The sequence below is a fragment of the Gallinula chloropus genome (genome assembly GCF_964237585.1).
Source record: "Gallinula chloropus genome assembly, chromosome: 1".
Classification (NCBI taxonomy): domain Eukaryota; kingdom Metazoa; phylum Chordata; class Aves; order Gruiformes; family Rallidae; genus Gallinula; species Gallinula chloropus.
The window spans coordinates 1522685-1591690 of NC_140085.1; the positions used below are offsets into that span (position 1 = coordinate 1522685).

The 69006-nt window shown below is 54.7% G+C and overlaps 2 protein-coding genes across 2 annotated transcripts in view; one reads left to right on the forward strand and one right to left on the reverse strand.

Annotated features, from left to right (window-relative positions):
• Positions 1–2675: 2675 nt before the first annotated feature.
• FBH1 (F-box DNA helicase 1) lies at positions 2676–43289 on the reverse strand. Its single transcript, XM_084280263.1, has 21 exons — positions 43092–43289; positions 38935–39105; positions 35523–36073; positions 33843–33973; positions 33230–33365; positions 32788–32978; positions 31130–31240; positions 28319–28413; positions 24735–24903; positions 21971–22199; positions 19421–19508; positions 18676–18762; positions 16117–16253; positions 15751–15850; positions 14884–15005; positions 12203–12278; positions 10154–10351; positions 8787–8912; positions 7003–7109; positions 5621–5767; positions 2676–4166 (listed from the first exon to the last, which is right to left on the reverse strand). Exons 1-21 carry the CDS (start codon positions 43102–43104, stop codon positions 4053–4055), a joined length of 3099 nt encoding a protein of 1032 aa, XP_084136389.1. The 5' UTR covers positions 43105–43289; the 3' UTR covers positions 2676–4052.
• Positions 43290–50089: 6800 nt separating this feature from the next.
• The window catches only part of ANKRD16 (ankyrin repeat domain 16), a 21011-nt gene continuing 2094 nt past the window's right edge, over positions 50090–69006 (forward strand). Inside the window, exons 1-6 of the mRNA XM_084267571.1 lie at positions 50090–50527; positions 54521–54741; positions 59159–59201; positions 60961–61069; positions 62972–63133; positions 65390–65468. Of these exons, the coding sequence (XP_084123697.1) occupies positions 50190–50527; positions 54521–54741; positions 59159–59201; positions 60961–61069; positions 62972–63133; positions 65390–65468 (952 nt within the window). The 5' untranslated portion in view covers positions 50090–50189. The remainder of the gene's footprint in view (positions 50528–54520; positions 54742–59158; positions 59202–60960; positions 61070–62971; positions 63134–65389; positions 65469–69006) is intronic.

A 69006-nucleotide genomic window follows, 5' to 3' on the forward strand; every position in this document is an offset into this window, starting at 1 on the left:
CCCCCTGAGACCAGCCTGACCTCCAGCCCCTCTCCAGCAGCACCACCCACGCTGCCGGGACCCGATGGGCCATCGCAGGTGGCACCAACGCCACTGGAGATGCACCCACCACTGCAGACATCCATACTGGGAGAAGGGACAGTCCTGGGGACATCTCTGGGGACAACCTCTGTGCCCACCGCTCCTGCAGAACACGCAGCAGGTCAGGCCACTGTGCTGGGGGAGGTAACCCACCTATGAGGCTGTTTGATAGACTCATAGAGTCATGGGATGGTCAGGGCTGGAAGGGACCTCAAAGATCATCCCAACCCCCTGCCATGGGCAGGGACACCTCTCACCAGCCCAGGCTGCTCAAGGCCCCATCCAACCCGGCCTTGAACACCTCCAGGGAGGGGACAGACACCACTTCCCTCCCTGGGCATCCTCTGTCAGGGCCTCACCATCCTCAGAGGGAAGAATTTCTTCCTAATATCCAATCTAAATCTCCCCCTTCGAATTTAAACCCATCATCCCTTGTCCTGTCACTCCAGCCCAGCCTAAAAAGTCCCTCCCCAGCTTCCTTGTAGCCCTTTCAGGGACTGGAAGGTGCTGTAAGTTCCCCCCAGAGCCTTCTCTTCTCCAGGCTGGACCAGCCCAGCTCTCCCAGCCTGGCTTCACAGCAGAGCTGCTCCAGCCCTTGGGTCATGTTTGTGGCTCCTCTGGATGTGCCCAAACAGCTCCATGTCCTTCTTGTGCTGAGGGCTCCAGAGCTGGACCCAGCACTGCAGGTGGGGTCTCCCCAGAGCAGAGCAGAGGGGCAGAATCCCCTCTCCATCTGCTGCCCACACTCCTGGGATGCAGCCCAGGATGGGGTTGCCCTTCTGGGCTGTGAGAGCTCACTGTCAGCTCATGTGCAGCTCTGCATCCCCCAGCACCCCCCAGTCCTCCTCTGCAGAGCTGCTCTCCAGCACATCCCCTCCCAGCATGTGCTGATGACGAGGATTGCCCCGACCTGGGTGCAGTACCCTGCACTTGGCCTTCTTGAACCTCCTGAGGTTCCCCTGGGAAAGCTCTTTTCCTTTTCCAGTGCATTTTCCCCTCTCTCCAACCCCCTTTTTAGTGAGGGTCCCCATCCTTCCTTGACTTTGCAGCTAAAAGTCTCACTTTCTCTCTTCTTTTCCAGTTTCCCTCAAGACCCTGGCATCTTCCATCGGTAAGCTGCCCAAAACTCTTCATTAGCCAAGTAGGGGTTTGTTTCCTTCAATGTTTTTAGCCTGAAAACCCTCCCTGGGGCTTTGGGAGGGGGGTGTTAAGGGCTGTGCCTGTGAGAGGGGGAAAGGGTGCAGCACCCAAATTTCCTCCCAGGGCTGGGAGGGCACCTGATGAAGTGTTTTCAGCTCTTCCTGGAGCTGTTGTGCTTGAGCTGCGCCCTGTGTTGGGAGATGCCCATCAGCTGCTGTGTCTCTACTTGCAGGGGTCCCAGTGCTGGTGGTCACCCTCATCTTGGCCTGTTACTGCTGGAGGATGAAAATGTAAGTGTGCTGAGCCCCACCAGGTCTTTCCACCCGTGTGATGAGTTGTGCTCAGCCTCTGACACCCCTTTCTCCACCCCCCACCCCTGCTCCCACCCCAGCAGGCGCACGCAGCAGGTCTATGAAGTGGCTGGGATGTCTGTCCCCATGATGGCTCCTGCCACCCACAGCAACGAGGTGTTGCCACCCAGCGTCTTCGCCACAGGCTGAGCACCCACCGCCAGGTAACTCGGTGCACCCGCCAGCCTGAAGGATGCTCTGGGCTCCGATGGACAGACGGACACTTCCCCACATGGTGGTGGTGGTGGCACGTGGCAGAGAGTGTCCCTGTCCCCAGCCGCTCTCCATGTGGAACATCCTCACCCTGAGGACACGTGGCTGCTCCTTCCAGCCTCAACAAGTGACTCCCATGGAGGAGACTGCTCCAGCACCCAAAGGTAGGTGGGAATCCCCACTGAACAGGGTGGGTGGACCCCCTTCAGCACCCCAGGGTGGTGTGGAGGTGGTGGGTGTCCTGCCTCAGGAGCCAAAGTTTGGAGGGGGGTGGTTTGCAGGTGCTGGGGGTCGGCAGGGAGCAGGCAGGAGGCTGCTTGCCCCGGCAGAGAGGGTGTTTGGGGTGCAAGGGATGGGGTATGGGTGACAGGGGTGCCCATCCCCAAGCAGTGCCCAAGTTGTTGGACACCAGTCCCATCCCTAAGAGCTGCTTCACCCCTAAAGTACCCCCAAAAATCAGAATGCAGCTCTGCTTGGGGCAGAGAGGCACCCACCTGAGCACCCCTCTGCCCCATCCTCACCCCCTTCCTGCTCTCTTTCAGCCACCCGCCGGTGAGCCCGCAGCCGCAGCAAAGGGTGCCAGCACCATCCCACCACAACTAGGGGAGGAGAGGTGGGGAGGAGGGGGGGGTTCAGCCCTCATATGCAGCTCAGGGATCCTTCAGGAGCACTTTTGGCACCGGCTCCAGGTACCCACCGGCTCCAGGTACCCACCAGCTCTGGGTACCCACCAGCTCCAGCCGCTCGCCGGGGACCACACGCAGGAGCGATGTCACTGCAGACACTGCCACCCACTGAAGGCAACGTGACCTCAGAAATACTGACCTTGGCTTCTTTTCCCTCCACCCCCCAATTAGCTGTTACCTACTTATTGCCCCACACACACACACACCCCACTCTCTCCCCCCACCCCATCCTGCTACAGAACAGGCAGCGTGACGCTGTCGCAGGTCTATGTATAAATGTTTATATCTTGTATATAAAACAACAGCACGTGTGGAGGTTGGGTTTTATCTTTATCTCCCTGGGCTTTTGGGTGGCCACGCTGGTGGGGAAGGATGGGGAGGCCAGACAGGAGCAGCCCTTTGGATGTGCTGCCTCTCCCCCAGTTGCTGGATGGAAGGGATGGCGATGCCGGGTCCGACGTCGGCGGTGAGTGATGCTGTTCCACCCAAGCACCCTGAGTCCTGGGTCAGCTCCTGTGCTTTGGTGTTCAGAACAAGGAAAAGCCTGTCTGGAACCGGTGCTTTGAAAGTGAAAGGAGACCCAGCAGAGCTGCTACTGTTCAATGAATAACCATGGAAGTCAACAGGATGCACGAGCTTCCTCCAGCAGATGTGGTTAAACAGCTCCGGGCGCGTGGCCAAGAGCTGAGATCTTCTGAAACTGGTTTCAGTTTTGATCTCTCCCTGACTCCAGTACAACGAGCTGCTCTCTCTCTCACCAAGCAGAGAAAACACCAGCTGATTTACAGGACCACCACACTGCTTGTGCCATGGCTACTGGTAAATAAACATAACCCAGGCTGACTTCTTACCAGGAGGGAAGAGGCAACCCAATGCATGAAGGACTTTCCTGAGTCTTTATGTTATGGAATATAGTTCAGCATGGAAAAAAAAACAACTCTCCAGCTTGTCTGTGAATTCCACTGAAACCAGAGCAAAGCTGCTCCTCAGGGGCCACCTCTCTTCTTCCCTTATTGTTTCCTGCAGGGAGGAGGGAGACAGAGGCTGGGGAAACCCCTCTTGTTGCAATTTAAGGAAGGTTAATTAGCTGGCAGACATGACCAGCTTCCTCCCAGTGCTTTGAAGTCAAGTTTTCCTAATTAAAACAGTTTCCAAGAAAAAAGCCTGCTCTCTAGGAATAAAGGTTTTTGGATACTTTTCAGTGTTGTGTCTTCTTCTGGTGGCTCTGAGGTGATCTCATGGTGTTAATGGAATAGGCATGGAAAGCCCAGCAGCGTGGTCACTGGAGGTGTTTTCCTGGTGACAGAGCTAATGGAGGGTGATGCCCAGGGAGGGAAGTCACCCTGTTCCATGCAGTTTAGATATAACTTGGGTCATTGCTGTGTGGTGATTCACCAGTGCTTGGAAGTGCTGGAGAAAAGGTGGAGAGCCTGGAGGGCTCCTCTCAAGGCTGGTTTGAAATCCTGCTCTGATACCCAGCTGATTTTGGAGCTGGGAATGTGACAATGGCCTTTTGTCCCATACCCAGGATGGCTCTGGGGTGGGGTGAGGAGCTCTGGGGAGCTGGAGGGTTCTGTTAGAATCAGAAGGGCTGTTCCTGAAGCTGTGGGGAAAGGACGAGTGGTGCCAGCGAGCCGAAGTGCTGGTGGGTGCAAGCTGGGCAAAGGTAACCACCAGCATCCTTGGTGCCATTGCTCTGTGGGAGAAAGAGAAGAGGTGTGAGGGAAGAGGAAGGCTGGGGGAAGGCTTCTGACCTCAGATGCAACCTCCTGACACCCAGGGAAGAGAGCAACGATGCATCTGGCACCTCTCCTGCCCTCTCCCTGGGCACCTCCTTGAAGGACGAGGCGCTGCCCATCTCAGTGCCCGTGTATCCTGACACCTCAGAGCCACCCACCCTCTCTGGTTGAGGACATGGAGCTCCAATGGATTTACCAGGTGCTTCCCAGTGCTGGGGAAACGTGGCCTTCACCACACCATAAGGATCAACCCCCACAAGGTGAGACTGAAGCTGAAACCAGACCCAAAAAATCAGTGTCCCTTTCTGCAGGGGTGAGGGGAGCTCTGCCCACCCCAGGTGGGTGTTCGTGGCCTTGGCAAAGGCTCCAGGAATCAGGGATGGGATCTGACACATCCTCCAACCCAACCTCACCTGACACAACAGTTAATCTCAGAAGAGAGGTCAAAGTTTGAGTGGATCTGTGGGAATTTCACTGCCACCCTGAGCCACGTGGTCAGGAAATCAGTGCCAGTGTTGCAAGTGGAAGCAACGTGCTGGGGAGCTACAGGAGTTGAGATCCAGCTCTGGGAGGGATGGTCCTTCCTCATTCCCACTAAAGCTCAGCAGTAGGGTTGTCCCAGACCTCAACCACCCCTCCAAGCAAATGGAATCATAGAATCATAAAATCCCAGCCTGGTGTGGGTTGGAAGGGACCCCAAGGATCACAGAGCTCCAACCCCCTGCCACAGGCAGGGACACCAACCTCCAGGCCTGGAGCTACACAAGGCTGACCAGGGCCCCAGCCAACCTGGCCTTGAACACCCCCAGGGATGGGGCACCCACCCCCTCTCTGGGCAGCCCCTTCCAGCCCCTCACCACTCTCTCTGCAAAGAACTTCCCCCTGATAACTCATCTCCCCCTTCCCTCCTCCAGCTTCACTCCAGCCCCCTTGTCCTGCCAGTCTCTGCCCTTTAACAAGCCCATTCCCCTCCTGTTCCTCTGCTCCCTTCAGGGACTGGAAGGTGCAATGAGGTCCCCCCACAGCCTTCTCTTCTCCAGGCTGAACCAGCCCAGCTCCCTCAGCCTCTCTCCATAGGAGAGCTGCTCCAGCCCCCTGATCATCTCTGTGGCTCCTCTGACCCCTCTCCAACAGCCCCACATCTTTCTTGTCCTGGGGCCCCAGCTCTGGACACAGGACTCCAGCTGGGGCCTGACAGGGCAGAGCAGAGAGGGACAATCCCCTCCCTGTCCCTGCTGCCACCCCTCTGCTGATGGAGCCCAGGATCCCATCGTTCTTCCCAGCTGCCAGAGCCACTGCTGGCTCAGGGGAAGCTTCTCCCCTGTGAGCTTTCAGAAATGGGACCTCAAGGGCTGACAACTCAGAAACAAGACCTCAGAGACCCAAGGAAAGGGGGGGGAGGGACACCTACATGAGTCAAAGGGAGTTTCTTCACCACCAGCCTGGAGCTGGGCCGTAGCATCTCCTTACACTGTGGCATAGAACAAGGGCTGGCAGCTGTGCCCTTGGCAGTGGTGGTGTTGTTGTTGCTTATCAGCTCCACCCGAAGGAAACACTCCTAAGGAAGAAACAACCAACACACAGGAGGACACCCCAGGGCTCAGCGGGCGCGGAGACACCTCCACAGCTGGTTTCCTTGGCTACTTCCACCTCCCCCCCCATGAAACTGACTTGAAAAACGATTTATTTAAAACAAATATTAAAAAAAAAACCCAAATAACCTCCCCCAAAACCCCCTCCCTGACAACAAATATCCAGCTGAAACCGGCAGCAGCTCGTGGAGAAGGAAGTGAAGTAAGAGCTGGCAGCTGCTGGAGAGAGAGAAAAGGGAACCTGCACGCTCACACTGAGATAAGACAGCCAGGATCTGGGGGGAGACAACACCCAAACACAGGGGCCATGGAAAATGAAAACCCCCCTGCTGTGACCTCGTGCTCCTGGCATCAGGGAGCAGAGTGAGCTGAGGGAGAAAACGTGACCTGGGTTATTCTGGTGTGAGGCATCGTGAGGCATCGCGGCGCAGGGCAAGGTCCATGCTCAGTGGGGATGTTTGGATCAGGGGGAACCTTAATGCTTGGTTTTCTTTCATGGGTCTCTGCTCTCAGGGGTGAGAAGCTCACCCTGCTTGAGATGTTGCTCTGGGCTTTGCTCCCCCCAGATCCTAAATTCTAAGGAGATGGTGGCGTGCTGGGGAGGTTGGTGGGGTTTTGATGTTTGGCTGATTGATTCTGTATCCCTGTTTAATTCACAGAGCTGTAGGGGCTGGAAGGAACCTCCAGAGATCATCAGGTCCAACCCCCTGCCAAAGCAGGGTCCCTAGGACAGGTCACACAGGTCGGTGTGCAGATGGGGCTGGAATCTCTCCAGGGAAGGAGACTCCACACCCCCTGGGCAGCCTGTCCCAGGGCTCCCTCACCCTCACTGGGAAGAAGTTCTGCCCCACATTGGGGGGGGAACTCCCTGTGCTCCAACTTGAGCCCATCGCCCCTTGTCCTGTCCCCACAGACACTGAGCAGAGGCTGCTCATGTCCCCCTGTGTCCCACCCTTCAGCTCTTGAGAACCATTGCTCAGATCCCCAGAAATCAGGAAATGAGCCTCAGAGGCACACATTTTCTGCTGATGGTTCCCCACCCATCCGTCCATCCTCTGGAGCTCTCAGACAGGAGGTGAGGACCTGCTGCAGCTCGCAGGGAGGACTGCTCAGCCCTGACCCTGCCTTGCTTCAGTGCAGGTATTGAGGCCCAAAACCACCTCACCTGAGGGTTTGGACACCTTGGAAAGATCTCCCTTACCCCAGCTGATGCTAAAATCTTTTCCAGGGTCTTTGACATGACCAAGTACTTCTTTGCACGTGTCACTGCCACGTAGAGCAGGTTCAATTCGTCCTCAGGGCAGTTTTCTAGGTGGGAGAAAAGAATCGTGAGTATCACAGAATCAGAGGATGAGGGGGGTTGGAAGGGACCTCTGGAGATCACCCAGCCCAACCTCCTGCCAGAGCAGGGTCACCTTGGGCAGGCTGCACAGGACAGTGCCCAGGATCACAGGGTTTGGATGTCTCCAGAGATGGAGACTCCACAACCTCTCTGGGCAGCCTGGCCCAGGGCTCAGGCTCCTGTGGAGTGAAGAAGTTCCTCCTCACATTGAGATGGACCCTCCTGTGTTCCAGTTTGTGCCCCTTGTCCTGTCACTGGGCACCACTGAGAAGAATCTGTCCCCATCCTCTAGACACCCACCCTTTAGATATTGATCAGTATTGACCAGATCCCCTCTCAGTCTTCTCCAGGCTAACCAGCCCCAGCTCTCTCAGCTCTTCCTCACATGAGAGATGCTCCAGGCCCCTCATCATCCTCATACCCTCCTCTGGCCTCTCTCCAGTTGTTCCCTGCCTGTTTTGAACTGGGGAGCCCAGCACTGGGGACACAACTCCAGATGTGGCCTCACCAGGGCAGGGCAGAAGGGGAGGAGAACAGAACCTCCCTGGAGCTGCTGGCTTCTCCATGCCCCCATGTCCCACTGACCTCTTGGCCCTGAGGGCACAGTGCTGGTGCCTGAGAGAACAAGAACAAACAGCTCTGCCACTCTTCTGGGACATCTGGAAGGACACATGGTGCTCCCATGGGAGCCTGCAGAGCAGCCCAGCCTTGCAGCACTCCGTGCTGCTCCTGTCACCTCAGATGGCTCCTGGCTTGTTCCACCTTCTCCCTTCCAGGCAAAGGCAGGACTCTACATGCCCAGATAAGCAGCTCACTGCTTTGTGTTTTCCCACCTCCCAGGCATGGACTTGGCACCAGGGTGGGTTCTCAGTCCCCACATTCACTCTGCAGGCTCCTCTCCACTCCCTGGGAGGAGACCAGCCCTCCCCCAGCATGAGCTGTGGCACCAAGGCAAAGCAGCATCTTTCCTGAGGGTGGGGTTGGGCTTTCTCAGTAGCCAGATGGCAACAAGGTCAAGTGCAGGAATATTTCCCTGTCCCTCCCTTTGCTCTGGAGGAAACTATGACAAGATCAGTGATCACCAGGACAGCCCATGGTGCTTGACATCACTGAGAAGAGCTGGCTTGCAGGAAAAGGGCTCTTATGGTGGGGTCCTCAGCATCAGAAGGACGTGGGGGTCCTGGAGTGAGTGCAGAGAAGGGCAACCAGGCTGGGGAAGGGGCTGGAGGGCAAATCCTCTGAGGAGCAGCTGAGGGAACTGGGGGTGTTGAGCCTGGAGAAGAGGAGGCTGAGGGGAGCCCTCCTCCCCACCTCCCCTGCCCTGCCAGGAGGGTGCAGAGAGGTGGGTGATGGTCTCTGCAGCCAGGGGACAGGAGCTGGGCCAAGGGGCAATGGGCTCAAGCTGCCCCAGGGCAGGGTCAGCTCAGCTGGGAGGGCAAAGTTCTTCCCTGGCAGAGTTGTGGGGCTGTGGCACAGGCTGCCCAGGGAGGGGGCTGAGTCCCCAGCCCTGGGGGTGTTGAACAGAGGGGAGATGAGGTGCTCAGGGAGCTGGGGCAGCACGGGACAGGTTGGACTTAAAGGTCTTTCCCAACCTTGTGATTCTGTGATGCTGTGAGGGGCACTGCATGCAGCCATTCCCTTACCTATACTGAAGTTACTTCTTCTCTGGTGACCACCCTGGACCCGGGATCCTTGCACAAAGTCATCTGCAACCAGCACCGTGTCGAACTCGAGGCCTTTGGCTTGGTGGACGGTGCCGATTTGGTAATCTGTGACCAGCACGTGGGGAGAGAGAGGGGGGAGAGGTGAGTCATGGGCCCAGTGACAGTGTTTCTAACTTCACAGGGTGCCAGGTCATGGAAGCAGAGAATCCCAGCATCTCCTGAGCTGTGGTGACCCCTAAGGCCCATCCAGTCCCACTCCTGGCTCCACACAGCCCCAGCCCAGTCAGAGGTGGCACTGAGGGCATCGGCCAGGCGCTTCTTGCCCTCAGCCCAGCTCGGGGCTGGGACCCCTTCCCTGGGGAGCCTGTGCCAGTGCCCGACCCCCCTCTCAGCACAGAACCTCTTCCTAACAGCCACCCTGACCCTCCCCTGGGGCAGCTTCACGCCGGCCCCTCGGGTTCCAGCCCTGGGCCCCAGAGAGAGGAGAGAGATCGGCGCTGCCCCTGCGCTCCCCTGGGCAGGAAGCCACAGACCCCAGGAGGTCTCCCCTCAGCCTCCTCTTCTCCAGGCTGGACAACCCCAGGGCCTTCAGCCTCTCCTGGGGAGACTTCCCCTCCAGACCCCTCCCCTGTAACTACAACAGGAATCCCTAAAAAAACTAAGACAATGTCCTGGGCTTTCCAGCTGCAGGAATTCTTGTGCCCAGAGGTTTGTTTCCCTCCAGCAAAGTCACGTTGAGAGAAACTTTGCTGGCAGATTTGTTTCTGGAAAGCCCACCTGCAGACACAGATCTCTCAATCCCAGACTGGTTTGGGTCAGAAGGGACCTCAAAGCCCACTCAGTCCTATCCCCTGCCATGGGCAGGGACACCCCCCCCACCAGCCCAGGGTGCCCCAAGCCCCATCCAACCCGGCCTTGAACCCTGACAGGGATCCCAGGGCAGCCCCAGCTTCTCTGGGCACCCTGTGCCAGGGCCTCCCCCCTCCCCAGGAAGGATTTCTGCCTCCCAGCCCCTCTCCATCCCTTCCTGCAGCTGAAGGCTGTTCCCCTGGGCCTGGCCCTCCCTGCCCTGGGCACCAGCCCCTCTCCAGCTCTCCTGGAGCCCCTCAAAGGATGGGAAGGGGCTGGGAGCTCTCCCCAGCAGCAGCTTCTCTTCTCCAGGCTGAGCCAGCCCAGCTCTCCCAGCCTGGCTCTAGACCAGAGGTGCCAGAAGCTTCTGCCCAACTTCCTTTCTCCCTAAAAGAAGAACCCTGACCCAAATCCTGCAGAACAAGGAGGATTCAGCACCAAAGCTGGATTGAAAGACCCAAATTTGCTGCTCTATCAAAGACTCAGCTTGGTTTTACCTGCCAAGGCTTCTTGTGACACGTGGCTCTTCTTAATCTTCTGCAACAGCTCAGGGATCCGGTCTTTGTATTTCTCCACTATTGAAATTTTCACCTCCAGGTCTTTGTCATCAATGTCTTTTGCATAGTCCTTCAACCCATGGAACCCCTCAGTTTTCTCCCATTTCTTGATGAAGGGATCGGTTATAACGAGGTTCTCTGGACAGAAAGGAGCAGGTGATGTGAGGTCAGAGGAAAGGGCTCAGTCCTGGGGCCAGTTCTGTTCAACATCTTTATCACTGACCTGGGTGAAGGGATTGGATGTTCCCTCAGTCAGTTTGGGGGTGACACTGAGCTGGGAGGATGTGTGGGTCTGCCTGGGGGTGGGGAGGCTCTTCAGAGGGGTCTGGAGCCATGGGCTGAGCCCAAGGGGATGAGGTTCAACAGGGCCAAGGGCAGAGTTCTGCCAATGGGACATGACAACCCCCAGCAGAGCTACAGGCTGGGGCAGAGCAGCTGGAGAGCTGCTGGGAGAAGGACCTGGGGGTGTGGGGTGAGCTCAGCCTGAGCAGGAGCCAGCAGTGTGCCCGGGGGGCCAGGAAGGCCAAGGGCAGCCTGGCTTGTGTCAGAGCCAGCGTGGCCAGGAGGGCTGGGGAGGGGATTGTGCCCCTGGGCTGGGCACTGGGGAGGCTGCAGCTGGAGTGCTGGGTCCAGTTCTGGGCTCCTCAGCACCAGAAGGACATGGGGGTCCTGGAGCGAGTGCAGAGAAGGGCAACCAGGCTGGGGAAGGGGCTGGAGGGCAAATCCTCTGAGGAGCAGCTGAGGGAGCTGGGGGTGCTGAGCCTGGAGAAGAGGAGGCTGAGGGGAAACCTTATCACTGCCCACAGCTCCCCGGAAGGAGGTTGTGGGGAGCTGGGGCTCAGCCTCTGCTCACAGATAACCAGCAACAGGACAAGAGGGAATGGCTGCCAGTTGCACCAGGGGAGGTTCAGGTTAGAAATGAGGAGAAATTTCTTCTCCAAAAGGGCAGTTGGGCATTGGGAGGGGCTGCCCAGGGAGGTGGTGGAGTCACTGTCCCTCAGGGTGTCCAAGGAAAGGCTGGATGAGCTACTCAGGGACATGGGTTAGTGAGTAATGTAGGTGGTAGGGGGACAGTTGGACTGGAGGTGTTTTCCAACCTTAATCATAGAATCACAGGCTGGGCTGGGTTGGAAGGGACCCCAAGGGTCCCAGAGCTCCAACCCCCTGCCACAGGCAGGGACACCAACCTCCAGGCCTGGAGCTACACAAGGTTGCCCAGGGCCCCAGCCAACCTGGCCTTGAACACCCCCAGACACGGGGCACCCACCCCCTCTCTGGGCAGCCCCTTCCAGCCCCTCAACACTCTCTCTGCAAAGAACTTCCCCCTAATATTTAATCTAAACCTTCCTTCCTTTAGTTTTAATCCATCCTCCTTGTCCTGCCATTGTCTACCCTTCTAAAAAGCTGATTCCCCTCCTGTTCCTGGGGTCCCTTCAGGGACTGGAAGGTGCAATGAGGTCCCCCCACAGCCTTCTCTTCTCCAGGCTGACCCAGCCCAGCTCCCTCAGCCTCTCTCCATAGGGGAGCTGCTCCAGCCCCCTGATCATCTTCATGGCTCCTCTGACCCCTCTCCAACAGTCCCACATCTTTCTTGTCCTGGGGCCCCAGCTCTGGATACATTAAAGATTCTGTAGTTCTGTGAAATACTTGGAAACCAAAGGAAAAAGACCCTGAGCAGTCTCAAAAGTCTCCACTGTGGCTTCTGGGTGTCCTGGCTGGATCAGGGCCCTTCCTACCTGCACTGCTCTCACTTTTTACCCAGATGGCAAGGAGTTCTCCTGGTAACTCAGCTACCAGTTAACACCACCCATGCAATTAATCACCCTTAATTCATCAAGTCCTTTACCTTTCACCCCATATATCACAATACTTCCTTGCTGCTGCCAGGGTGAGTTGCTTCCCATCCCCATGACAGATATGGAAACATCCAGGCTGCCACAGGGAATATCACAGAGAAAGAGGGGGGTGGTGGGGTGAGGATGGACTCACGTCTTTCCCTTGCATCCAGAGGTTGCATGAGTTTCCAAATATCATGAATTCTGCTCAGGCCAAAGCGTTTGAGGCCCTAAAAGAAACAAGAAATGATCTCCATGTGCAGGAGGGAAGGTGCTGCCAGGTTGGTAGATCAACACCCAGTGGTTATGGGTGCTATGAAGGGAAACAGGCTGAAGATGTAGAGGGAAGGTGGTTCCCAGCAACCCCTGGAGCTGTAGCAGAAGCAAAGGCAGCTGGAAAAAGCAAAGATCCAGCCCCATGGCTGGACAGACAGAGAATCACAAGGTTGGAAAAGGCCTTTAAGATCATCAAGTCCAACCAATCCCATCCTGTGCTGCCCCAGCTCCCTGAGCACCTCATCTCCCCTCTGTTCAACACCCCCAGGGCTGGGGACTCAGCCCCCTCCCTGGGCAGCCTGTGCCACAGCCCCACAACTCTGCCAGGGAAGAACTGGAAAACAGCCCTGAGGGAAAGGACGTGAGAGGACTCGTGGATGAGAAGCTGGGCAGGAGCCACCAATGTGCATCTGCAGCCCAGAAGGCCAACCCCATCCTGGGCTGCATCCCAGGAGTGTGGGCAGCAGATGGAGAGGGGATTCTGCCCCTCTGCTCTGCTCTGGGGAGACCCCACCTGCAGTGCTGGGTCCAGCTCTGGAGCCCTCAGCACAAGGAGGACATGGAGCTGTTTGGACACATCCAGAGGAGCCACAAACATGACCCAAGGGCTGGAGCAGCTCTGCTGTGAAGCCAGGCTGGAAGAGCTGGGCTGGTTCAGCCCGGAGAAGAGAAGGCTCCAGGGGGATCTCATTGCACCTTCCAGTCCCTGAAAGGTGCCTGTAGGAAGCTGGGGAAGAACTGTTCCTGAGGGCAGGGAATGATAGGACAAGGGGGTGATGGTTTAAACTGGGAAAGGGGAGATTGAGGTTGGGGATTAGGGAAAAGTTCCTCCCTCTGAGGGTGGTGGATCGCTGGAATATGTTGCCCAGAGAGGTGGTGGAGGCCCCATCCCTGGAGACATCCAAGGTCAGGGTGGATGGGGCTCTGAGCACCCTGCTCTAGTGAAGGTGTCCCTGCTCACTGCAGGGTAGGACTAGATGACCTCTAAAGGTCCCTTCCCTCCCAACACATTCTGTGATTCCATGATTCTACTTTCAGACAGTATTTTCCCCCTTTGCTTCCAAATGTGGTTTGGTTTGTTCCATCAAAACAATCATCAGTCTGACTTCAGGCAGGTTCCAAACTGCAGCAGCAGAATCTGCCAGTTCCAGCACTCATTGTGTTGTGACAGGGGGATAAAAAAAGAGATGAAACACTTAAAATACCAGCCTAAAATTCAGAAGACCAGGCTCCTCCTCAAACGTGTTCAGCACCAGGACTGTTGTTCATCGTTTCCCTCACCTCAGATGCCAGTGAGACAGCTTAACCTGGCTCTCCTGAGTGCACTGAGGTGGGGAATGGACCATCCCAGGGTTGGAAATTAGTAATGAGGACAGCACAACCCTCTGTGTGAAGCACAAGCCCAAAGGTCCCCTTCATCTTGAAACACTGTCTTCACAGATTCATAGAATTTTCAGAGTTGTAGGGGTTGGAAGGGACCTTCAGAGATAATCAGGTCCAACCCCCTGCCAAAGCAGGGTCCCTAGGACAGGTCACACAGGTCAGTGTCCAGATGGGGCTGGAATCTCTCCAGAGAAGGAGACTCCACACCCCCTGGGCAGCCTGTCCCAGGGCTCCCTCACCCTCACTGGGAAGAAGTTCTGCCCCACATTGGGGGGAACTCCCTGTGCTCCAACTTGAGCCCATCGCCCCTTGTCCTGTCCCCACAGACACTGAGAAGAGGCTGCCCATGGCCCCCTGTGTCCCACCCTTCAGCTCTTGAGAACCAGTGATCAGATCCCCTCTCAGGCTTCTTCTCTCCAGGCTGAACAGCCCCAGCTCCCCCAGCCTTTCCTCACAGGGGAGATGCTCCAGGCCTTTCAGCATCTCTGTCCCTCCTCTGGACTCTCTCCAGGAGATCCCTGGCTTTTTTATCCCAGGGAGCCCAGACCTGGACACAACACTCCAGGTGGGGCCTGAGCAGGGCAGAGCAGAGGGGGAGGATTCCCTCCTGTGACCTGCTGGCCACACTCCTTTTAATGCCCCCCAGAATCCCACTGGCCTTATTGGCCACCAGAACAAGTCTCTCAAGAGAACCTGAGAAGTCTCTCTGGGCACAGCAAACCTCCTTCTGTCACTTTTTACCCTCAGCCTGTGACTAACAGCAGGAACAGGGTGCCAGAAGCAGTGAGTGGTGCTCCACCTAATGCAAATACTCACAGTGACTCTGTCAGAGCCCTGTGTTGCTCTGCTCTGACCCAACCCCACCCAGCACACCCGAGCCACTGCCCATCTCATCTGATCCCAATGAAGAAAAGGGGATGGAGGAGCTTATAAAGGGAACTTGGAGCCTATAAAGGGAACTTAGAGCCTATAAAGGGAAGTTGGAGCCTATAAAGGGAACTTGCCCTGTACAGATCTGAGGAACAGCAGCTCCAAATAACCCTTCCTCAGCCAGAACAGATCAACGGGTCAGTCACACCTATTTCAAGGCTTGTGTAGGTGTCGCTGCCACAAGTGCCAAGAGGTTTGGGGACTGGAGGTTGGGATGTGAAAGACACATGAGGGACCTTCCCTTACCCCAATCACGTGTATTTTAATCTCCCTCTCTCTCCCAGTGAGTTTCACAGCATCCTCAAAGACGTTCATATTGCTTCGCGATAAGACCGTGATCTGCCCCTCCATGTGGCCTCTCACAGCACCTGCAGGAAGAGATTCCCAGTGAGCTGAGCAGCTATCTACACCCCAAAGGTCTTCCTAAATCAGGATTTATCCTGAGGTAATTGGGTTATTATAAATTAGCTTTGTGAGTCCCAGCCACTGAGAAGAGCTGACTGAGCCGAGCAGTGCACCAACAGGGAATCACCAGGTTGGAAAAGACCTTTCAGATCATCACACAGAATCCCAGAATCACCAGGTTGGAAAAGACCCTTGAGATTGTCACACAGAATCCCAGAGTCCCAGAATCACAAGGCTGGAAAAGACCTTTGAGATTGTCACACAGAATCCCAGAATCACCAGGTTGGAAAAGACTTTTGAGATTGTCACACAGAATCCCAGAGTCCCAGAATCACAAGGCTGGAAAAGACCTTTGAGATTGTCATACAGAATCCCAGAATCACAAGGTTGGAAAAACCCTTTAAGATCATTGAGTCCAACTGTTCCCATCCTGTGCTAAACCAGCTCCCTGAGCACCTCATCTCCCCCCTGTTAAACAACCCCAGGGCTGGGGACTCAGCCCCCTCCCTGGGCAGCCTGTGCCACAGCCCCACAACTCTGCCAGGGAAGAACTTTGCCCTCCCAGCTGAGCTGACCCTGCCCTGGGGCAGCTTGAGCCCATTGCCCCTTGTCCCATCTCCTGTCCCCTGGCTGAAAAGACCATCTCCCACCTCTCTGCACCCTCCTTTCAGGTAACTGCAGCAGTGATAAGGTCATAACACAACTTACCATGTTGGCTTCCACCCACTAATATCTTATTCCTGATCTTCTTGCAGACATCCAGAATGGTTGCTCCAACATAAGCTATTTCAGGACCAAATCTGAAACTCTACATGGAAAAGAAAAAGGAAGGAAATGAGAGGAAAAGAAGAGGAACTTGTTAGAACCTAGAAACTCCATTACTATATATGGAACTATACAGTTCCCACCAACCTTCTGGACAAGAAAAATCCACCCAAACCCTCCCAAATTGTTTCTTGAAATCCTGCTCACTCTCATATCCCAGGAAATAGGGACTGTGCTGTGAGATAGGACTAGATGGCCTTGGAATGTTCCCTTCCCACCTTACATGTTCTATGATCCTATGATTCTTACCTGGGTGAGATAGTAGACATGGGTGTGAGGCACTGAGTTGAGGGTCCTGACAGCGCCTCGGAAGGTGTAGATCTGCTGGTGAGGGTCTCCTACCAGGATTACTCCACATTTCTGTGACAGCACAATATCTATGATGGCTGCAGGGAAACATCAGAGCTTTACAGGGGAACCTGCTCACAAACCAAGAGTGACCTGAACAGTATCTCCTGCCCGTACAGAGGCAACATCTCTGGTCTGATCACAGACTCACAGAGCTGTAGGGGTTGGAAGGGACCTCAAGAGATCATCAGGTCCAACCCCCCTGCCAAAGCAGGGTCCCTAGGACAGGTCACACAGGTCAACATCTGGATGGGTCTTGAATATCTCCCATTTGATGACTCAGAGCATTTAAAAAGGGGGCAATGTAGTTGCAGGAGACCCTGGGGGAGAAGCAAAGCAGCTGACTCGGAGCTTTACAAACAGAATCATAGAATCATAGAATCACAACCTGGTCTGGGTTGGAAGGCACCCCAAGGGTCATACAGTTCCAGCCCCCCTGCCACAGGCAGGGCCACCAACCTCCAGGCCTGAAGCTACACAAGGTTGCCCAGGGCCCCAGCCAACCTGGCCTTGAACACCCCCAGGGATGGGGCACCCACCCCCTCTCTGGGCAGCCCCTTCCAGCCCCTCACCACTCTCTCTGCAAAGAACTTCCCCCTGATACCTCATCTCCCCCTTCCCTCCTCCAGCTTCACTCCATCCCCCTTGTCCTGCCAGTCTCTGCCCTTTAACAAGCCCATTCCCCTCCTGTTCCTCTGCTCCCTTCAGGGACTGGAAGGTGCAATGAGGTCCCCCCACAGCCTTCTCTTCTCTAGGTCAGCTCCCTCAGCCTCTCTTCATAGGGGAGGTGCTCCAGCTCTCTAATCATCTTCGTGGCCTCCTCTGAACCCTCTCCAACAGTTCAACCTGCCCAAAGCTCAGTGATGGTGGCAGAGCAACTGCTTGCATAGCCTGCAGCTGAGAAAGCACAGCCAAGCATGGCCAAGACCAATCCAGTGAGCCCAGCTGGGAGATGGGATGATGAAGCCTTTGAGCTGATTTAAAACCTGCTGAGAAGACCAGGCCTTCTTCTGCCCCACTTCCTTTGCTCCTCAGCACACAGTTCAGTCCACTTAGACCCCTTTGCAGAAGTAACTCAGTTTGCTTTGCAACAGAGAGCTACTCCCCATATCCCTGGGAAAGAAAACCAGCAGCTTTGGGAATCCTTAGGAGGCTACAAGTCTTGGGAATCCTTAGGAGGCTACAAGTCTTCCCAGTCCCTTGCACCTAGCATTGGGGTGGGATGGAGCAGCTCTCCTGTTCTGATAGTTCAGACCATTGAACATCTTGCTACTCTTGTAATAAACCATGTCCTGGGCTATGCTGGTAGCCTGTTTTTCCTTGTAAGCAGCAAAAGGATGGGGAAAGGGTCTAGATGGCATGGCTGGATGGCCAACACAACTGAAAGCAACACCTCAAGATGATGTACATAGAATCATAGAGTACCTGGGGTTGGAAAGGACCTTCAAAGTCATCTAGTCCCACCCTGCAGTGAGCAGGGACATCTTCACTAGAGCAGGGTGCTCAGAGCACCATCCACCCTGACCTTGGATGTCTCCAGGGATGGGGCTTCCACCACCTCTCTGGGCACCCTGGGCCAGGGATCCACCCCCCTCAGAGGGAAGAACTTTTCCCTAATCCCCAACCTCAATCTCCCCTTTTCCAGTTTAAACCATCACCCCTTGTCCCATCACTCCATGTCCTCAGGAACAGTTCTTCCCCAGCTTCCTACAGGCACCTCTCAGGGACTGGAAGGGGCTGTAAGGTCCCCCCAGAGCCTTCTCTTCTGCAGGCTGACCCAGCCCAGCTCTCCCAGCCTGGCTTCACAGCACAGCTGCTCCAGCCCTTGGGTCATGTTTGTGGCTCCTCTGGATGTGCCCAAACAGCTCCATGTCCTTCTTGTGCTGAGGGCTCCAGGGCTGGACCCAGCACTGCAGGTGGGGTCTCCCCAGAGCAGAGCAGAGGGGCAGAATCCCCTCTCCATCTGCTGCCCACACTCCTGGGATGCAGCCCAGGATGGGGTTGCCCTTCTGGGCTGCAGATGCACATTGGTGGCTCATGTCCAGCTCTGTCACCCATCAGGACCCCAAGTCCTTTCCCTCAGGGCTGCTTTCAAGCACATCACCCCCAGCCTGTGCTGGTCATGAGGACTGCCCTGACCCAGGGGCAGGACCTTGCACGTGTTCTCATTGAACTTCATGAACTTCAGGGCCCCAACTCTCCAGCTTGTCCAGGTGTCTCTGGATGACATCCCATCCCTCTGGTGTGTTGACCACACAACATGTACTCCTGCTGTCCACTTGCAATCTGCCTTATGGAATTTCCAGGGATCTGGGACCAACAATGGGTTACTTAGAACGTTATGGCTGAGGAGCAGAGTTTTTCATTGTGCTCCTTCTCCCACATCCCTGAGACCACAAATGTCCTTCTCTGTAGAGCACTTAGCAAGGCTGCAGCTTGCTCTGCCCTGTCACCACTCACCTGGAGTGCAGTCCTGTGCTTCATCCACAAAAATGGCATCATATCCTGAGAGCTCAGGCTTGCTGAGCTGCCAAAGTTTCAAATACCCTGAGAGAAAGGACCAGGTATGTCAGTGAGAGGAGAATTTTCTCATCAGAAACCACCACCATGCTTCAAACAAGCCCATTAAAATGTGTTTTTTAAAGTTTCTGGCCCTAATTTGTGCTTGGAATTTGCAAGAAGAGGTTGTAAAAACCTCTCTTGCTCCCACATGTTGCTCTGTCTCCTTCTGCTGGATGAAAACCCAAACCTAAACCAATCTGACTGCAGCAGAGGAAGGCAGTCCTTTGGGGACCAATGACCCCAAAACACTCATTGCACAAAAGAAAATGAGAAGAAAGAAGGTTTTCCTCCACTATGAACCACCTCTCACACTATCTGCTGAGAAGGAAGAAGAAAGAACAAGCCACTAGCAAAGAATAAACACTGTTAGCACTTGTCTGCCCACAGCCTCACCCCTTATTTCTAGGATTTCATTGTGAATCACACACTGTTGAATAGTTCCACCATCTTCTGGGGTCAAACAGGAAAAACTTCCACCCCTCAGGCCTTTTTGGAGCTCCTTGGTGAGACATTGGCAGGAGAACAGGAACTGTGTAAACTTTTTGATGCTCTTTTTGGGTGCACAGCCAGAAGAAATCAGAATCCATTTAGTTTTCTACCACAGCTCTTTATCTGTAGGCATTTGGTATCTGTACTCCCTTACCATCAGAAGTCATCTTGTATTTCTTCTCTACATCTTCATCCAGCTTCTTCATGTTGCACCATATCTCACTCGCCTCTTCCACGTTGATCTGGAAAGAGAAAACAGAAAGGTCTGGGGGTAGATGGCTTTGAATGGAGTAACAGTCCAGGCCCAGCAGGTCTGGAAAGGCTCCTTCAAAGCTTTTCTCCTCCTACTTCTCATCTGTGCCACCAGTTAACTACTTCACCCCAACAAAGTCTTTTCCAAATGTAACATTCCCCCCTGAAATGAACATTTCTTTGACATGAGATCTGGGGGCCCCAGGACAAGAAAGATGTGGGACTGTTGGAGAGGGGTCAGAGGAGCCACAGAGATGATCAGAGGGCTGGAGCAGCTCCCCTACCAAGAAAGGCTGAGGGAGCTGGCCTGGGTCAGCCTGGAGAAGAGAAGGCTGTGGGGGGACCTCATTGCACCTTCCAGTCCCTGAAGGGAGCAGAGAAACAGGAGGGGAATGGGCTTGTTAAAGGGCAGAGACTGGCAGGACAAGGGGGCTGGAGTGAAGCTGGAGGAGGGAAGGGGGAGATGAGATATCAGGGGGAAGTTCTTTGCAGAGAGAGTGGTGAGGGGCTGGAAGGGGCTGCCCAGAGAGGGGGTGGCTGCCCCATCCCTGGGGGTGTCCAAGGCCAGGTTGGCTGGGGCCCTGGGCAACCTTGTGTAGCTCCAGGCCTGGAGGTTGGTGTCCCTGCCTGTGGCAGGGGGGTTGGAGCTCTGTGATCCTTGGGGTCCCTTCCAACCCAGACCAGGCTGGGATTCTACAATTCTATGAAGCAAGATTTGAGCTGCAGCTTATCCCACACCTCTCAGATTTCACAGCTATTTGTGCTCTGGCTGGATGAACAGTCTGTCAAAATATTTTCATTCCCTGGGGTGCCAAATCCAAGAGACTTTGGGCTTGTTTGTTCTCCCTCTTCACACAGCTCATTTCTAGCCAGGAGTTTATCGCTGTCTGCGTTCGGTGCAGATGTTTCTTCCTTGCAAGGAAGATGAGAGGAGGGTTTCCCTGTGCCTGAACAGTGTTCTGATGGTGCAGGCAAAGATGATAAGCATTTCTCAGGTGCTTTTGATGTGCAGAGCAATGAGGGCTGAAGTTGTGGAGAAAAACAGCCCCTTGCTCCACATTGATCCCATCCCATCAGGTCTGGCTCAGCAGCAGCCCTGTTTACATCATTAGAGCTGGCAGGGAGTGAATCAACAGCCTCAAAATATTCAATAGCTTTAAGCACCTTGCAATGTGTCCAGAGAAGCCAAAATACAAGTCTAAGTGTGCAGAAATTAGGGGGCCACAGAACCATAGAATCATAGACTGGTTTCAATTGAAAAAGACCTTCAAGATCATCGAGTCCAACTGTCTGTCCAGCCCTAATAGGTCCATCAGGAGATCATGTCACCAGGCACATCTGCTCTTTTAAACTCCTCCAGGGATGGTGACTCACCCACCTCCCTGGGCAGCCTGGGCCAGTATCTGCCAACCCTTTTAGTGAAGAAATTGTTCCTGACATCCAACTTAGACTTCCTCTGAGGCAACTTCAGGCCATTTTTCCTTGTCCTGCCACTGGCTACCAAGGAGAAGAGACCAACCCCCACCTCACTGCCACCATGTTTTAAGTAAAGAGAGTGGTGGGGCCTCCCCTCAGTCTCCTCCAGACTAAACAATCCCAGCTCCCTCAGCCACTCCTCAGCTTGGGTATTATCACAGAGTAGAATCCCAGACTGGTCTGGGTTGGAAGGGACACCAAGGGCCATCAACCTCCAGGCCTGGAGCTACACAAGGTTGCCCAGGGCCCCAGCCAACCTGGCCTTGAACACCCCCAGGGATGGGGCACCCACCCCCTCTCTGGGCAGCCCCTTCCAGCCCCTCACCACTCTCTCTGCAAAGAACTTCCCCCTAATATCTCCTCTCCCCCTTCCCTCCTCCAGCTTCACTCCAGCCCCTTGTCCTGCCAGTCTCTGCCCTTTAACAAGCCCATTCCCCTCCTGTTCCTCTGCTCCCTTCAGGGACTGGAAGGTGCAATGAGGTCCCCCCACAGCCTTCTCTTCTCCAGGCTGACCCAGCCCAGCTCCCTCAGCCTCTCTCCATAGGGGAGCTGCTCCAGCCCCCTGATCATCTTCATGGCTCCTCTGACCCCTCTCCAACAGTCCCACATCTGTCTTGTATTGCAGACCCCAGCTCTGGACACAGGACTCCAGCTGGGGCCTCAGAAGGGCAGAGCAGAGAGGGACAATCCCCTCCCTGTCCCTGCTGCCACCCCTCTGCTGATGGAGCCCAGGATCCCATCACCCTTCCCAGCTGCAGGAGCCACTGCTGGCTCAGGGGAAGCTTCTCCCCCACCAGAACCCCCATGTCCTTCTCAGCAGGGCTGCTCTCCAGGAGCTCTTCTCCCAGGCTGGATCCATGGCTGGGATTCCTCTGGCCCAAGTGCAACACCTGACACTTCCCAGTCTTGAACCCCATCAGGTTCACCCAGACCCAACCTTTCCAGCCTGTCAAGATCTCTCCATCTCAATACTCACTTCCTTTTCTTCCTGACTGACAGGCTTTGTCTCACCATGAGTGTTCCTGAACCAAACAGGAGTGTGCTTTACACCGATTTCTTCATCTGAAGAGGCAAAAAAGTTTTCAAGGGTCTGGGAGACCGTTTTCCCTCTTATGAACAGAGATTGTCCCTTCCGGTTCTGGAGAAGGCCACACAGGGAAAGAACTGTCATCTTGGAGAAGTTCAGCTTGCCTTTTTCTTTATAGCTGTGCCACAGATGACATAGAAAAAAAGAGAAGCACAGATTAAAAGCTTGCTGGAAAGCAAAGTGTCTTTTGCTTCTGTTGCACACTAATGCTTGTAGAAGATCTCTTTGCCCCAGGAATGAAGTATCTTTAAAATCTGCACTGTATTCCTGGTGGAATCACAGAATCACAAGGTTGGAAAAGACCTTTAAGATCATCAAATCCAACCATCCCTGTCCTGTGCTGAACCAGATCCCTGAGCACCTCATCTCCCCCCTGTTCAACACCCCCAGGGCTGGGGACTCAGCCCACTCCCTGGGCAGCCTGTGCCACAGCCCCACAACTCTGCCAAGGAAGAACTTCTCCCTCCCATCTGATCTGCACCTTGTCCTGTTGCTGGCCACCACTGAGAAGACTCTGACCCCACTCTCTGGACACCCACCCTTTAGATACTGTATTGATCAGATCCCCTCTCAGTCTTCTCCAGGCTAACCAGCCCCAGCTCTCTCAGCTCTTCCTCACAGGAGAGATGCTCCAGGCCCCTCATCATCCTCATCCCCTCCTCCAGACTCTCTCCAGTAGTTCCCTGTCTGTCTTGAACTGGGGATCTCAGCACGGGACACACAACTCCACCTGTGGCCTCATCAGGGGATGGCAGAGGAGGAGAACAGAACCTCCCTGGACCTGCTGGCCATGCTCTTCTTGATGCACCCAGGTGCCATTGGCCTCAAGGGCACACTGCTGGTCATGGAGAGCTTGGTATCCACCAGGACTGCCAGGTCCTTCTCTGCAGCGCTGCTTCCCAGCAGGTCACCCCTAACTCTACTGGTGCCTGGGGTTACTCCTCCCTAGGGGCAGGACCCTACACTTGCCCTTGTTGAATCTCCTTTGGTTGTCTTCACCCAATTCCCTCACCTGTCCAGATCTCACTGACTGGCACCACAGCCTCCTGGTGTGCAGGCTACTCCTCCCAGTTTGGTATCATCAATAAATCTGATGAGGGGACACTCTGTCCCCTCATCCAGGTTATTGATGATTATGTTGGGTAAGACCAGACCAAGTACTGACCTTTGGGGCACACCACTGGCTACAAGCATCCACACTTGTTAAATTTCATCCTATCAGTCATGGCCCAATGCTCCAATTTATCTAGATCCTTCTGCAAGGACTCTCGTTCATCTAAACAGTCAACAGCACTCTGGGGGGGAGGTGTCAGAAATGAACATTAGAATAAGTCTGGTTCAGAAAACACAGAAGAATCCCAGCCATGGATCCAGCCTGGGAGAAGAGCTCCTGGAGAGCAGCCCTGCTGAGAAGGACCTGGGGGTTCTGGTGGGGGAGAAGCTTCCCCTGAGCCAGCAGTGGCTCTGGCAGCTGGGAAGGGCGATGGGATCCTGGGCTCAATCAGCAGAAGGGTGGCAGCAGGGACAGGGAGGGGATTGTCCCTCTCTGCTCTGCCCTGTGAGGCCCCAGCTGGAGTCCTGTGTCCAGAGCTGGGCCCTGAAGGGAGCAGAGGAACAGGAGGGGAATGGGCTTGTTAAAGGGCAGAGACTGGCAGGACAAGGGGGCTGGAGTGAAGCTGGAGGAGGGAAGGGGGAGATGAGGTATCAGGGGGAAGTTCTTTGCAGAGAGAGTGGTGAGGGGCTGGAAGGGGCTGCCCAGAGAGGGGGTGGGTGCCCCATCCCTGGGGGTGTCCAAGGCCAGGTTGGCTGGGGCCCTGGGCAACCTTGTGTAGCTTCAGGCCTGGAGGTTGGTGGCACTGCCTGTGTCAGGGGGGTTGGAACTCTGTGATCCTCGGGGTCCCTTCCAACCCAGACCAGGCTGGGATTCTAGGATTCTCTCCTAAAGGAAAGCAGTGTTAGCAGTGGAGATTGGACAAAGCCATTCTCAGTGGCTTTCTATCTCCCTGTGAAGTGGTCCTTAGCTACAAACACAGACAGGATGAACAGCTCCCCAGAACAACTTATGTCAGCACAGTCTATGGCAGAGCAGGACAATCACAGAGCTGTAGGGGTTGGAAGGGGCCTCCAGAGATCATCAGGTCCAACCCCCTGCCAAAGCAGTGTCCCTAGGACAGGTCACACAGGGAGGTGTCCAGATGGGGCTGGAATCTCTCCAGAGAAGGAGACTCCACACCCCCTGGGCAGCCTGTCCCAGGGCTCCCTCACCCTCACTGGGAAGAAGTTCTTCCCAAATTGAGGGGGAACTCCCTGTGCTCCAACTGGAGCCCATCGCCCCTTGTCCTGTCCCCACAGCCACTGAGCAGAGGCTGCCCATGGCCCCCTGTGTCCCACCCTGGATATATTGAGAACCATTAATGAGTCTGTGCCCTCAGGCTCACACAGATGCTAAAATCACTGCTCCATCCAATCTGAAAGGATTTGAAAACCACACATCCCCCTCTGGCTTGAAGCAGGTGTAAGAAACAATTCCCCCTGTTACTTTGCTTGCTCAAATCTTGGAGGTTTCCTTCAAAACCAAGACCTTCCCTTCCCAACATTTATTTTCCCAGCTTCACCAGCCTTCAAGGAAGGAATCAAACCCCCCCCAACTCACAGTTTGCCGACGCTTCCAAACGCTAAGGAGTGGAAAGTCCTGCACGTAACGTTGCTGGGAAAGACCCTTTTTCCTCTGTCAGCAACAGCTTTGTTAAAGGTCACATAAAGGAAATTCAGATCAGCAAACTTCTCTGCATACTTGACCAAGGTTGAGGTCTTTCCTGTACCTAAAGAACAGAAGGAAGTAAACAAAGAGCATCCAGAATCACGTCAGGATGGATCCACGCAGCTCTTACCAGCTTTCCCTCCCCTCTCCTGTGGTTCTAACTGCACAGCAGGACTATTTTCCAGCTAATGGGGATTTATTCACTGATTCAACTGCCATCAGCAGAAGCTGTGAAGCAAAGCAGCTTTGAAAAGTTATGGTCTGCTGCCTAAAAGCTTTTTAAATAAGAAGAAAAAATAAGAAATCTCTTCTTATTCTAGAAGTCTGAGCACATGTGAAGGTACTGGTTGGTTGTCTTGAATGGCAGCCTGGGAAATTAAATGTTAAAACTGCTCTTCTGAATCATAGAACCCCAGCCTGGTCTGGGTTGGAAGGGGCCCCAAGGATCACAGAGTTCCAACCCCCTGCCACAGGCAGGGACACCAACCTCCAGGCCTGGAGCTACACAAGGTTGCCCAGGGCCCCAGCCAACCTGGCCTTGGACACCCCCAGGGATGGGGCACCCACCCCCTCTCTGGGCAGCCCCTTCCAGCCCCTCACCACTCTCTCTGCAAAGAACTTCCCCCCAATATCTCCTCTCCCCCTTCCCTCCTCCAGCTTCACTCCAGCCCCTTGTCCTGCCAGTCTCTGCCCTTTAACAAGCCCATTCCCCTCCTGTTCCTCTGCTCCCTTCAGGGACTGGAAGGTGCAATGAGGTCCCCCCACAGCCTTCTCTTCTCCAGGCTGACCCAGCCCAGCTCCCTCAGCCTCTCTCCATAGGGGAGCTGCTCCAGTCCTCTAAAATGAATGATTCATGAGCACATTTCCTACCAAGATCTCACACTGATGTTGCTCTCCTTCACTCTAGTTTGCTGCAGGACAGCATTGTCCACACCTTACTCATGTGCTCAAGGCACAACAGAAACCTTAGACAAGAAGGAGACTCCTCACACCTCCTTCTCTGCCACTTTTTGCACCCTCAGTGATGACCCAGTGTCAGCAAACCTTGTCACCTTGCTGTTCACACTCCTCCCCAGAGGACTCATGAATACTGGACAAAGCATGTCCCAGCACAGATCTGGGCAGGACTCCAAGAGTCACCTCTCTCTGTGTAGAAAACTGACTATCTGCTCCTAGTTTTCCTTCTTGGCTTTTAACCAACTCATCATCATGAGGACCACAAGGATCTTGTACCATTTCACCAGACATTGGGCTCCCTGGTAGACTACTCCCATTTCTCCCAGTATAACTCCTCTGCCACAGCAGCTTTCAGCAAGAAATCACACTCAGCTACTGGTCCAGCCACCCTGAGCTCCTCTACATCTTCTAGGTGATGCAGTCTGGATGATGAAACAAACAGCTCCAGCACTTACTTCACCCTCAACCCTTCCCCAGGTGAATTTGGGACTGACCCTTTGGTGGACCTCCTGTAGAGAAGAAGGATCCTGGGACTGGTCCTTTCCAAGGACACAGATGTAGAAATGCATTTAGCTTTTCTCTTAAGGCATCTTTTAAGCTGTAGTTGGCTAACAGATGCTTTGGCAAACATCCTCAGCCACATCTGAAGGAGGATTATGAGTCTTCTATGCTTTTGCCAGTGGATCCTTAAGCTCTTTTTCTGCTCTGCCTTGCTGAGGTTATATGTATCCCATCAAATCTCATGAAGGTTCCCAAATTTGTCATTTCAACACTTTGTCCAGCTCTGGAGCCCTCAGCACAAGAAGGACATGGACCTGTTGGAGTGTGTCCAGAGGAGGCCACAAAAATGATCCAAGCACCTCTCCTATGAAGCCAGGTTGGGAGAGTTGAGCTGGTCCAGCCTGGAGAAAAGAAGGCTCCAGGGGAACCTGATAGCCCTTTCCAGTCCCTGAAAGGTACCTGTAGGAAGCTGTTCACATGGGCATGGAGTGATGGGACAAGGGGGGATGGTTTAAACTGGGAAAGGGGAGATTGAGGTTGGGGATTAGGGAAAAGTTCTTCCCTCTGAGGGGGGTGGATCCCTGGCCCAGGTTGCCCAGAGAGGTGATGGAGGCCCCATCCCTGAAGACATCCAAGGTCAGGGTGGATGGGGCTCTGAGCATCCTGATCTGGTGATGATGTCCCTGCTCACTGCAGGGGGTGGGACTAGAGGGCCTTGGAAGTTCTCTTCCCACCTAACACATTCTGTGATTCTATGCCACAGTCACTGTACAGAGATAAACCACCATCAGCTGTTTCTGCACCAGGACACTTGGCTCTCTGTGTCCCTTCAAGCAGAAAGCACACATGAGCCCTGAGCCCTTGGTGTGGTTTCTTTAAAGGAAACTCCCAGCAGATGGAGGAAGATTATTTACTTTTCTTTTTAAAATAAGCTCCCTCACTCTTATTCCCTTCCCCTGCTCAAGAGTGTGCAAGTGCAGAAGGTTTCTTGGCTCACGTTGCTCTGACAGCCATGCTAGAGCTAAACAAGGAAGAGCAACTCCGTCTAGTGGACAGTAACAGCATGAGACAGGCTCAGCAACACACAGAGAGCTGCTTCTCCTCTCCTGGGTTGCCTACAAGCTGTTCTGGGCAGTTATTGACAGCACCCAAATACTTGGTTTTGGTTTCATGTCCAAATATGACATTTACCCAGCTTGCATGGGAGTCACAGGATGGTCAGGGCTGGAAGGGATCTCAAAGATCATCCCAACCCCCTCACCATCCCAACACCTCACTATCCCAACACTTCTCACCAGACCAGGATGCTCAAGGCCCCATCCAACCCGGCCTTGGACACCTCCAGGGAGGGGGCAGCCACCACTTCCCTCCCTGGGCACCCTGTGCCAGGGCCTCACCACCCTCAGAGGGAAGAATTTCTTCCTAAATCCAACCTAAATCTCCCCCCTTCCAATTTAAACCCATTCCCCCTTGTCCTGTCACTCCAGGCCCTTCTAAAAAGTCCCACCCCAGCTTCCTTGTAGCCCCTTCAGGGACTGGAAGGTGCTGTAAGGTCTTCCCTGACTAACAACCACCACACTACCCATTCCAACTTCTCTGCCAAAGATGACAGGACAAGGAGGATGGGGTGAAGCTGGAGGAGGGAAGGGTGAGATGAGATATTGGGGGGAAGTTCTTTGCAGAGAGAGTGGTGAGGGGCTGGAAGGGGCTGCCCAGAGAGGTGGTGGATGCCCCATCCCTGGGGGTGTTCAAGGCCAGGTTGGCTGGGGCCCTGGGCAACCTTGTGTAGCTCCAGGCCTGGAGGTTGGTGTCCCTGCCTGTGGCAGGGGGGTTGGAGCTCTGTGATCCTTGGGGTCCCTTCCAACCCAGACCAGTCTGGGATTCTGGGATTCTATTGCTCTGGATATTTGTACTGTTTATAGGTTAAGGTTGAACATCCACAGAGTTCCTTGAATGGAGGGAAGGAGCAGAATTAGAGCTTATGCATTTATTCTTACAACACAGTTTTGGGCTCTTACCTGCAAATGCCATAATTTTAACTATTTGGCCATGCTCAATTTTGTGATTCAAAATCCTCTGCTGTTCATGGGTCAGCTCTATTTCAGGCCACCTACTAAAAAACAAAGGAGCAAAATCAGTTAAATAAAAAAAAAAATCCTCCCACATAAACCAAACAAATGGACTAAGAGCAGAAGGAGACCAGGGAAGGATTTACCCCACCCCACAACCAGAAAGGTGGCACTGGAACAACTTGGTTGTTGTGCAAACTAGAGAAGTGGGAAATAATAAGGACTGGAGACAGCAAAAATGAAAATTAAACCTTGGGGAAGGGTACATAGGAAGAGATAGATATAGGGCGGGGATTGTGCCCCTGGGCTGGGCACTGGGGAGGCTGCAGCTGGAGTGCTGGGTCCAGTTCTGGGCTCCTCAGCACCAGAAGGACATGGGGGTCCTGGAGCGAGTGCAGAGAAGGGCAACCAGGCTGGGGAAGGGGCTGGAAGGCAAATCCTCTGAGGAGCAGCTGAGGGAGCTGGGGGTGTTGAGCCTGGAGAAGAGGAGGCTGAGGGGAGCCCTTCTCCCCACCTCCCCTGCCCTGCCAGGAGGGTGCAGAGAGGTGGGCGATGGTCTCTGCAGCCAGGGGCCAGGAGCTGGGCCAAGGGGCAATGGGCTCAAGCTGCCCCAGGGCAGGGTCAGCTCAGCTGGGAGGGCAAAGTTCTTCCCTGGCAGAGTTGTGGGGCTGTGGCACAGGCTGCCCAGGGAGGGGGCTGAGTCCCCAGCCCTGGGGGTGTTGAACAGAGGGGAGATGAGGTGCTCAGGGATCTGGTTTAGCACAGGACAGGGACGGTTGGACTCAATGATCTTAAAGGTCTTTTCCATCCTTGTGATTCTGGGATTCTGGGATTCTTCTCAAGGGTCTTAAGCCATTCTTAAAAGCTGAATTTGGCACCCCATTTCCTTAGGCTTATTGAAAACAAACAGTGTCTTGGGTTTGGGGTGTTTACTGCTTTCAAGAGCATGTACCTTAATTTCACAGAATCACAGAACTGGCAGAGCTGGAAGGAACCTCAAAGCTCATCCAATCCCACCCCCTGCCATGGGCAGGGACACCTCTCACCAGCCCAGGCTGCTCAAGGCCCCATCCAACCTAGCCTTGAACACCTCCAGGGAGGGGGCAGCCACCACTTCCCTCCCTGGGCACCCTGTGCCAGTGAATTTCCATTCTGATTTCTCATCATGTAGGACAGATCAATTATCCCTGCAGCTCAGGGGAGCCAAGAGCTTTGATTAACTGTAAGAAAAGCATTCAGAGCTTCTGACTGGAGTGCAGTTTTATTCACAAGGGTCTGAAACCTGTAATCAGCCAACAGTGTGAACCATCCCTTCACACAGGGACCTCCCTGATAAGGAGGGAAGCCTTAAGTGTCCTTGACATTTCTCAGCTGGCAGTTAGAAAGCTGCCCCCAGGACACAACTTCTACTGAACAAGCAAAATCTGCTCAGAAAAGGGCTTCAAATGGAGGGGTAGAAACCCAACATCCTCTAATCTTTATCTCCTTTGTTGTTATGACTTCTCTCACTGTTACACCTCAAATCATAGAATCACTTAGTTTGGAAGAGACCTTTAAGGCCCATTGAGTCCAACCACAGCCTAACCCTGCCCAGCCCACCTCTAGATCATGTCCCTAAGCACTTCATCCACACTCCTGTGAAACCCCTCCAGGGATGGTGACCCCACCACCTCCCTGGGCAGCCTGTCCCAGTGCCTGACAACCCTTTCAGTGAGGAAATTCCTCCTGATATCCAACTCAAATCTCCCCCAGTGCAATTTGAAAACATTTCCTCTTGTCCTAACACTTGTTACCCAAGAGAGGAGACCAACTCCCACCTCTCTACACCCTCCTTGCAGAGAGGGATAAGGTCTCCTATCAGCCTCCTTAAGACTAAAAAGCCCCAGCTCCTTCAGCAGCTCCTCACAGAACTTGTGCTCCAAACCCTTCACCAGCTTCCTTGCCCTGCTTTGGACATGCTTCAGCATCTCAACATCCTTCTTGTAGTGAGGGGCCTGAGAGGGGATCTGATCAATGGTTCTCAAGAGCTGAAGGGTGGGACCCAGGGGGCCATGGGCAGCCTCTGCTCAGTGTCTGTGGGGACAGGACAAAGGGTGATGGGCTCAAGTTGGAGCACAGGGAGCTCCCCACCAATCTGGGGAAGAACTTCTTCCGAGTGAGGGTGAGGGAGCCCTGGGACAGGCTGCCCAGGGAGGTGGTGGAATCTCCTTCTCTGGAGAGATTCCAGCTCCATCTGGACACCGACCTGTGTGACCTGTCCTAGGGACCCTGCTTTGGCAGGGGGTTGAACCTAATGAGCCCTGGAGGTCCCTTCCAACCCAGGATCCCAAAACAGGAGCCAAATCACTATCCTGCAGCTGGCATCTGGGTTCCTCCCATGCACAGAAATGAGCGTTCATCAAGGAGCAGCCACATTATCTGCACTAGTTATCTTATCTATAGGGAAAGGGGTGAATTGGGCAGGTATTTGGGGATGATTTGGGCTCTGTGAAATTTCAGTGGCTGTCACACCAGAGCACACAGAACTGTGTTTCACTGATGCCCAGACCCATCGCTCAATAATGACTTTTAAATTCAATTTTTACAGATTTAAGGCCTGACTCTGTTTTTCCTTGGAGAATTCAGGCAGAAGATGGCAAGGAGCAGAGGAAGGGGTTGTATTAATCCTTATGAATCCCAAGAGTCTTGTTAACCAGCCCTTGCCATGAAGCAGTTACTCCCTCTCCAAGATGCAGCTCAGATGAACTACAACAACATTACCTGGCCCATAAATCTTGTCTACAGCGTGATGCTGGTGTTTCCTCTACCAGCTGCATGGTGACAGAAGCGTTTTCCATCAGGTACAAGCAGTAGAAAATATTGTAATGGATCCTGGTAGAAAGGAGAAAAGAGGAACTATCATTGAGAAACCATCAATACCAGATCTGCCTGAGGGTAGGGAGGATCTTCAGAGGGGTCTGGCCAGGCTGGACCGATTGCTGAGACCAATGGGATGAAGTTTAACAAGGCCAAGGGCAGAGTGCTGCACATGGGACATGACAACCCCACGCAGTGCTACAGGCTGGGGGAGACTGGCTGGAGAGCTGTCAGGCAGAGAAGGACCTGGGGGTGTTGGGTGACTGCAGGCTGAATATGAGCCAGCAGTGTGCCCAGGAAGGCCAAGGGCAGCCTGGCTTGTGTCAGAGCCAGCGTGGCCAGGAGGGCTGGGGAGGGGATTGTGCCCCTGGGCTGGGCACTGGGGAGGCTGCAGCTGGAGTGCTGGGTCCAGTTCTGGGCTCCTCAGCATCAGAAGGACATGGGGGTCCTGGAGCGAGTGCAGAGAAGGGCAACCAGGCTGGGGAAGGGGCTGGAGGGCAAATCCTCTGAGGAGCAGCTGAGGGAGCTAGGGGTGTTGAGCCTGGAGAAGAGGAGGCTGAGGGGAGACCTTCGCCCACCTCTCTGCACCCTCAGCCTCCTCTTCTCCAGACCAAACCATCCCAGCTCCCTCAGCTGCTCCTCATCAGACTTGTGCTCCAAACCTTTCACCAGCCTTGTTGCCTTTCTCTGGACACACTCCAGCACTTCACCATCCTTCTTGTAGTGAGTGGCCTAAAATACATATTACAGAATCACTTAATCACAGGGGTTGGAAGGGACCCCCAGAGATCATGGGGTCCAACCCCCTGCCAAAGCAGGGTCCCTAGGACAGGACACACAGGTCGGTGTCCAGATGGAGCTGGAATCTCTCCAGAGAAAGAGACTCCACACCCCCTGGGCAGCCTGTCCCAGGGCTCCCTCACCCTCACTGGGAAGAAGTTCTTCCCCACAGTGGGGGGGAACTCCCTGTGCTCCAACTTGAGCCCATCACCCCTTGTCCTGTCCCCACAGACACTGAGCAGAGGCTGCCCATGGCCCCCTGGGTCCCACCCTTCAGCTCTTGAGAACCAGTGATCAGATCCCCTCTCAGGCTTCTTCTCTCCAGGCTGAACAGCCCCAGCTCCCTCAGCCTTTCCTCACAGGGGAGATGCTCCAGGCCTTTCAGCATCTCTGTCCCTCCTCTGGACTCTCTCCAGGAGATCCCTGGCTTTTTTATCCCAGGGAGCCCAGAACTGGACACAACACTCCAGGTGGGGCCTGAGCAGGGCAGAGCAGAGGGGGAGGATCCCCTCCTTTGATCTGCTGCCCACACTCCTCCTGATGCCCCCAGGATCCCATTGTCTCTCTCAGCCCCCAGGGCACACTGCTGGCTCATGGCCACCCTGTCACCCACCAGGACCCCCATGTCCTTCTCCACAGAGCTCTTCTCCAGCAGGTCATCCCCCAGCCTGTACTGAAACGAACAGTTGTTCCTTCCCAGATGCCAGACTTGACACTTGCTTTTATTTTCTTCTTGCCACAGCAAGAAGAAGATGAGCAGGAAGCATCTCCCCACCCCTCACCTGTTAGTGATGGTGATGTTCCTCTCTCTCATCTCATAGAGCAGCGTGGCTATGCAGTACAGCACCTCAGTCACCTCCACGGCAGAGAGGGTAGAGTTGGGACTGCGCAGACACGTCATCAGCCTTTGGATGTCTCTGACACCACCAGAAAAAAGCACCATGACTGTGACAATGGCCCACATGTTCTCAGGCTGGTGGAGGCAATGAGAAGAACAGAGTAAGCAAAAGGTTTTGAGCCTTCTGGGGCAGGGAAACCCTGCTTCAACACCAAAAAACCTACTCAACCCCTCATAAGTAGTTAAAATCAATTTGGTCACCATGGCCAGTATGAAGTAACACCCCAAAGGGAGAACTTTTAGATGCAGGAGGGCAGATACAACCTGAAAGGACCAGCAGTTGCTAAACCATGTTAAATAAACCCATGAATAAATGTTAAACTTACCCCCATCTTGCTCTGTAAGTGTGGCAGCTTATTCACAACACAGACTTCAGCCTTTGAGAAGAGGTGATGGCTCTTCAAACACTGGAGAACAGCACTGGGATCCACCTTCTGTCTGGTGGGTATGGCAGACACATACCTGAGCAGAACAGGGACAGCAGCATTGGCAAAGAAGCCTTAGGGAGAGAGTTTATTCTTCAATCAAATAACACCTTCTCCAACATACCATTGGTCAGGCTGCAGTTAAGGGTACCCTATCCTGCCCTGTCCCTGCACCAGCAAAAAGACTTTGGCATCAATGTTCTCTACAGGCCTTTGTTAGGCCAGGGGAGACAGCAATTAGATCCCTTCCAACTTCTCTTCTCCAAATTTCCTCCCCTACTTGTACACCACGTGCACCCAACACAACAAAGAGGAAAGAAAAGGGGTTTTTTACCTAATTCTAGGACCCTCTGAGTGATTTCTACTCTTCTTTTCTCATCTTCCCCCATGCCTTCTACACATTTACAAGAAAAAACCCATTTCTCTCCCAGCAATTCACAGGATAGAATGGGAAAAGACCCAATGGAAGGGAGGTTGGAGGATCTACAGATACCAAGTGCTGAAATGGACTCACCTGATCAGTCTCAAGACACAGCCTTCCCGCTCAGTTGTTATGGCAGAATCCTGGAAGATCTGTTGAACCCTTTGCAGGGCTGTCTTCTCCTTCATTAGGTACTGATGGTACAGCTTTTTCCAAGGAATGAACTAGAATGTGAAGCACATACCACCATCTTTCATCTCACAGCATGGGAAAATAGATTTCTTCTGGTAAGAAGCTAAGCCTGACTTCCAGAGAGGACCTGGAGTTCAAAAAGTCCCTGTAGCTTGGTAGAAACAGGCACCTAGTGTGAGGTGGGGAAGGAAAGAAAGAGAGGAAGGCTTGTTCCTCATAGCCTGCAAGCATGTCTGTCACAGGCAGGAACAGGGTGATGCTGGTTGAGTTTCAACCATCAAACTATTAGAGGAACAGGGGTATTTTCAGCACAGATCTGCCCTGAGCAGGGTCAGAGTGCCTTACTTGGACCTCCAGAAAATATCTGGGCTGTAATCAGTCCCCCAAGTGAGGATTTCCAGCATGGTGAGCACATCTAGTGGTGCCAGCTACCTCTGAGCCACCTTCTGTTGAAGTAGAGATCCTCTCCATGGCCATAACAACTGCCAGTGGGTTCCCAACAGTTTGTGCCACGAGAGCCTTGACTGCAGATCAATCAAGCTCCATAAAAAGAGAGGTTAAGGCCTTTCCTTTAAAACTGTTGGACTACAAGAGACACCACACATTCACAAGCTGGGGGACAGTGAGGTACATGGGCCATGAGAGGACACTGCCCCATCTGGCAGCCAGAATTCCCTGTGGGATCCCCATCAGGGAAAAAGGTCTGCAAGAAAAACAGTGAAGGGGGATTTTGTGGAGCCTTATGGGCTCTCTCCAAGTATGGGAAGGCTGCATCAAGGGAGGTTACCCCAATATTGATCTTCTGATACAGATTGGCATTTGACAACTCCACTGTAGTCCTGAAGACCAAAAAGGGACAAAAAAACTCACAAGAAAGGATGTGGGTGACTGTCCCTCTCTGCTCTGCCCTGTGAGGCCCCAGCTGGAGTCCTGTGTCCAGAGCTGGGGCCCCAGGACAAGAAAGATGTGGGGCTGTTGGAGAGGGGTCAGAGGAGCCACAGAGATGATCAGGGGGCTGGAGCAGCTCCCCTATGAAGAGAGGCTGAGGGAGCTGGGCTGGTTCAGCCTGGAGAAGAGAAGGCTGTGGGGGGACCTCATTGCACCTTCCAGTCCCTGAAGGGACCCCAGGAACAGGAGGGGAATGGGCTTGTTAAAGGGCAGAGACTGGCAGGACAAGGGACGGGAGTGAAGCTGGAGGAGGGAAGGGGGAGATGAGATATTGGGGGGAAGTTCTTTGGAGAGAGAGTGGTGAGGGGCTGGAAGGGGCTGCCCAGAGAGGGGGTGGGTGCCCCATCCCTGGGGGTGTTCAAGGCCAGGTTGGCTGGGGCCCTGGGCAACCTTGTGTAGCTCCAGGCCTGGAGGTTGGTGTCCCTGCCTGTGGCAGGGGGTTGGAGCTCTGTGATCCTTGGGGTTCCTTCCAACCCAGACCAGGCTGGGATTCTATGTTTAGGGAATAATAAAAGGATTGAAAGGAACAGAGACAGACACAGCACGGATGCTCCTGTAGCCACATGTGCATGTACAAGACTAAGAGCAGGAGGAGAAGGGACAGGCTCAAATCAATACCCCAGCAGGCCTTACCAGTGGATCTGTGACTATGTCCCTCCAGCAGCGACACACCAGGCTCAGGTTCTGATACAGATCACTCACTGGAAGGAAAGCAAAGATGTTCCTCAGGACTTCATCAGGCAGCTTGTCAATAGTTCCCTGAGGCACTTCCCAGTTACGAGTCCCCAGGAGTCCGTAGTGCTCATCAGGGATGGGTTCAATTTCCATTTCATCAAGCTCCTGCTTGATCAGGCTGTGTTCTGGGTGAACCACCACTGGCTTCTCCTCAGGCTCACCCCACAAATCTTGCTCTGGCTTGCAAACACTTACAGATGCAGTGGATGGAGGCTGTTTTCTGGACCTTACCCTGGGGGCTGGTACAAAGTCCTCATCCTCCAGAAAAGAGCAGGAATCACCACTGATATCCATCACAGTGGAGCCACTGCTGAAGGAATCATCAGGTTCTGCAAACATGGGATCCAGTAGCTCTTCTTTGATCCTACTGTTCTTCATCCCATCGGCACCTACTTTTTGTGTCTGAGAGATGCTGAAGTAATCAGTGATGCTCTTCTGCTGTGTGTGGCCTGCAGAAAGAGGATGAGCATGGAGTGAAGTTAGCAGAAACAACCAAGCTAGCAAGGAGACCAGTTATTTCCACATAGGAGGAAATAAGGAGGCAGTTATTTCCACAGGGTTCCTTACAGACAGCTTACTAGAGGGGAACTGTCCTGCTTCATATTACTTCTCAGGGTATGTACAGGAGCCAACAGAACAACACTTGTCTCTTTGTATTGTCCACATCATCTGGGCACTCTCAAGGTACATCTGACACCTCCACTAGCTTCTAGAAGAAGATACAGCCTGTATATCTCTCAGATCAACAGTCCTCAGGCACGTGGCCTTCAGTTCAAGAAGGACACAGAACTCCTTATGAGGAGAGGCTGAGGGAGCTGGGGCTCTTCAGCTTGGAGGAGACTGAGGGGTGGCCTCATTAATGTTTATAAATATGCAAAGGGTGAGAGTCAGGAGGATGAAGCCAGGATCTTCTTGGGGACAGGACAGTGGGTGCAACTGGAGCAGAGGAAGTTCCATGGGAATGAAAGGAGAAACTTTTCCACTGTGAGGGTGACAGAGCCCTGGGACAGGCTGTCCAGAGAGGTTGTGGAGTCTCCTTCTCCAGAGACATTCAAACCCCACCTGGAGACATTCCTGTGTGATTTAGTCTGGGTGATCCTGCTCTGGCAGGGGGGGTTGGACTAGATGAGCTTTCAAGGTCCCTTCCAACTCCTAATGTTCTGTGTTTCTGTATGTTTCTGTGTGTAACAGAGCAGAGGCATGTTAAACAAACACAGCTGCAGAATGAGTTTCATGGGAGATACTTCCACTGGCCAAAGAGACTGAAATGGGAAGGAAGCAAAATGCAAGACTGAGGCTGCTCTGGTGTGTCTCAGACTGAGGATGGGCTCCCAGAGGTTATTTATTGTTCTTAATGTGGTGAATGAGAAACACACTCACATTTTAGAGAAACTTCAGGGTTTAACTACTGCTCTGCACCCTGAGAAGCTCACAGCTCCAAGCCTTCATCCAGCTGCTCCAACCACACTATGAGAGACCAAGACCTTTAGGAGGATAAACAGCCATTTGTTGCTAGTCTGCAAAATATCTGGAGGCTTCAAGAAGAAGCAACTGAGAAGGAAACAAAATCACAAGCAGCTACTGCTGATTTTAGTGGATTTTATTTCTGGAGGCTCCAGAAGCACCGAATGACCAGGTAAGATCATTGAGTCCAACTGGTACCTGTCCTGTACTAGGTGTAGCTAAAGGGGTCTGATCTGCAAGATGCTGCTTAAAAAGAACAGGTTTCTGGTTGCTGTTTGACTCCAGTATCCTGAAAGGGGACTAGAGACAGCTCAAGATACTGCTGAGATGAAAATGGAAAGAAGGATCTCTGAGAGTAGAGAGTTTAGGACTCTGGTGTCTCATCCTGATCCAGCAGCAGATATCCTGTGGAAAGGGCTGCACAAGGACACGGAGCTGATGATGGGTGACACGATGCCCTTTGATTTCACATCAAACGTGGTTCTCTCCCCTCTAAAGCTCTCCACCTTCAAAGCATTCTCAATCAGTGTACCTCCTTGATGCTTCCTTGGGTGCTGGGTGGGCTGGAGGCCCCTGGTTGCATGTCCTGGTCTCAGTCTTTGACTCACGGGCTGTGTCAGGGAGGAAGAACCTTCCACACTTCGTGCAAGAGCTTCACAGTCATCGGCTGTCAGGGGAGTCTTCTTGAATCGTTTCACCCCTCCTTCACCAACATGGAAGAAAAAGGACCCCAAACTGTTAGCAAAGGACATGCAGGTCTTCAACAGAAATGTTACAGGACAGCGTTAACTGGGTTGGGACAGCCCCTGTTATCTATACAGGCCAGGAGATGAGGGGCTGGAAAGCAGCCCTGAGGGAAAGGACTTGGGGGGACTTGTGGGGGATGAGAAGCTGGACAGGAGCCAACAATGTGCATCTGCAGCCCAGAAGGCCAACCCCATCCTGGGCTGCATCCCAAGGAGTGTGGGCAGCAGGTTGAGAGGGGATTCTGCCCCTCTGCTCTGCTCTGGGGAGACCCCACCTGCAGTGCTGGGTCCAGCCCTGGAGCCCTCAGCACAAGGAGGACATGGAGCTGTTTGGGCACATCCAGAGGAGCCACAAACATGACCCAAGGGCTGGAGCAGCTCTGCTGTGAAGCCAGGCTGGGAGAGTTGGGCTGGTTCAGCCTGGAGAAGAAAAGGCTCTGGGGAACCTTACAGCACCATCCAGTCCCTGAAAGGTGCCTGTAGGAAGTTGGGGAAAACTGTTCCTGAGGACATGGAGTGATAGGATGAGGGGTGATGGTTTAAAATGGAAAAGGGGAGATTGAGGTTGGGGATTAGGGAAAAGTTCTTCCCTCTTGGGGGGTGGATCCCTGGCCCAGGTTGCCCAGAGAGGTGGTGGAAGCCCCATCTCTGGAGACACCCAAGGTCGGGGTGGATGGGGCTCTGAGCACCCTGCTTTAGTGAAGATGTCCCTGCTCACTGCAGGGTGGGACTAGATGGCCTTGGAAGGTCTCTTCCCACCATGATTCTCTCCACGTAGTCTCTGACAGAAACGTGGGGGCATTTCTGGTGTGAACAGAGACCAAACACACACGCAGGGCCACACTCACCCCAATGCAGGGAGCATTCAGAGGCCTCTCTCCTTGCCACTTGACTTAGAGGAAGCAGGGATTAACCCCAGTTTCCCCACACACCTCTCAAAACCCAACAAGTCCCTTCCACTTGCGCTCTCCTCGCCTGCAGAACTCCCTCAGCAGCACAGGCCTGAGGACAGGTGACACGCCGCCATTTTATTTCACATCAAACGTGCTTCTCTCCCCCCTCAAATCCCTCCTCCTTCAAAGCATTCTCAATCAGTGTACCTCCTTGATGCTTCCTTGGGCTCTGGGTGGGCTGGAGACCCCTGTTTACATCCCCTGTACTCAGTCTTTGACTCAGGGGCTGTGTCAGGGAGGAGGAACCTTCCACGCTGCGTGCGAGAGCTTCGCAGTCACCGGCCGTCAGGTGGGTTTTCTTGTATCGCTTCACCTCTTCTTCACCAACATGGGGAAAAAAAAGGACCCCAAATTGTTAGGGAATGACATGTAAGAGGCACAAATACAGGGGTTCTTCTCAGAGATGTTACAGGACAGCGTTTTGGGAGGGAGTTTTGTGGATGAAATCAGAGCAGAAGCTTGTGCGATGCTCTGGCGAGGTGCTGAGTAGGGGACCGTGTTGTGTCAGGGTGACACATCTGCAATTGCTGCAGCAGCAACTTCACCCTGGGGTTGTATGAGGCTGGGAATCTGTGGCAGTTTTGTGTAGCTGGGTGCTGGTGGAGAAGGGGGGCTGCAGGGGTGGGTTCTGCAAGGAGCAGCCAGCAGCTCTCTGCAGGCCCCACAGAGCAAACACCAGCCGGCTCAAGGCTGGAGTCGCTGCTGACCAAGGCTGAGCCCATCAGTGATGGTCACAGCACCTCTGGGAATCACAGTGAGGAGGAAAAAAACCACAAGCAGCTGCTTTGTGCCCCCAGAGAAGGGAGGGAGAAGATGTGAGGAGCTGTGCAGGCATCAAGGGGCAGGTACCAGAGAGAGAGATTCCCCTGCAGCCCATGGTGAAGCAGGCCCTAGGTCATAGAATCCCAGAGTGGTCTGGGTTGGAAGGGACCCCAAGGATCACAGAGCTCCAACCCCCCTGCCACAGGCAGGGGACACCAACCTCCAGGCCTGGAGCTACACAAGGTTGCCCAGGGCCCCAGCCAACCTGGCCTTGAACACCTCCAGGGATGGGGCACCCACCCCCTCTCTGGGCAGCTCCTTCCAGCCCCTCACCACTCTCTCTGGAAAAAACTTCCCCCTGATATCTAATTTAAACCTTCCTTCCTTTAGCTTTAATCCATACCCCTTGTCCTACCATTGTCTACCCTTCTAAAAAGTTGATTCCCCTCCTGTTTATACACTCCCTTCAGGCACTGGAAGGTGCAATGAGGTCCCCCCACAGCCTTCTCTTCTCCAGGCTGACCCAGCCCAGCTCCCTCAGCCTCTCTCCATAGGGGAGCTGCTCCAGCCCCCTGAGCATCTTCATGGCTCCTCTGACCCCTCTCCAACAGTCTCACATCTTTCACGTCCTGGGGCCCCAGCTCTGGACACAGGACTCCAGCTGGGGCCTCACAGGGCAGAGCAGAGAGGGACAATCCCCTCCCTGTCCCTGCTGCCACCCCTCTGCTGATGGAGCCCAGGATCCCATCGCCCTTCCCAGCTGCCAGAGCCACTGCTGGCTCAGGGGAAGCTTCTCCCCCACCAGAACCCCCAGGTCCTTCTCAGCAGGGCTGCTCTCCAGGAGCTCTTCTCCCAGGCTGGATCCATGGCTGGGATTCCTCTGGCCCAAGTGCAACACCTGACACTTCAATCTGTTGAACCTCACTAGGTTCACCCAGTTCCACCTTCCCAGCCTGTCAAGATCCCTCTGGATGGCTTCCTCTCCTTCTATTGTGTCTCAGCTTGGTGTCATTGACAAACTTGCTGAGGCTGCACTCAATTCCATCATCAATGTCATTGATAAAGATGTTAAAGAGCACCGGTCCCAAGACAGACCCCTGGGGGACACCCCTTGTTACCAACCTCCACCTGGACACAGACCCATTGACCACCACCCTTTGGCTACGGTCTGTTAACCAGTTTCTTATCCACTGGATGGTCCACCCATCAAATCCACTTCTCTCCAATTTAGAGATAAGGATGTGGTGGGGGACTGTGTCCAAGGCCTTGCACAAGTCCAAATAGATGACATCGGTCATCTTCCCTTGATCTATGGATGCTGTCCCTCCATCAGAGAAGGTCACCAGATTGGTGAGGCATGACCTTCCCTTGGTGAAGCCGTGCTGGCTGACCAGGATCACTCACTCATCCCTCATGTGATCCAACACGTTATCCAGGAGGATCTGTTCCATGATCTTCCCAGGCACAGAGGTGAGGCTCACCAGCCTGTAATTCCCTGGGTCTTCCTTGCTCCCTTTCTTATAAATGGGAGTGACATGACCTTTTTTCCAATCCCCAGGGACCTCTCCTGACAGCCATGACTTTCTAAATATGATGTAAAGAGGCTTGGCAACCTCTTCAGCAGCTCCTTCAGGCCTCTGGGATGCATGTCATCTGACCCCATAGACTTGTAGACATTCAGTCTCATGAGGCAGTCTCAGACTTGCTCTGCCCTTACAGTGGGGGGGGGATTTACTTCCCCAGTTCCCACCTAGAGGTCCAGGGATGTAAGGTTCTGGGACTTGAGAATGATGAGAATCCTGGCTGCCAGAGAAGAGCGAGGCAAAGAACTCACTCAGTCCCTCAGCCTTCTCCACATCAGTTGCAGCCAATTCTCCATTCTCATTCACCAAGGAATGATGAATCTCTTTGGCCTGTCTCTTCTGGCCAATGGACCTGTAAAATCCCATCTTGCTGTTTTTAACATCCCTCTCCAAGTTCAGTTCCATCTGTGCCTTGCCTTTCCTGATCCCATCTCTGCAAGTCCAAACAGCATCCCTGGCTTCTTTCCAGGCAACACCCCCTTGTTTCCAGAGCTTGTATTTACCTTTCTTTTCCCTCAGTTTGGCCAGAAAGTCCTTGCTTAGCCATGCTGGTCTCCTGCCCCTCCTGCCTACTTTCTTATTCAGAGGGACAGAGAGCTCTTGAGCTCTCAGAAAGGCATCCTTAAAGAGTAGCCAGCTGTCCTCAACATTTCTGTCTCTGAGGACCACCTCCCAGGAGATCTTGGCCAACAAGTCCTTAAACAGCCTCAAGTTTGCTCTCCTGGAGTTCAGGGTCCTGATCCCACCCTTTGCCAGGCCCACCTTCCTTGAGATCACAAACTCAACCAGGGCATAGATGATGATGAGGAGCAAAGATCCCATCTACAGCCTGTGGAGGACCCCACGCTGGAGTGGGTGGAGGCACCTGAAGGATGCTGGGACCCTGTGGGAAGCCCATGTTGGAGACCAAGCTCCTGGCAGTGGAACCTGCAGTCGAAGAGACCGAGCCACACTGGAGCAGGTTTGCTGGGGGGGGCATGTGACCTCCTGGGGGACCAGGCTGGAGCAGGCTAGACCTGAAGGTCAGCACCCCAGGGCTGTGACCCACACTGGGGCAGCTGGTGAGGAGCTGATGCCCTGACAGAAAGGAGTCAGAGAGACATTCATAAGGGACTGTCTGCTGTGGGTGGGACCCCACGGTGCAGCAGGGGAAGGGGGTGAGGAATGTCCCCCTCCCAGCTAAGAAGCTAAAACAACTGGTGAGGAACTGACCCAAACCCCCATTCCCCCAGTCCCTGCCCCTCCCTGAGCCACAATGGGATGGAAGAAGGGAGTGAAATCCTGACTGGAGTGCAGTCTGCTGAGAAGGGAGGGGTGAGGGGAGGTGCTTTAAGATCTGGTCACACTTCTCATCACCCAACTCTGGTGTCACTGGGGGTGCAGGGCAGGGTCACCAATTAGAGAGTTTTCTGTCCTTTATTCCATGTTGAGTCTGTTCTGCCCATGACACTGATTGCAGAATGATCTCTCCCTGTCCTTATCTCCACTCCTGAGCCTCTTGATATCTATTTTCCCCCCTGTCCAGCTGCAAAGGGGAGTGATGGAGCAGCTTTGGTGGGTGTCTGCCCTCCAGCCAGTGTCACACCACCACAGGAATGAAAGAGAGCGAGGTAAAAACCAGAATCCCTCCCAGTTCATGGTCTGTGACACCACATCATGAGGGAAAGACGTGCAGGCAGTGGTGTTAATGCAAAGCCTGGTTACCAGGATGCCGAGGAAGCCTGGGGAAGTGGAACTGCCTGACCCCTGGTGAGAGATGACAGTGAATTGCCCTGGGGAAATTCACAGCCAACATTCAAACACACCAACCCTCAGCCTCTCTGGAAACAAGATCTCAAGTGGGATCCTGCATTAAGGAGGAAACAAGACCTGCTCAACAACCCACTCCACAACCCGCTCTGCCCCGGTGAGAAGGGGCACAAAACTATCCCCAGAGGTATGGTAAAAAAAACCCCTTACTTGAAAACTCCATCAGCTCCTCTCTTCTGCACACGGGGTGGCCACCAGAAGAAGGGAAAACTGCTTCAGCCAAGAGTGCTCAAAGGGCCCAAAACACTGGAGAGAACCCCGAAACCAGAGGGACTTCCTTTCCCCGAGGAGATGGAGCAGCAAAACACCACTCAGGCAGTTTCACTTTCCCTTTGTGACTTCATCGTGATGTGGAGGATTAACTCCTCTTTCTGCTTTATCATAGCCATGGAAAAGAATCAGCTGATCTGATCCAGCAGGATCCAAGGGTCTGGGAATAGCAGGATCCAAGGGTCAGGGAATAGTGGGATCCAAGGGTCAGGTTTGTTTCATCGTGCCGCTTCCAGGCAGAGCAGGGTTAGAGCAGCCACAGAGCTCCCTGGGGAGGCTGGTTTCCAACATCCCCTTTTCTTCAAAACACTGCAAAATGAGGGAACAAGAAGAAAAAAGGCAATGAGACATAGTCAGGTGGTATTAGGGGGGTCAGGCAGAGAAGGAAATGGGGGTGTTGGGTGACTGCAGATTGAATATGACCCAGCAGTGTGCCCGGGGGGGCAGAAAGGCCAAGGGCATCCTGGCTTGTGTCAGAGCCAGCATGGCCAGGAGGGCTGGGGAGGGGATTGTGCCCCTGGGCTGGGCACTGGGGAGGCTGCAGCTGGAGTGCTGGGTCCAGTTCTGGGCTCCTCAGCACCAGAAGGACATGGGGGTCCTGGAGCGAGTGCAGAGAAGGGCAACCAGGCTGGGGAAGGGGCTGGAGGGCAAATCCTGTGAGGAGCAGCTGAGGGAGCTGGGGGTGTTGAGCCTGGAGAAGAGGAGGCTGAGGGGAGCCCTTCTCCCCACCCCCCCTGCCCTGCCAGGAGGGTGCAGAGAGGTGGGCAATGGTCTCTGCAGCCAGGGGCCAGGAGCTGGGCCAAGGGGCAATGGGCTCAAGCTGCCCCAGGGCAGGGTCAGCTCAGCTGGGAGGGCAAAGTTCTTCCCTGGCAGAGTTGTGGGGCTGTGGCACAGGCTGCCCAGGGAGGGGGCTGAGTCCCCAGCCCTGGGGGTGTTGAACAGAGGGGAGATGAGGTGCTCAGGGAGCTGGTTCAGCACAGGACAGGGATGGTTGGACTTGATGATCTTAAAGGTCTTTTCCAACCTTGGGATTCTGTAACTCTGTGACTTGGGAGTGTTAGGTTTTACTTGATGATCTGAAGGGTCTTTCTCAACCAAAATGTCTTGGTGATTCTCCTTGAAAGTGGTTATTTCTCACTTGAAAACGAACACTTTTCTGTCCTGAATAGTACGAAGGATCGAATCAGCCCGATTCTCTTAACCACACATTCCTGGCACATGTCAGAGCTGAGGGACTGGCCCTGGGCCTGTTCCCAGAGCTCTCAGACACAGAGAGGTCTCTGGATGTTGGGGATAAAACCTCTGCTTGTCCACCCCAGGACAGCAAAACCCCCAATACACCAGTACCCCCCAGCACAGGGTTGGAGCTCAGAAACCCACCATGACATGACCTGCTCAAGCTTCACCTGCATTCATTTTTAATCCCTTTTCCAGAGGTTTTCCATCTGCAAACACAAGCACTGAGTGGGTCCTGTCAGGGTTCAGGGCTTCAGTCTCCAAAGGAATGTGACAGGGTGCAGAACTCGCCAGCCACCACCAGACCCCCCAGCTGAGAAGGGAAAGGGTCAGCCAAGAGCAGCAGCCACAGCAAGTGAGGGGGAGATCCCTGGGGATGAGAAATATTTGGGAGGGGAAGGTTCACCCACATGGCCTTGTGCTCCCCCCCACCCAGCATGGTCCCCACCCGGGACATCCCCTGCAGCTCAGGGACCCCTTGGTGGCCCAGAACTATCCCCCCCTGCCCCATTGCCAGCCCAGCCAAGGGTCCTCCTCTGGGCCCCCCTGATGCCAAGCCCCCCCTGCCAATGCCAAGCTCACCCCCCCAATGCCAAGCCCCCCATGCAATGCCAAGACTCCCCCCCAATGTCAAGCCCTCCTCCCAAGTCCAAGTTCCCCTGCCAATGCCAAGCCCCTCCCTGCAATGCCAAGCCCAACCTGCCAATGCTAAGCCCCTCCCAGTGCCAAGCCCACTCCCCAATGCCAAGCCTCCCCACTGCCAAGCCCCCCTCCCCAATGCCAAGCTCCCCCCAAGCCTAGAACCCCCCTCAATGTCAAGCCAACACCCCAAGCCCAAGCCCCTGCAATGCCAATGCCAAGCCCAGCCTGCCAATGCCAAGGCCCCCCAATGCCAAGCCCCCCTCCCTGATGCCAACCTCACTCCAATGCCAAGTCCCCCCCAAGCCAAGAACCCCCCAATGTCAAGCCAATCCCCCAAGCCCAAGTCCCCCCACTAATGCCAAGCCCCCCCATGCCAAGACCCCCGTCAATGCCAAGCCCACCCAAGTCCAAGTTCCACTGCCAAGCCCCCCAATGCCAAACCCCCCCCATGCCCAGCTGCCCCGATGCCAACCCCCCCAATACCAAACCCCCCCTCCAATGCCCAGCTGCCCCGATGCCAAGCCCCCCAATGCCAAACCCCCCCAATGCCAAGCCCCCTAATTTCAACCCCCCCCAATTCCACCCCCCCCAATTCCAAGCCCCCCCATTTCCACACCCCCAATTCCAACCCCCCCCAATTCCAACCCCCCCCAATTCCACCCCCCCAATTCCAACCCCCCCCAATTCCAAGCCCCCCCAATGCCAAGCCCCCCCAATGCCAAGCCCCCCCAATGCCAACCCTCCCCAATTCCAAGCCCCCCCCAATTCCACCCCCCCCAATTCCAAGCCCCCCCAATGCCAACCCCCCAATGCCAACCCCCCCAATGCCAACCCCCCCAATGCCAAGCCCCCCCAATTCCAAGCCCCCCCAATGCCAACCCCTCCCCAATTCCAAGCCCCCCCAATGCCAAGCCCCTGATGCCAACCCCCCAATTCCAAGCCCCCCCAATGCCAAGCCCCCCCAATGCCAACCCCCCCAATGCCAACTCCCCCGCCAATGCCGAGACCCCCCCCCAATCCCAAGCCCCCCCCGCAATGCCAACCCACTCCCCCCAACGCCAAGTCCCGTCCCCCCCCCAAGTCCAACCTCCTCCCCCCCCGTCAATGCCGCCCCCGCCAGGCCGAGGCTCCCACCCCACGCTGCCAAGGGGGGTCCCTCCTTTAACCCCCCCACCTCACTCCGCTCAGCCACGCTCGGCCCCACCTCCACCGCTCCCCTCGCCGTCCCTCCGTTCCCGCCCCTCCGCAGCGACCAATCAGAGAGCTCGCAGCCAGCCGGCGCTACCCAATGGCGCCGCACTCCCAGGTTCGGCCGCGCCTGAGGCGGGGATAAAACCGGCGGGGCCAAGCGGAGCCTTCCCGGGGTTTGTTTCTCGTCGCCCTCCCGCCCCTCTTCTCCGCTCCTGGGGTGATGTTACGTCGGGGGCTGACGTCACGCCGCGTCAGCAGGGCGGGGGTGTGTATATCTCTGTGTTTCTCCGCCGGGGAGTCGCTTGCGCAGGGACGCGGCGCGGGCGGGGGGATAAGGGGCTGGGGGCGGGAGCGTGGGGCGGCCGGGAGGGTCTGCGGGGGGGGGGGGGGGGGGGCAGCACCGTGGGGGTTCCCCAGGGCCAAGCGCCGGGTCCTGTGCTTAGGGCACAACAGCCCAGGCTGAGCGGCTGGAGAGCTGCTGGGGGAAGGAGCTGGGGGTGTGGGGTGAGCTCAGCCTGAGCAGGAGCCAGCAGTGTGCCCGGGGGGCCAGGAAGGCCAAGGGCAGCCTGGCTTGTGTCAGAGCCAGCGTGGCCAGGAGGGCTGGGGAGGGGATTGTGCCCCTGGGCTGGGCACTGGGGAGGCTGCAGCTGGAGTGCTGGGTCCAGTTCTGGGCTCCTCAGCACCAGAAGGACATGGGGGTCCTGGAGCGAGTGCAGAGAAGGGCAACCAGGCTGGGCAAGGGGCTGGAGGGCAAATCCTCTGAGGAGCAGCTGAGGGAGCTGGGGGTGTTGAGCCTGGAGAAGAGGAGGCTGAGGGGAGCCCTTCTCCCCCCCTCCCCTGCCCTGCCAGGAGGGTGCAGAGAGGTGGGCGATGGTCTCTGCAGCCAGGGGCCAGGAGCTGGGCCAAGGGGCAATGGGCTCAAGCTGCCCCAGGGCAGGGTCAGCTCAGCTGGGAGGGCAAAGTTCTTCCCTGGCAGAGTTGTGGGGCTGTGGCACAGGCTGCCCAGGGAGGGGGCTGAGTCCCCAGCCCTGGGGGTGTTGAACAGAGGGGAGATGAGGTGCTCAGGGAACTGGTTTAGCACAGGACAGGGATGGTTGGACTTGATGATCTTAAAGGGCTTTTCCAACCTTGTGATTCTGTGATATCAGGAGGAATTTCCTCACTGAAAGGGTTGCCAGGCACTGGGACAGGCTGCCCAGGGAGATGTGGGGTCACCATCCCTGGAGGGATTTCACAGGCATGTGGATGAAGTGCTTAAGGACACGATTTAGAGGTGTACAAGACAGGGTTAGTCCGTGATTGGACTCAGAACCACCAGGTTGGAAAAGACCTTTAAGATCATCAAGTCCAACCAATCCCATCCTGTGCTGAACCAGCTCCCTGAGCACCTCATCTCCCCTCTGTTAAACACCCCCTGGGCTGGGGACTCAGCCCCCTCCCTGGGTGATCTCAAGGGTCTCTTCCAACCCAGGTGATTCCATGATTCCATAGAAGGGAATTCTGTGTCTCCCTGAGGGAGGAAGAAATGTCCCCTCTGCTGGAGAGGAGAAGTGTCAGGTCTTCCCAAGAGGGTGGTTGGATTCTGGTTTTCCAGAGGGAAATGGGAAATACCAGTTTTCTGGGCATAAAAGGAAACATCAGGTTTTTCCTGAGGAAAAGGAGAATCTCTGGATCTCCTGAGGAAGCAACAGCTTTTCCTGAGAGGGAAATGAAGTGTGTTTCTTCTCCTGAGGGAAAGGCTGGTTTCTGGTTTTCCTGAGGGAAATTAAAATTCCAGCTTTTCCTGAAGGAACAGACCAAATTCCTATTTTCCTAAGGAGAAAGAAAATTTCCAGGGTTTTTTTTTCCTAGAGAAAGCACTGGTTTCTGCCAATTCCTCAGGAGAAAAAGGAAATTCTTGTCTTTCTGGAGGAAGAAGCTGATTCCTAATTTTCCTGAGGGGGAAAAAAGGATTCTTGTTTTCCTGATAGAAAAGGAAAAGTCTGATTTTTCAGGAGGCAGAAGCTGTTTCCTGCTTTTCCTAAGGGGAAAAAACCCCCTACAACTTCCTTTTCTCTTGGAATTTTCATGTTTTCCAGGGGGAACAGGCCCATTTTGGGGGGTTTGGGGTTTTTTTTTCCTAAGAGAAAAGGAAATTTCTGGGTTTCTGAGAGGAAAATAGGTTTATTTATTTTTTTCCCCCCAGGGAGAGGAGAGTTTCTGGAATCCCTGAGGGAAATAGGAAATTTCTGGAATCCCTGAGGGAAAAAGGAAGTTTCTGGTATCCCTGAGGGAAAAAAGTTTCTGGAATCCCTGAGGGAAAAAGGAAGTTTCTGGTTTTACTGGAGGAGAAAGAATTTACAGGATTTCCTGAGGGAAAAGGAAAATTTCTGGCCTTCCTGAGCAAAAAATGGGGATTCCTGGAGTTTTTTCCAGAAGCACAAGAGATTTTTCTGTTTGTTTGTTGTGGTTTTTTTTTTCCTCTGGAGCCAGTTCCTAGTTTTCCAGAGGGAAAAGGAAACTTCTCATTTTCCTGAGGGACAAGTTGGCTCCTGGTTTTCCTAAGGGAAAGGAAATGTTGTCTGGAGGTGGAGAGCAGTCCCTAGCTTTCTCAAAGGAAAAGGAAACTCCTGGTTTTCCTGAGAGAGAAGCCATTTCCTGGTTTTCCTAAGGGGAAATGAAATTCCTGGCTTTCCTGAAGGGGTATCTGGTACTCTGGAGGGAAAAGGAAATGTCTGGTTATCCTGAAGGAGAAGGAAATCTTTGGGTACCAGCAGGGAGATGCTGGTTTGTGCCTTTGCTGAGGGGGAAAAAAGACATTTAATGTTTTTCTGGAAGGTTCTGAGTGTTCCCCAGGGCTTGTGTTGGGTCCAGTGTAATATCTTCATTGAGGACCTTGCTGAGGGAGCAGCATCCACCCTCAGCAAGTGCTGATGATCCAGAGCTGGGAGGAGTGGGTGCCACACAGGACACTGTGCTGCCATCCAGAGAGACCTGGCCAGGCTGCAGAGCTGGGCAGGGAGAAACCAGATGAGGTTCAACAAGAGCAAGTGGAGAGTCTGGCACCTGGGAAGGAATAAGGGCTGGAATCAGGACAGGCTGGGGGGAGCTGCTGGAGAGGAGCTCTGAGGAGAAGGACCTGGGGGTGCTGGTGGGTGACAGGGTGGCCATGAGCCAGCAGAGTGCCCTGGGGGCTGAGAGAGACAATGGGATCCTGGGGGCATCAGGAGGAGTGTGGGCAGCAGGTGACAGGAGGGGATCCTCCCCCTCTGCTCTGCCCTGGTCAGGCCCCACCTGGAGTGTTGTGTCCAGTGCTGGGCTCCCTGGGATAAAAAAGCCAGGGATCTCCTGGAGAGAGTCCAGAGGAGGGACAGAGATGCTGAAAGGCCTGGAGCATCTCCCCTGGGAGGAAAGGCTGAGGGAGCTGGGGCTGTTCAGCCTGGAGAGAAGAAGCCTGAGAGGGGATCTGGTCACTGGTTCTCAAGAGCTGAAGGGTGGGACCCAGGGGCCATGGGCAGCCTCTGCTCAGTGTCTGTGGGGACAGGACAAGGGGCGATGGGCTCAAGTTGGAGCACAGGGAGTTCCCCCCCAATGTGGGGCAGAACTTCTTGCCAGTGAGGGTGAGGGAGCCCTGGGACAGGCTGCCCAGGGGGTGTGGAGTCTCCTTCTCTGGAGAGATTCCAGCCCCATCTGGACACCGACCTGTGTGACCTGTCCTAGGGACCCTGCTTTGGCAGGGGGTTGGACCCCATGATCTCTGGAGGTCCCTTCCCACCCCTGTGAGTCTGTGACTCTATTCTATGATTCCTGAGGGGAAAGGTGCTTCCTCATCACCCCTCTGTAGGGAGCAGCCATGGTATTTGTGTCATTTGAAACCATAATCTTGATATTTTGGGGGTTTTTTGGCCTCATTCTTGCAGGTTTTTAGCGATGGTGGATGGAGACATATCAAGGCTGCTCCTCAGGCTGGTGCAGGAAGGACAGTTGGATCTCCTCAGGGACAGACTGTGCCCAGATGATGCTCTCAGCTCAGTGGTGAGATGCCAACACTACGGACGCTCAGGGGACACGCTGCTGCATCACGCTGCCCGACACGGGCACAGGGATGTCCTCATCTACCTGGTAGAGGAGCTGGGGATGGATGTTGAGGTGTTTAATAGTGACTACAAAAGGCCCCTCCATGAAGCAGCCTCCATGGGCCATGGGGAGTGTGTCTCCTACCTCCTGGAGAGAGGAGCGAGCGTGGACTGCTTGAAGAAGGCAGACTGGTAGGTCACTGGTTTGCTTTCATAGGATCACAGACTGGATTGGGTTGGAAGGGACCCCAAGGGTCACAGAGCTCCAACCCCCCTGACACAGGCAGGGACACCAACCTCCAGGCCTGGAGCTACACAAGGTTGCCCAGGGCCCCAGCCAACCTGGCCTTGAACACCCCCAGGGATGGGGCACCCACCCCCTCTCTGGGCAGCCCCTTCCAGCCCCTCACCACTCTCTCTCCAAAGAACTTACCCCTGATATCCCATCTAAACCATGGATGCCCTGGGAGAACCAAACTCTTCCCGCTCCATGGCTCATGGGAACCCTGGAATCATTTCCTCTCAACTCCAGCTTCCATAGGGAATCACAAAATCCCAGACTGGGCTGAGCTGGGAGAGACCCCAAAGGTCACAAAGCTCCAACCCCCCTGCCACAGGCAGGGACACCAACCTCCAGGCCTGGAGCTACACAAGGTTGCCCAGGGCCCCAGCCAACCTGAACACCCCCAGGGATGGGGCATCCACCACCTCTCTCCTTTGCTGGGGGTCAGGGCTGTATCTGAAAGGGCTTTGGATGCTGAAGGTGGGAATGTGACCTCAGGATCATGGCATTACAGAATGGTTTGGGTGTAGTCCCACCCCTTGCTGGGGTCAGGGACATCATCAGCTCGATCAGGCTGCTCAGAGCCCTGTTGAGTGTTCCCAGGGATGGGGCATCTTCCAGCTCTGGTCACCCTGTGCCAGCATCTCACCACCTTCCCTGGGAAGAATTTCTTCCGAAAGTCTAATCTGAATCTCCCATTCTTCAATTTAAGACCATTTCCCTCTGGGCCTGGCCCTCCCTGCCCTGGGCAACAGCCCCTCTCCAGCTCTCCTGGAGCCCCTCAAGGGATGGGAAGGGGCTCAGAGCTCTCCCCAGCAGCAGCCTTCTCTTCTCCAGGCTGACCCAGCCCAGCTCCCTCAGACTCTCTCCATAGGGGAGCTGCTCCAGCCCTTTGATCATCTCTGTGGCTCCTCTGCCCCCTCTCTAACAGTCCCACATCTTTCTTGTCCTGGGGCCCCAGCTCTGGACACAGGACTCCAGCTGGGGCCTCACAGGGCAGAGCAGAGAGGGACAATCCCCTCCCTGTCCCTGCTGCCACCCCTCTGCTGATGGAGCCCAGATTTCTGTGTATGAACTCACAAAAGAAAGCAAAGAGTCTCCAAACTAAAGCCCATCAAAGCTGTTTGGACACTGAACTAACATGAATACAGAGGCAGCATCCTGCTCCTTCTAATTCAAGGCTGTGCCAGCCCTGTGCTGACATCAGGGGGAGCAAAGGGAGGCAGAGATCTCCGGAGCTGCTCCCTGATGCCTCTACAGTAGTGGGTTTTTTTGATAGGCCCTGCAGTACCCTTCCATCCAGGGATTAAAAGCAGGAGTTATGTGCTTCCTAGAGCATGTCCCAGCCCTTGGAGAGGGTCTCACACCGATCCACAGCACTCTATAGAAACAGAGCTGCTGGAACTGTGTCCAGTTCTGGGCTCCTCAGCACCAGAAGGACTTTGAAGCCCTGGAGCGAGTCCAGAGAAGGGCAACCAGGCTGGGGAAGGGGCTGGAGGGCAAATCCTCTGAGGAGCAGCTGAGGGAGCTGGGGGTGTTGAGCCTGGAGAAGAGGAGGCTGAGGGGAGCCCTTCTGCCCACCTCCCCTGCCCTGCCAGGAGGGTGCAGAGAGGTGGGCGATGGTCTCTGCAGCCAGGGGCCAGGAGCTGGGCCAAGGGGCAATGGGCTGAAGCTGCCCCAGGGCAGGGTCAGCTCAGCTGGGAGGGCAAAGTTCTTCCCTGGCAGAGTTGTGGGGCTGTGGCACAGGCTGCCCAGGGAGGGGGCTGAGTCCCCAGCCCTGGGGGTGTTTAACAGGGGGGAGATGAGGTGCTCAGGGAGCTGGGGCAGCACAGGATGGGATTGGTTGGACTTGATGATCTTAAAGGTCTTTTCCAACCTGGTCATTCTGTGAACCACGGAGCTCCAGACTCAGCTCTACCCCACCATCCCCAGCAGACAGTGCCTCATATCTTCTTAAAAATCCTCATTTCTGGAGATTTTATCTCCTTTTTCTTCCCATTCTTGTTCTTAAAGCCAGAGTATTAATTCTAAAGTCTAAATCAAGTCTTTCTCCACAGTTTGGGCCCAGGAGTCTTCTCCTTCCTCGTGCAGTGGGAAGTTTCTGTGCCACAGCCCTTTCTGAATGAGGAATGGGTTGGGGTGGGGTTTTTTTTCCTTGTCTCCCACCTGATGTATGTGGGCTGGTGAAGAGGAGATAAATCCTCTCCATGCTGGAGAAGTGTTCCATCTTTTCTAGGAGAGCTCTTGAGGTTCCTGTTGGATCCATGTGTGCTCCCAGCATTCAGCAACTGGGTCAAGTTGCACAGACAGGGACTGCAGCTCCTACTTGCCACCATTAAACCTTATTTTTCTTGATCTGTGGGGACAGGACAAGGGGAAATGGCCTCAAGTTGGAGTACAGGGAGTTCCACACCAATCTGGGGAAGAACTTCTTCCCAGTGAGGGTGAGGGAGCCCTGGGACAGGCTGCCCAGGGGTGTGGAGTCTCCTTCTCTGGAGAGATTCCAGCCCCATCTGGACACCGACCTGTGTGACCTGTCCTAGGGACCCTGCTTTGGCAGGGGGTTGGACTGGATGATCTTTGGAGGTCCCTTCCAACCCCTACAGCTCTGTGATTATATAACAGTTAGAGGTGGTTGGTGGTGAGATGGGTGACATTTGTCACTTAAGCCAAACATGGGGGCTGTCTGTGGGTTCAGCACCTTGGGTTACCCACACTTTGCCTTGCAATTAACCCTTTAGCTAATGAGGGTGCTTGGCTTATCACTCCAAAGGATGACACAGATCCAGCACCCTCACCAGTCCTGAGTTGGAGGAAGGATGGGCAAGGAGATAATGGGTCACCAGGGAGGAGAAACTCAGGGGTGAACCTGCCCTGCTGCCAAGCCAGGAGCTGGGGTGGGTGTTCCCAGCCATGTGAAACAGGCCACAGCTGTGAAAAGCTTCACTCTCAGGCCTGCTGGTCTGTCAGGGCTGTTCCAGAGTGGTGGTTGCTGGTACACTCATGCCCCATTCCCAGAAGATCTGTAGGTGTCTGTGGGGTTTGCTGTGTGCTTGGGCTAAGAGGTTCAGCAAGGGCAAGGTCCTACATATGGGTTGGGGCAATCCCCAGCACTAGGACAGGCTGGGAGGGATGGAATGGGGAGCAGCCCTGAGGAGAAGGTCTTGGGGGTGCTGGGGGATGAGAAGCTCAACCTGACCCAGCAATGTGGGCTGGTAGCCCAGAAAGCCCCCCCGTGTCCTGGGCTGCATCCCCAGCAGGGCTGGGAAAGGGGGATTCTGCCCCTCTGCTCTGCTCTGGGACACAGACCCCCCTGCTGCTGCCTCCAGCTCGGGGGTCCCCAGGACAAGGGGGACATGGAGCTGTTGGAGCGAGTCCTGAGGAGCCACGGAGATGATGGGAGGGCTGGAGCCCCTCTGCTCTGGAGCCAGGCTGGGAGAGCTGGGCTGGCTCAGCCTGGAGAAGAGAAGCTGCTGCTGGGGAGAGCTCCCAGCACCTTCCCATCCCTTGAGGGGCTCCAGGAGAGCTGGAGAAGGGCTGGTGCCCAGGGCAGGGAGGGCCAGGCCCAGGGGAACAGCCTTCAGCTGCAGGAGGGGGATGGAGAGGGGCTGGGAGGCAGAAATCCTTCCTGGGGAGGGGGGAGGCCCTGGCACAGGGTGCCCAGAGAAGCTGGGGCTGCCCTGGGATCCCTGGCAGGGTTCAAGGCCGGGTTGGATAGATGGATGGAAGCTCTGGCTGGCTTTCCACAGCTGGCACTGAGCTGCTGTGTGTTATTAGCCAGCCCAGTCAGTGCTACAGCCAACTTGAAGTCGCACTTCCAGCTCAGAGCTTCGAACAAAAGCTGTCAGGCTGGTGGGGAGCTGTCTCCTGGCTGTTAGATTTTTACCTCACCTTTCTTTTAGGACTCCCCTGATGATGGCTTGCACCAGGCAGAACGTGGAGGTGATTAAAGCTCTGGTGGAACATGGAGCCAACCCACTGCTGAAGAACAAGGATGGCTGGAATTGCTTCCACATCGCGAGCCGGGAGGGCCACCCCCAGGTCCTCCAGTACCTGCTGGATGTGTCCCCAGGCAGCTGGGACACAGAGAGCACGATAAAGAGAACCCCTCTGCACACAGCAGGTAAAAGAGGGTCCTGATACCACCAGAGGGGTTGGAAGAGGAGAGGGAGCTGTTGTGGCAGCAGAGAATGGAAAGGAGCTGTTGGTTCAGTTCACACTTAGTTTGGAGAAGCAAAGTGTGACCAAATTTGATGCTAAAACACAGGGAAGCAGTTAAATGCTCTTATTGAAATGAACTTCTTCCCAGTGAGGGTGAGGGAGCCCTGGGACAGGCTGCCCAGGGGGTGTGGAGTCTCCTTCTCTGGAGAGATTCCAGCCCCATCTGGACACCGACCTGTGTGACCTGTCCTAGGGACCCTGCTTTGGCAGGGGGTTGGACCCCATGATCTCTGGAGGTCCCTTCCAACCCCTGTGATTCTGTGAGTCTGTGAAATGAGAAGAGCCTCGTGGTGGGCATTAGTGGGAGCTCACCTTGCTGAACTTTGGTCTGTTAACACTGCTCTGCTGCATCTTTGCAAGGTTTTCCCTCAGGAGAGTCATCCTAAGTGCTCTCCAAGAAATAAACAGCAAGAAGAAGCCTTAGTACTTCTTAATGATGTGCCAAAGCCTCAGCTTGGCAAGATGCTCAGTTGCCCTGGCCTTGTGTTTTGCCTGTGCTTCAGTCATGTTTTTGTAGTGAATAACAGTTAGTTCCCAGAATCCCAGAATCCCAGCATCTCCTGAGCTGGAAGAGACCCCTGAGTCCCAGCCAGTCCCAGTCCTGGCTCCACACAGCCCCAGCCCAGTCAGAGGTGGCACCGAGGGCATCGGCCAGGCGCTTCTTGCCCTCAGCCCAGCTCGGGGCTGGGACCCCTTCCCTGGGGAGCCTGTGCCAGTGCCCGACCCCCCTCTCAGCACAGAACCTCTTCCTAACAGCCAACCTGACCCTCCCCTGGGGCAGCTTCACGCCGGCCCCTCGGGTTCCAGCCCTGGGCCCCAGAGAGAGGAGAGAGATCGGCGCTGCCCCTTCGCTGCCCTGGGCAGGAAGCCACAGACCCCAGGAGGTCTCCCCTCAGCCTCCTCTTCTCCAGGCTGGACAACCCCAGGGCCTTCAGCCTCTCCTGGGGAGACTTCCCCTCCAGCCCCTTCCCCATCCTGGCTGCCTCCTCTGGACACTCTCCAAGAGTTTCCTGTCCCTCTTGTCCTGTGACACCCAAACCTGCCCCCAGGACTCGAGCTGAGGCCGCCCCAGCACAGGGCAGAGCAGGACAATCCCCTCCCTGGCCTGGCTGGCTCTCCCTTGGGAGTGGTGGATCTGCAGCAGTCACACCATCACCCCCTAAATCTGTCCTCCTTGGACATGGACGTTCATCTCCAGCTCTTCTCCCCTCTCCTGCCATGTCTCATCACCCCTTCCAGAGTATCCAGTCTGGTCACCAGTACAGATCAGTGTCTTCCCAGAGGTGAAATCCCCTTTCCTCTGCCCTCCAGAGATGTGCTGGGCATAGACAATGAGGGGAGCGATTGAGTGAAGGGAGGAGTGTGCAACATCAGGTTGGGGTGGGTGTTGTGGGCCAGGCTTGGGGCTGGAGGTTGGTGGCTCACCTGAGTCTGAAACATGCTCCATCCCTGAGTGGAGGGCAGGAGTGCATATCCCAGGGCTTGGCAGTGTCTCTGCAGGGGAGATGAGCATGGGGAGCCACCCATCAAGGCTGTGGCTACCTAAACTAATTTCCCAAAGAATTTAATAGGGATTGACTCTGTGGAAAGACCTGAGGAACTGTGAGGAGAGCCCTGCTGTGCTGTAATTAATCCCTTGGGTATCTTTCTGCTTGGTTGTCATTTCCCTTACATCTCCATCCCTCAGTAGCTGCCTGTCCACCAGACTCTGCTCCTCAGCAGTGACACTCCCAGCCCCTGGGCACTGGCTGTCCTGTGCTCCCTGTGCTTGACCTGAGAATGAAAAACAGCTGAGGAGTTGTCAGAGGTTTCACACTGGGCAAGGAGGAGCAGGTTGCTTAAGAAGTGACTAATCCTGCTTTACTATGTGTGTTCTCCTGTCCCTGCTCAATCCCAGGTCTCATGTTTCCATGTCTGGGCTCAAAGCCCTCATCTCCACCCTCTCCTCACAGAGAGGTAGATGTTGGATTGGGATTTGGGGACTGAGGATCTGGGGACAGGGTCAGGACTTGGGTGAGAACTGTCCTGTGGAAAAGGGGGTGTTTTTGCTTTTCACCTTAAGCTTAAATTCTCCTCCCTGTCTTGTGTTGTGTTGGAGATGGGGGTACAGACAGCAGTGGTGGGACCCAGTGCCTGGTTCTTACTGCTTCATAGAGGTGTCTCCACCACTGTGTGGTCTCCTGCAGCTGACATTCCCTCTGGAAAAGCCACCAACCCATGATTTTTGTATCAAAAATAGTGTGGCCAGGAGGGCTGGGGAGGGGATTGTGCCCCTGGGCTGGGCACTGGGGAGGCTGCAGCTGGAGTGCTGGGTCCAGTTCTGGGCTCCTCAGCACCAGAAGGACATGGGGGTCCTGGAGCAAGTGCAGAGAAGGGCAACCAGGCTGGGGAAGGGGCTGGAGGGCAAATCCTCTGAGGAGCAGCTGAGGGAGCTGGGGGTGTTGAGCCTGGAGAAGAGGAGGCTGAGGGGAGCCCTTCTCCCCCCCTCCCCTGCCCTGCCAGGAGGGTGCAGAGAGGTGGGTGATGGTCTCTGCAGCCAGGGGCCAGGAGCTGGGCCGAGGGGCAATGGGCTCAAGCTGCCCCAGGGCAGGGTCAGCTCAGCTGGGAGGGCAAAGTTCTTCCCTGGCAGAGTTGTGGGGCTGTGGCACAGGCTGCCCAGGGAGGGGGCTGAGTCCCCAGCCCTGGGGGTGTTGAACAGAGGGGAGATGAGGTGCTCAGGGAGCTGGGTCAGCACAGGATGGGATTGGTTGGACTTGATGGTCTCAAAGGGCTTTTCCAACCTTGTGATTCTGGGATTTAGGTTGATTTCTGGTCATTTGACCTAAAACCCCCTGGGTACAGGTTTAGATGATGCATTGGTGGAGCAGCAGCTGGTGCAGGAGCAACTGTGCAGCAGGAAGGGCTGGAGCTGCTTAAACCACCATTGCCCCCAGCATCATTTTGAGCCAGGACGATGCTGGGGGCTGCTGCTCAGTGGGTGCTGGTGCCAGCAGCCCCCCACCCACCACCACAAATCCCAGTTGCATGGACACAGCTCCTGAAGCAGGGCTGTGGGGGAGATCATGTCAAGACCAACCGCCACCTCAATGAGTTTATATCCCAAGGGTGGGGATATGAGCACATTAACCCATGACCAGTCCAGCTGCCTTCCTGGCACAGCTATACCTGGATAGATGATGGGTAATTTTCTCCTCTTTGCCATTTATTTGATGGGGTGGGGGGGGGTTGATTCCTTCAGCTTTGTTGTTTCATGTATCCGTAGCCTGAGGGAAGAGAGCTGGGAAGATGTAATTAGAGGAAGTGGAATGCAACAGCAGATGAGTGCTGCAGCTTCCTTGTGTCTCTGTTGCTGTTGAAGGCTGTTTTTATTTCTCATAGCTCAAGGGGGTGGTTATTTTTTTTAAGAGGTCCCTTTCAAAAGGCCTTTTCACCACGTGGCCCTTGCCTGTCTTTACATCAGCACAGGTGAAGGGGGTGATGAAGCAAGCAGGGAGTGGGAGCAAACAGCTGAATTCTGGGAGGATGGCCACCATTCCTTAGGCTTTGAAAAAGCATCTATTGTGCAGCTGTGTCTGAAGGTTATTGCTAGTAAGAGCCATTTGTCAAGGCCCCTTTCTTTCCTTGCATGGGGTAAATAGTCTGATGGAGCAGCCCTGGGCTTGGCTCAGCTTTTATTTTCTATTTCTTTAACGTGTTTCACTTGTTTTGCAAAATGATCTGCAAAAATAACCCCTTAAAAAAGCCAGGTTATCACTTGTTATAAAAGAGAAAGAGAATATTTGAGTGTGTGCTGTTGAAATCCTCCCCCACTGTTGTTTTTCCTCTGAGATGTTGTCTGGCTGAGGATGCTTCATTAGGATGATGAGGTGGGAGTGATGGGTAGTTGGAGTGGTTGAGGAGGGGTGGAAATGCCATCCAGCTATTCACCAGCTCCCTGCTTTGTGTCCTTGCTGCTCCTCACAGATTTCACTTCAGGGATTAACAAATACTTGCAAGGAAAGATCTTTGTGGCAGCTTAATTGGAGGTGGGGGTCTCATGCATGTGCTCTGCAGTTAGAAGCAAACAGTGCCCATATGCATGTCTTTTCCCTGGTTTATCTGATGTTTTCCTGTAGGATCAGGGGAAGGGAAGGTTTGAGATCAGGAAACAGTGTTTTAATTGCAAAAAAACCCCTCTAGCCCTTTAAATTTAAAGCCTTTTCAACCCCTTCCTGCATGGTGAGTAAGCTGGAAGGGTTAGAAACCTGATTAAGTTCCACTGTAGGCAGCCAGTGGCATGGAAACGTGAATTAACCCTCCTCTTCCTCTCCCTCTCCCAGCGATGCACGGCTGTTTTGACGTTGTGGAGCTTCTCCTGGAGCGGTAAGCCAGCTTCCCTCCCTCCCAGCACTGCCTCTGCTTCCCTGCTCAACAGCCCCCCCCTCTCCTCTTCCCAGCCCTGTCTCCTGGCCAACACCAGGCTGGCTGCAGCCCTCTGGACACAAAGGGTGTTGATGCCACTCGGGAAGCCCTGCTACCCTGCATGTGATCCCAAGGCTGTCTCTATCCTCTGGGAGGGTTTTTTACAGCTAGTCGGGGGCCTTTGAGACAAGGACACTCTCTGGATGGGCTGCAACAGGCTCTGGCTTGGCTATGACATAAGCCCTGGTTATATAACTCGGCTCTTTCTCTTTGCTGATTCATTCCTGTTGCCTCTCATGTGTCCGAGGCTGTATGATCACAACAAAACAGTTTTCTGGCAGCTCTGCTCTTGGGTGCAGCTTCTCTAGGCAGGATTTGGCCCCCAGGCTTTATTTTCAAGCTGCAGCTCTTGGGAGATTGCTGTGAAGTGGTTTTAAATCAGCCCTTGCCCCAGTCATCCTGACCCTGTTACCTTCTAACCATCTCTGCCTGCTGCCAGAGCTGGAGGCAGCTTTTCCCAGGCAGCTGCTGGCCACATCCCCTGTGAGCTGCCACATCCCAGCCTTGTTAATTCCTGTCTGTGCTTGGCCCAGCATAAACACAGCCCTGTGATGTGAGCCAGGCTTTCCATTTTCATTCAGTCTTCTCTCCTTTCAATGGAGCTTTAACCTGAGTGAGACCTCACAGAGTCACAGCACGTCAGGAGTTGGAAGGGACCTTGAAAGATCATCTACTCCAACCTCCCTGCCAGAGCAGGATCACCCAGAATAAACCACACAGGAATGTGTCCAGGACCATGAGGTTTGAATGTCTCCAGAGAAGGAGACTCCACACCCTCTCTGGGCAGCCTGTCCCAGGGTTCTGTGACCCTCACAGTGACAAAGTTCCTCCTGACATTCCCATGGAGCTTCCCCTGCTCCAGTTGCACCCACTGCCCCTTGTCCTATTGCTGCCAGCACTGAGAAGAGCAGTGGGATTCGATTTTATATGTGGTGTTACTACATGAGGAATCAGTTTTCCCCTCTGCTGGTGCACACCTTGCCCCTTCCAGAGACCCTCTGCTCGTAGGGCAAGGGAAATATCTTAAAGATCTGTAGAGCCCTGTTTTTCCTGCAGCCTGAGCAACCTTCCCCACTGAGTACCAGATTTCTCACCCAAAATCCCAAGCCATAAAGCACTGAGAAAGGTTTTTGTGTGGTCCATGGGTGAATTTTATATCTGCCTTCACTGGTCCTATCCACTGACAGTCTCCTGCCCCACCAGTGCAAAGCAGTTGGTGCAGTGGGGATGTCAGAGCTGCCAACAATAAAAGGCTGAGCGAGCTGGGGCTGTTCAGCCTGGAGAGAAGAAGCCTGAGAGGGGATCTGATCACTGGTTCTCAAGAGCTGAAGGGTGGGACCCAGGGGGCCATGGGCAGCCTCTGCTCAGTGTCTGTGGGGACAGGACAAGGGGTGATGGGCTCAAGCTGGAGCACAGGGAGTTCCCCCCCAATGTGGGGAAGAACTTCTTGCCAGTGAGGGTGAGGGAGCCCTGGGACAGGCTGCCCAGGGGGTGTGGAGTCTCCTTCTCTGGAGAGATTCCAGCCCCATCTGGACACCGACCTGTGTGACCTGTCCTAGGGACCCTGCTTTGGCAGGGGGTTGGACCCCATGATCCCTGGAGGTCCCTTCCAACCCCTGTGAGTCTGTAATTCTGGCCTGGCTTTTCTCTTCCCTCCCAGGTGCCAGTACAAACCTGACAGCAGAGACAAATGTGGGGTCACTCCCTTCATGGATGCCATCCAGAACGGGCACATCAACATCGCCCGGCTGCTCCTGGAAAAACACCAGGTAAGAGCCAAGCCCATCACCTCCCTCCTCCAGGACCTGACCCAGAACTGACAGGATGAACAAGCCACATATTCACCATCACCAAATTATAAAGAAGTCCTGAGCTGTAGAGAGGAGAACTGCAGGAGGAGGCAAATCCCTCCCTTGGAGGCAAATCCCCCCCTTGGAGGGGAGCAAGATTTTGCTGAGTAAGGCCACTGGGACACAGCTCCTGGGGGAAGATCTCATCCTGGATGAGATCTCATCCTGGATCTCATCCTGGAGCAGGGATCCACCAGTTCCCATAGCTGGTGAGGGTGGATGGAGAGATAAAGTGGTGGCAGGAGAGGACAGGACTTGCCCAGCACCATGGGGCAGCTGCATCAAAGGCAAGACATGTGCTGGGGCTCAGCACAGAGGCTCTCATGGTGATGCTGAGGGTGGATAACACAGAGGTGCCTGGCTGCACCAGCTACCAGGGCCTAACCAGTGAATCCTTTTGTGCCACACTGGTAGGTTGAATTGGCCTGTTGAGCACCCAGAATGGTGCAGAGTGGGTCAGGGATTGTGGTACCACTCTTTTCAAGATCACAAGCTTTGGATTTACTCATCCATAACATGTAACCTCACCCAGAGGAGATGGTTTGATGCCCAGGTTGTGTTTGAGTGTGAGTTAGTTGTTGGTTTGGTGGTTGATTCCCCTCTGCTCTGCCCTGGTCAGGCCCCACCTGGAGTGTTGTGTCCAGTTCTGGGCTCCCTGGGATAAAAAAGCCAGGGATCTCCTGGAGAGAGTCCAGAGGAGGGACAGAGATGCTGAAAGGCCTGGAGCATCTCCCCTGGGAGGAAAGGCTGGGGGAGCTGGGGCTGTTCAGCCTGGAGAGAAGAAGCCTGAGAGGGGATCTGATCACTGGTTCTCAAGAGCTGAAGGGTGGGACACAGGGGGCCATGGGCAGCCTCTGCTCAGTGTCTGTGGGGACAGGACAAGGGGCGATGGGCTCAAGTTGGAGCACAGGGAGTTCCCCCCCAATGTGGGGCAGAACTTCTTCCCAGTGAGGGTGAGGGAGCCCTGGGACAGGCTGCCCAGGGGGTGTGGAGTCTCCTTCTCTGGAGAGATTCCAGCCCCATCTGGACACCGACCTGTGTGACCTGTCCTAGGGACCCTGCTTTGGCAGGGGGTTGGACCCCATGATCTCTGGAGGTCCCTTCCAACCCCTACAGCTCTGTGATTGTGTGACTTCAGGAGATGTTGGTGTCCTTGTCTCTGCTCATCTGGCCCTTCCAGGGTAGAACATCTGAAGCTTGCTTACGTTTCCAGTCTGGCATTTCAGGCAATGAAGGTGGAATAGTTGATTTCATTTCCTCTTCGTGGTGCCCTGGCTTACTGCCATGAAAGCAGCACTGGAAGCACTAATGGCAGCGTTGCTACCTTCTAGGTTTTAGAAAACCATGAGTCAGGCCCACTAGACTTGAAGAGGCTGGATTATATCCTCCAAGATGAGTGCATTACTTCCCTGACCCTTCCTGATTTTACATCTTCATGGTTCACGCTCGGTGACTCACAGATCTCACGAGGTCACCCACCCACCTCCCTCCCTCTCCCCATGTCCAAACCCTTTTCCACCAGCACAGAGGCTGGAGAGGGCTTGTTTCTTGTTGCTTTAATGAGTTGAAGCCCATCATATGTGCTCCACCAGAACAGAGAGGAGGCTTTGTTCTCTTTTGGTACCCACTTTGCTGCTCCCTTAAGCTCAACAAAGAGCTGGCTCTGGTCTGCAAACCCTGGTGCTACCAACTGCTGTGGTCCCACTGGTCACATCCCATGGCCATGCCACGCAGACACAGCTCTGCTCAGGCTGGTGATTGTCATTGAAGGTTTGTCCAGGCTGTTTATTGTCTTCCCTTTCCCTTTTCCCCCCATTCCAGGCCTGTCCTACAGCTGTGGACGTGCTGGGTGCTCAACCTCTACACCGGGCAGCTGTCACAGCCCAAGATGAAGCCATCCAGTTCCTTGTCTCTGAGCTGGGTGTTGATGTCAATGAGAGAGCAACAACCCTGCAGCTCACAGCATTACACTATGCAGCCAAGGTTTGTCCCTGTTCCCAGACTCCCTCTCCAAAGTCTCTGCTGGTTGACGTGCCACCAGCAGGCACCAAAACCAGGCTCCTTTAGTTGTTCACCTCTGATGGAGGATTTACATTCCTTCCTCATCCTCCATCACTCTCTATCTGCTCCTGACCAATTCTGCAGCCTGCTTAATGATTTTTAAACCTTCATTAAGCGTGTCCAGCTGTCTGCAGAGTAGTGGTGGGTACCTGAGTTGCTCTGATCACTGCCCCTCTGCCTATGGTGCTGACTGTTCTGCTTGTTAATGAACTGAGTGGGATCACTCATGAGTGGGGGCTCCTTTGGACCAAAAGGTCTGTAGGGACCAGCAGCTCTGGGGCTGGCTTGGGTAGGTACCAACCATTCATGGGCTGTGGCAGTTCTTCACCAGTGTTTTCTCACTCGTTTGGCAGAGGAGATGGGGATGAACCACTGCTCAGATTTCTGTCTGTCTGTCTTCAGCCCAGGCAGTTTGGGTCATGGCCACAGGTCAGTGGTTGGTCTCCATGTCAGCAGCTCCTCAGAAGATATTTGGTGTGTTGTGAAACAGCAGCTGTTTGTCCCAATAGGCTGGATTCTGGTCAGATGTGAGAAGGGAGAGGTGGGAAGGTGGAGGGAGCCTCTGGGTGCTTATCTGTGTCCTTCACACAAGAGCTGTTTTGAATTCCAGGCAGTGAGAGCTTTCTCTTCCTCCTATCTCATCCCTGGTGGACTCAGGTTCCTGCAACATTCCCTGGGAGTGCAGAGCAGATCCCAAAAGCCTCACTGCTGACCAGGATCCCTCCTGGGACCCAGCTGCCTCCCTTCTTGGTGCTGTCACACCATGGTGCCCAACATGCTGGCAGCAAGGGAAGGTCCCTGCTCAGATCCCTCCTTCTTAAACCTCATGAGCTTTAACATGCAGCACTCAGAGCCTGGTCTAGACTTGTAGTGGGAACAGAGCAGCATCCCAGCGCCCTGCTCCTACAAAAGCATCAATGACACTTAACTGGGAGTGCTGGCAACAGTATTCTCCTCCAGCAGGCCCCAGCCATGGCATTTGCTGGCTCCCACAAAGGAAGCCTTTCTCCCAGCTTCCTTTCCTCATGCTCCAAGAAACCATGTTGAAAGCCCTTTTGGTTGCCAAGGGTACGTTTAACAGCAAGGCTATTGGGGAATATAATGTGCCTTGGAGAAGATCCCAGCTCTGCCTTGGCAAGAGGCTGATTGGGGAGCAGATTTGATGGGTTTCTCTTCATTCCCCAGGCTCAGTGTCACTTTATATTTACAGCATCATTTGTTTGGCCAGTGGGTTGGTGTTGGGGTGGTGGTTTTTGGTTTTTTCTTCTTCTTTTCTTATTACTTTGCATTTATAAATATGTGAAAATCTAATTAGGCTTGCAACTCAATTTTGCTGCCAAGGTTGTGGCAGTTAAAGTGGTTCCTGGCTACTTGTCTTTGCCACTGAGAGGAGGGGTGTGTGTGTAGCAGGGAAAGGGGAGCCTTGAGCAGGGGGAAAGTGGGGAGCATATCTGGGGCTACCAGGAGCTGCTTCAGGCTCTGGAGGATCTGTCTCCATCAGCAGAGGGGTGGCAGCAGGGACAGGGTGGGGATTGCCCCCTCTCTGGGCAGACTGTTCCAGCCCCTCACCACTCTTTCTGCAAAGAACTTCCCCCCAGTCTCTCCTCTCCCCCTTCCCTCCTCCAGCTTCACTCCAGCCCCCTTGTCCTGCCAGTCTCTGCCCTTTAACAAGCCCATTCCCCTCCTGTTCCTGGGGTCCCTTCAGGGACTGGAAGGTGCAATGAGGTCCCCCCACAGCCTTCTCTTCTCCAGGCTGACCCAGCCCAGCTCCCTCAGCCTCTCTCCCTAGGGGAGCTGCTCCAGCCCCCTGGATCACCTCTGTGGCTCCTCTGACCCCTCTCCAACAGTCCCACCTCTTCCTTGTCCTGGGGCCCCAGCTCTGGCCACAGGACTCCAGCTGGGGCCTCACAGGGCAGAGCAGAGAGGGACAATCCCCTCCCTGTCCCTGCTGCCACCCCTCTGCTCATGGAGCCAGATCCTCCAGAGCCTGAAGCAGCTCCTGGTACCCCCAGCTATGACCCTATCAGAGTAGATCTCTGCCCTTCCAGGTGCCTTATGAAATTAGGGACAGATCCCTTACCTCTACTTTCTTTTCAGCCTGTGTTCTTTCTAAGTGCAGAAGTGAGCAGCTGTGTAGAGCTGCTTCTGAGTTCCACATGCCTCTGCTCCCCACTGCAGGAAGGACACGCTCACACCATCCAGACGCTGCTGTCCCTCGGTGCTGATGCCCACGCAAAGGACGGGAAGGAGCGTTCTGGTAAGGCTGCCAAGCTGGACCCTCTGCATGACACCAGGAGTGTGCTTGGATAACAGGAACCCACCTTCCTGGAAAGGTGGGACTGGGTGAACCTGATGGGGTTCAACTCTGGGAAGTGTCAGGTGTTGCACTTGGGCTGGAGGAATCCCAGCCATGGATACAGCCTGGGAGAAGAGCTCCTGGAGAGCAGCCCTGCTGAGAAGGACCTGGGGGTTCTGGTGGGGGAGAAGCTTCCCCTGAGCCAGCAGTGGCTCTGGCAGCTGGGAAGGGTGATGGGATCCTGGGCTCCATCAGCAGAGGGGTGGCAGCAGGGACAGGGAGGGGATTGTCCCTCTCTGCTCTGCCCTGTGAGGCCCCAGCTGGAGTCCTGTGTCCAGAGCTGGGGCCCCAGCACAAGAAAGATGTGGGGCTGTTGGAGAGGGGTCAGAGGAGCCACAGAGATGATCAGGGGGCTGGAGCAGCTCCCCTATGGAGAGAGGGTGAGGGAGCTGGGCTGGGTCAGCCTGGAGAAGAGAAGGCTGTGGGGGGACCTCATTGCACCTTCCAGTCCCTGAAGGGACCCCAGGAACAGGAGGGGAATGGGCTTGTTAAAGGGCAGAGACTGGCAGGACAAGGGGGCTGGAGTGAAGCTGGAGGAGGGAAGGGGGAGATGAGATATTGGGGGGAAGTTCTTTGCAGAGAGAGTGGTGAGGGGCTGGAAGGGGCTGCCCAGAGAGGGGGTGGGTGCCCCATCCCTGGGGGTGTTCAAGGCCAGGTTGGCTGGGGCCCTGGGCAACCTTGTGTAGCTCCAGGCCTGGAGGTTGGTGTCCCTGCCTGTGGCAGGGGGTTGGAGCTCTGTGACCCTTGGGGTCCCTTCCAACCCAGGCCATTCTATGATTCCAAAGCCCCCTGTGCTCAGCAGAGCGTACCCGGAGATGCCACATGCCTGTATGCAAAAGGCTCTTGTAGCAGCACCATGTGTGAAGCTTGGGGTTGGCTCTTTGGATCTTGTCTGATTTTTTTAAGCTTTCATTCACTGAGACTCTTCCTGATGAACTTTGAGATGTCTGATGGCATGGTTGAGCCTATGCCAGTGCCTTTCCCTTGGAGGAAGAATAGAGATGCTAATTGGTGTTTCTCTTTACTCTTTATTTTGCATGAAACTTTCAGGAGCTCAGTATCATCGCTGCCACTACCTTGCTCTCAAATTTGGTTGAAGTTAGCCAATTCAAAATGGTTAGGGGTGGGCAGACAAATCCAAATGTTACACAAGCTATTAAAGCTCAATTCCTTGGCAAACAGAATCACAAGGTTGGAAAAGACCTTTGAGATCATCAAGTCCAACCGTTCCTGTCCCGTGCTAAACCAGCTCCCTGAGCACCTCATCTCCCCTCTGTTCAACACCCCCAGGGCTGGGGACTCAGCCCCCTCCCTGGGCAGCCTGTGCCACAGCCCCACAACTCTGCCAGGGAAGAACTTTGCCCTCCCAGCTGAGCTGACCCTGCCCTGGGGCAGCTTGAGCCCATTGCCCCTTGGCCCAGCTCCTGGCCCCTGGCTGCAGAGACCATCACCCACCTCCCTGCACCCTCCTGGGAGGGCAGGGGAGGTGGGAGAAGGTCTCCCCTCAGCCTCCTCTTCTCCAGGCTCAACACCCCCAGCTCCCTCAGCTGCTCCTCAGAGGATTTGCCCTCCAGCCCCTTCCCCAGCCTGGTTGCCCTTCTCTGCACTCGCTCCAGGACCCCCATGTCCTTCTGGTGCTGAGGAGCCCAGAACTGGACCCAGCACTCCAGCTGCAGCCTCCCCAGTGCCCAGCCCAGGGGCACAATCCCCTCCCCAGCCCTCCTGGCCACGCTGGCTCTGACACAAGCCAGGCTGCCCTTGGCCTTCCTGGCCCCCCGGGCACACTGCTGGCTCCTGGGCAGGCTGAGCTCACCCCACACCCCCAGGTCCTTCTCCCAGCAGCTCTCCAGCCAGTCTCCCCCCAGCCTATAGCTGCTGGGTGTTGTCATGTCCCATGTGCAGCACTCTGCCCTTGGCCTTGTTAAACCTCATCCCCCTGTGTTTAGCACTGCCCAGGAAGGGCTTCTGAGCAAATACCAGAGAGAGCCTGAATGTAAATACGTTCCCTATAGTAATGCTGGTGAGTTGGCAATCCCAGCGTGAGAGTCTGAGGTGTCTCTTGCATCAGCATCTCTCTCCTAAAAAGAAAGGTATATAAATGATTTCAGCTGTTGCCAAAATTGGCAACTTCCCCAGTCTTTGGGTTTGCTTAATAACACGCTTCAGCGGTGAGCCTGAAGAGCCTTGTATCTCTCCATCCCTCCCCCCACCCCCTCAGTGAATAAATTTGATGTCAGCTGAACTCATCCAACTGTGGGACCTTTTGTGGTGGCTCCTTGTGCCTGTTGGCTGCCCTGTTCCCCAGCACCTTCGCTGTGTTTAGTGTCATTGTGTCCTGGGGAGCTTCTCACCCAGCCTGTGCCTCCTGCAAAGTGTCCTGTGTGGCTCATCCATGGGAATCAGGAATGATCTTGGGTCACAACAACCCCATGCAAAGCTACAGGCTTGCAGAGGAGAGGCTCAGCTGTCTGGAGGAGAGGGACCTGAGGGGGTTGATCAACAGCTGGCTGAGCAGGAGCCAGCAGTGTGCCCAGGTGGCCAAGAAGGCCAATGGCATCCTGGCTTGTGTCAGAGCCAGCGTGGCCAGGAGGGCTGGGGAGGGGATTGTGCCCCTGGGCTGGGCACTGGGGAGGCTGCAGCTGGAGTGCTGGGTCCAGTTCTGGGCTCCTCAGCACCAGAAGGACATGGAGGTCCTGGAGTGTGTCCAGAGAAGGGCAACCAGGCTGGGGAAGGGGCTGGAGGGCAAATCCTCTGAGGAGCAGCTGAGGGAGCTGGGGGTGTTGAGCCTGGAGAAGAGGAGGCTGAGGGGAGACCCCATCACTCTCTACAGCGACCTAAAAGGTGGTGGCAGTGAGGTGGGGGTTGATCTCCCTGGTGGCCAGTGACAGGACAAGGGGAAACAGCCTGAAGCTGCATCATGGGAAGTGTAGGTTGGATATCAGGAACAATGTCTTCCCTGAAAGGGTTGTCAGATATTGGCCCAGGGAGGTGGGTGAGTCCCCATCCCTGGAGTGGTTTAAAAGAAGAGCAGATGTGCTTGGTGACATGGTCTCCTGATGGACCGAGTAGGGCTGGATAGACGGTTGGACTTGATGATATTGAAGGTCTTTTCCAACTGAAACCACTCTATGGTTCTATTTCAGCCTCCCTCTTTGCATGTGGAGCATGGAAACCTTTCTGATAGCTTCAAGCCCCCTTCTTGTCAAACCCACCCAAAGGCAGCACAGGAGGGAGCCTGGGGGCCTTGTGCTCTATCTACTCTATATTGCATCCTCCCCCTCCTCCTGTGGGCACCCTCTGCCCATGACTAGATCAGAACGAACCAAATTGGCTCAAATACTCCCAATATGTTTGCAAGCCTGGTTAGCTTTGGCTCAGCTTGATGGATTGGAGGGATTAGTAACCTGTGAGGGGAAGATGAGGGAAATACCTTAGAGTG

Bases quoted from the DNA above. Each gene is read 5' to 3' on its own strand.
- FBH1 (XM_084280263.1), bottom strand. The intron at 33,974-35,522 runs GTAAGGCCTGCT...TTCACATTCTAG, and splicing joins ACATAGTCACAGATCCACTG to TTCATTCCTTGGAAAAAGCT. The intron at 31,241-32,787 runs GTGAGGGGTGGG...CCTTTCTACCAG, and splicing joins AACATCACCATCACTAACAG to GATCCATTACAATATTTTCT.